At 42.0% G+C, this 63,167-nt stretch overlaps 9 protein-coding genes across 9 annotated transcripts; 4 read left to right on the forward strand and 5 right to left on the reverse strand.

Annotated features, from left to right (window-relative positions):
- Positions 1–14,848: 14,848 nt before the first annotated feature.
- Positions 14,849–15,878, reverse strand: MELLADRAFT_67381 (uncharacterized protein; the record flags this gene model as incomplete). The annotated part of the gene is made up of 3 exons (XM_007415783.1): positions 14,849–15,205; positions 15,299–15,678; positions 15,710–15,878. 3 exons carry the CDS (start codon positions 15,876–15,878, stop codon positions 14,849–14,851), a joined length of 906 nt encoding a protein of 301 aa, XP_007415845.1.
- A 1,351-nt stretch (positions 15,879–17,229) lies between these two features.
- Positions 17,230–19,564, reverse strand: MELLADRAFT_67382 (uncharacterized protein; the record flags this gene model as incomplete). Its single annotated transcript, XM_007415782.1, has 4 exons — positions 17,230–18,179; positions 18,251–18,422; positions 18,816–19,276; positions 19,381–19,564. 4 exons carry the CDS (start codon positions 19,562–19,564, stop codon positions 17,230–17,232), a joined length of 1,767 nt encoding a protein of 588 aa, XP_007415844.1.
- Positions 19,565–27,132: 7,568 nt separating this feature from the next.
- On the forward strand, positions 27,133–29,575 carry MELLADRAFT_92837 (uncharacterized protein; the record flags this gene model as incomplete). Its single annotated transcript, XM_007415671.1, has 7 exons — positions 27,133–27,170; positions 27,247–27,277; positions 27,343–27,395; positions 27,467–27,506; positions 27,579–28,269; positions 28,356–29,326; positions 29,411–29,575. 7 exons carry the CDS (start codon positions 27,133–27,135, stop codon positions 29,573–29,575), a joined length of 1,989 nt encoding a protein of 662 aa, XP_007415733.1.
- Positions 29,576–30,385: 810 nt separating this feature from the next.
- MELLADRAFT_67385 (uncharacterized protein) lies at positions 30,386–32,907 on the forward strand (the record flags this gene model as incomplete). Its single annotated transcript, XM_007415672.1, has 5 exons — positions 30,386–30,671; positions 30,889–30,972; positions 31,055–31,210; positions 31,292–32,587; positions 32,678–32,907. 5 exons carry the CDS (start codon positions 30,386–30,388, stop codon positions 32,905–32,907), a joined length of 2,052 nt encoding a protein of 683 aa, XP_007415734.1.
- Positions 32,908–35,150: 2,243 nt separating this feature from the next.
- On the reverse strand, positions 35,151–36,428 carry MELLADRAFT_92839 (uncharacterized protein; the record flags this gene model as incomplete). The annotated part of the gene is made up of 2 exons (XM_007415781.1): positions 35,151–35,887; positions 35,957–36,428. 2 exons carry the CDS (start codon positions 36,426–36,428, stop codon positions 35,151–35,153), a joined length of 1,209 nt encoding a protein of 402 aa, XP_007415843.1.
- Positions 36,429–37,579: 1,151 nt separating this feature from the next.
- MELLADRAFT_92840 (uncharacterized protein) lies at positions 37,580–38,463 on the reverse strand (the record flags this gene model as incomplete). The annotated part of the gene is made up of 4 exons (XM_007415780.1): positions 37,580–37,681; positions 37,741–37,846; positions 37,920–38,015; positions 38,099–38,463. The coding sequence occupies 4 exons, from the start codon at positions 38,461–38,463 to the stop codon at positions 37,580–37,582; spliced, it is 669 nt and encodes a 222-aa protein (XP_007415842.1).
- A 1,568-nt stretch (positions 38,464–40,031) lies between these two features.
- MELLADRAFT_111367 (uncharacterized protein) lies at positions 40,032–41,890 on the forward strand (the record flags this gene model as incomplete). The annotated part of the gene is made up of 6 exons (XM_007415673.1): positions 40,032–40,092; positions 40,289–40,351; positions 40,425–40,613; positions 40,696–40,977; positions 41,046–41,144; positions 41,784–41,890. 6 exons carry the CDS (start codon positions 40,032–40,034, stop codon positions 41,888–41,890), a joined length of 801 nt encoding a protein of 266 aa, XP_007415735.1.
- Positions 41,891–42,210: 320 nt separating this feature from the next.
- MELLADRAFT_111368 (uncharacterized protein) lies at positions 42,211–43,432 on the reverse strand (the record flags this gene model as incomplete). The annotated part of the gene is made up of 3 exons (XM_007415779.1): positions 42,211–42,633; positions 42,711–43,310; positions 43,391–43,432. The coding sequence occupies 3 exons, from the start codon at positions 43,430–43,432 to the stop codon at positions 42,211–42,213; spliced, it is 1,065 nt and encodes a 354-aa protein (XP_007415841.1).
- A 9,532-nt stretch (positions 43,433–52,964) lies between these two features.
- On the forward strand, positions 52,965–53,236 carry MELLADRAFT_92843 (uncharacterized protein; the record flags this gene model as incomplete). The annotated part of the gene is made up of 2 exons (XM_007415674.1): positions 52,965–52,981; positions 53,086–53,236. 2 exons carry the CDS (start codon positions 52,965–52,967, stop codon positions 53,234–53,236), a joined length of 168 nt encoding a protein of 55 aa, XP_007415736.1.
- Positions 53,237–63,167: the final 9,931 nt, after the last annotated feature.

Below are 63,167 nucleotides of genomic sequence, written 5' to 3' on the forward strand. Positions count from 1 at the left end.
TATCAATGTACTACAACTTTTACAATGGTCAACAACCTCAAAACCAATCAAATCTGCCCAAAATTCCCTAAAAACCCTATAATGACGCAATGTAATGATTTTGTTACTAATAAATGATGTAATTTTCACAGCAAAAAGTGATCAATGACGCAATAATATGATGTACAGCACTTCTTATGATGATTACAGGTGATTTTTTCCTTGTAAACTAGCTGAAAACCAATTTTTGAGATTACGGATTTTTTCAGATGTGCTCCAATTTTTGATTGGATCGCACTATTTGGCGCCCGCTTTCAAACACTCACCGCCCGGTTTTGAACTGTATAACCGGGCGGTGACATCTACGCAGCCCGGTTTGTGAATTCGAATCAGAGACGCCCGGTTTTCAGATTTGATTTCACTTCCACTTGCCAGTGTTTCTCCCTTATTTCCCATTCTAATTTCCACCCTTTCGACTTACTTCTTTTTTTGACTTCTCATCTTTTGGCTTGTTTCTCATCAAATGTTACTTTTGAAATGGAAGTAAACGAGTGTGACCATTCCAAATATAACTTAACGAGCGTGACATGAGTAATGAGCGTGGTAGAAAGAGATACAAAACAAAACTAAACTAAAACGTGTCTCACAAACAACAGAATAAAAAGTACTAAAGACAAACTACTAAAGACACAAGATAATCATTCTACGTGAATAACCTCCTTTGACCCAATAACCTCCTTTGACCCTGATCTTTGATCCCTCCAACGAGCCAACTGATCTTTATACTCCTCGATCCAGAGGGGTATATTAGTTGATTCCAACATATCTGGGTTGCGGTTTCCAAACACCAAGGGTAGAAACTACTAAGACAAGATAAGATAGGTGAAGGTGAACGACTTACCATCTTTGGATTTGGACGGATTGGGTTGGGAGGCGTTGCTTCTTTGGGTGAGTCCAATTGGGAATTGGAAGTTGTACTTAGGAAGGAAGTGTCGAAGCAGCTGAGAGAGAATGTGTCGAACGAATATAGGTAGAGAGAACACTACCTATACTGCCCGGTTTGATAAGGTACAGCCCGGTTTCATGAGTGACAGCCCGGTAAAAGGGTATTAGAGCCCGCTTTCTTGATATGACAGCCCGCTTTGTGATACAGCTGCGGCTGCGGCCAAATTTGGCCTGGAGGCACGGTTGATGTACCGAAAAAACCGGGCTTCGGGTAATTTGAAAGCGGGCGCCAAATAGCGCGATCCTTTTTGATTACTAAAGTGCATCTTGTAGCCCACGTGTTACTGATCATTTCTGACACCTATATGACCTACTTCTGATGAGTGATGAGTAAGATATTGAGTTGTGAAGTTAAGGTTTTGAGCATTACATGTTGACTTGTGACTGTAAATTCGAGATTCACACCAATTCTTTATTTGCCTCATAACTTTTTTCATAAACCTCCGCTACTATTGATTTAAAGTTTGTACATTATGTAATCCACTCTTCTGCGTTGAATGAGCCATCTACCAACCTATTCTGACGTCATTTGACATATGTAATTAGCTGAAAACCTCCATTTTCCACGAAATTCACCCATTTTCTCCACTTTTCACAGCTGCTACTCTCTTTTTCTTGCTCATGTAATATGACATCATCCTCTATAACCTTAAAAATCCCGGAAAATCCTCTTGGCAACCTTAAATTCCATTACTACCACTATTACATAACCAAACTACACGTGTACCTCTTGTTTACCAACTTCGAAAAAGTGCCTTTTCCCTAATAACTTTTGTTTCTCCTTATCAACCTTCAAGATTAAAATTGTCATAGTATAATATAATGTTGTTCTTTCATATTCTAACCTCATAATACCCATAACTTTATTTTTACTAACCTAAAAACCATTTTCCAACCTATATACCTATAATTTCGAATTTTTCTTATGTTTTTCTTTCTTTCTTTTTGTAATGAGTTTGTAAGTAAACTATAATGATCTTAATGAATAATGTGAAATAAAATGATGTAATGTTAACCTAATGACCAATCCATAAGCCTACAAGAGCTTCAATTGATCTAAAAACCCTCATTTCAAATTTTCTTTCCTGCTGAATCCTGCTAATAAACTGGTAAACTGGTAATTATGAATTTTTTAATTGATCCCATAAATTAATCACCACAACAGGCATTATGAAAGTACATTAAACCAATAATTGACAGGAAGAAAATGGTGGATGGAATGATAGATAATAATTGTACAAAACAGGAAGGGTTATGCAGAGTGTGTATGTTTATGGTATCAAGTATTAGTCCAAATACGCATAGATTGAAGGTTGTGACAGTGAAATTGATGCAGTAGCCAAAATGAGAAATTGGCAACAGTCAAAATAGGAAATGTGAGCATGCAAGCAAATCGAGAAGACTTCAAATAGAATAATGTATGTTAGAAGATGACCAAAAGCAATAGGAAGGCCTAAGGATCGAGGGTTATGAAGAAGTGAGCCAGATATTTTGAGTATAAATAGAGGGGGAATGATGCAAGAAATATTTATTCCTCACGCCCCTCAACAGCAAACCATGAACTCGTATCTATGTCAATTGGTGGCTGAAACAGTAGGGGTGTCGTGGTGGATGAAAGTTTGTAGCCTCTGGCTTTCAACCAAAAACTGAGCATTTGTGTGTTTAGCCCTAAGGGGAGGCATAAATGCTGAGTTTTTGGTTGAAGGGCGGGGGGTTTACGAATTTACATTTATTTGATATTGAGTGTAAATCATTGAGTGCAAAAATCTCTTAACCCATTTATTATTTACTTTTGCTGAATTATAGTCAATTCATTTAGAATTATTGAAACTTGACAAAAGTCACATAAATTGAAAGTAATCAAAACAAAATTCCAAAAATCTAAATACAAATCTTTCAAATATACAATCTAATAAATTCTTTATACCCTTCAACACCTTCACCATCTTCAATCAAGACCTTTATAGAAATTTTAAAGAGATTAATTAATGAAACAGAAAGAATATCTAAAAAGGACTTACCAAAAAGAAGAATTACAAAAATCAATTTTTTTGTTTTGTAGATGCAATGACAAAGAAGATGATATAACGGGCTGGATCAATCAATGAGATAGGATGGGAAGTGATGGAATGATTGGTGACAAGGCAGTGATTGATTGATCGATTGAGAAGTGTCCAAGGCTTGATTTGACTTGGACCGACCTAAAACAAGACAAAAACAGCTCAGAATAGGTTTCAAGAAGTGGTCAGAAGAAAGGGATGATAAAGACCAAAAATCCAACTTACAATATTGATTAGGTTTGAAGGGCTGGAGTATAAAAGGGAGTGTTGGAGTGATTGAGTGTGAAGTTTTGTGTGTCCGATCGCAAGAGTGTGTTTTGTAGAGAGTTTCTTTCTTTTGACCGTTATCGAGTGTTGTCAAGTTCAAAGAAACCAAAGCTTTGAGCATCTGTTAAAGAGTCATTTTCCCCTTGTTTTTGATTGTTATTGAGTTGAACTCCTAGTTAGAAAGGAGCAACCAAAGAAAAGATAGAAGCCTATCTCGTTAGTCCCTTAGTTCATCGCATCAATAGTGTAGCGCGAGTAAAAGAAAGGTCTTTAGATAAAAGATTCACCAATTTATTAATTATAAGGGTCAGTGGAGGTGTTATCAAAGATTTTGAAACCCTTACACTGGGAATTTCGATTTTATTTTTTTATTTTTTTATTTTTTTATTTTACTTAAGCTATCTTAGGGGTTCTGTCCTAAGGTTTTAAGGCAGTTGGGGCAGTTACGGGTGTAATTGCTGGGATTTAAGGCTACTAGGGTGTGTAGGGTAGTTTCGGGATCTGTAGAAGTTGGGGAACAAGGTTTAGGTGGAATTTTCAAGGTTTCTTTTTTTATCTCTTGCTGCAGGAAGGACTTTGGAGGAACTTTATTGGGAAAACATTGTAAAAGACATCTGTTTACAGTTTGTGTTTGAATTGTTTAACCTTTACGGGGATTCTTAAAGCTGAACTAAAGCTTGTAGATTGGAAATTCAAGGATTGGAAGCTTATTTTGGTGGTAGTAAGGTTGGCTAGAAGTGCCACATTGCAAATTTTGAGGGCGGATTAACGGCTTTTTGGTTACGGCTCTTGGAGGTTTATCCCCCTTGCGTTGTTTCTTCCCCTCCAGGCTCTGCCTACGCTCCACAGTGTAGGAGTTCTACACCAATAGGCTAGGACCGGTCTCTCGGGAGCTTACAGTGTCTTACTCAGCTCTGAGACCAGGTCAATACTGGGCTTAGACTGGGCAAGTACCTAAAAAGAGGTACCCGCCAAGAGCCCGGTGGCAATTCTGGCCTAGGAGGCCCCCCACTAAGGTTGCGACCCGGCCCCGGCCTTGAGAAACCCAGCCTGCCCAACCTCTTTACCTTGTTAGGCAGGGCTTTGGCCAAGGCTTCTAAAACCTAATGATGATAGAGGCAAAAGCTTCAACCAGGGCAGGCCAGCCAGGGCCATCCAAAGTGGCCAAGGCTGTGCAGTACTTGATACTGGAGTTTTGAGCTGCTGGGTCAGCATTCTTCAACTCTATTACCATGCCGACCAATTGGAGCTTACCCAGGCCTTGTGATATCCAGGCCACCAAGGAGTCAGCTAGCTCAGCATCTACTCCTAACTCACCTCTCATGTCTTCAACCGCTTCCAGCATTGAACCTGCAGATTCAATATTGCTAGTTGAATCTGGCCACACCCAATCAACTACTACCGCTCAAACCTCATGGGTTTGGAAGTACTTCAAAAGGACTCAATGATGGTATCATCAAGAACATCTGCCAAGCTAATGAAGGATTTATATATTGGCCTTTATCAAACCCAATCACCTCTTCAACTTGAGTCTGTAATACTGCCTTAGCAATCAACCATGGTTCCAGTACTAAATCCATGATCCGGCACCTATTACGGAAGCACCACATTGAAACTCTGATTGACACCTCCCAGGGAGCACTCAATACCTTTTGCACCACTGGGGTAGCAGAAAGGGTGAGTGTCTTTATTTATTGTCTTCATTTCTTATGAGTTGAAATGACATCAATTCCATAGTTGCTTCCGGCACCGCTCAATCAATCCAACTTAACTGATTGTATCATTCAACTGTTGATCAACAAAGAGCTGCCAATCTCTCTTGTTGACTCACCTGAATTCCAATCCTGTCTCGAGATCATCAATCCTTCTTCATCTCCCTTCTTTCAAGACACACTGCTATCAGTGACAGGATCCTCTCTCAATTCCAAGTGATGCACCATCAAATCATAGCCATACTTTCCTCAGTTGAACATGTCAGTATAACCTGCAATTATTGGACCTCACCAACGAACACTCCTTTTCTCAGTGTCACGGCTCACTGGATCAACAACCTTGAGATGAAGGAGTCAATACTTGCTGTCAATCCCATTGATGGACCTCACACTGGCATCAACATCACCATTCTCTTGAAATCAATTCTGGACAGCTTTCCATATCTCTAATCAACTTTACTGCATAACCACAGACAATGCGTCTAACAATAACAATATCACAATGGGTTGTCATCTACCCAATCTTCTCCCTCATTTCAACCCTGATCATAGCTTACATGGATTTCTTGCGCATGTTATAAACCTTGTAGCTAAAGCTGGGCTTGCTGTCTTAAGAGAAACCCAACTTAACCCATCAGCACAGTTGACCCAACTTTTGCTGATCACAATCCTAAAACTGCAACTGCCTCTCTTTCAATTTTGAATACCATTGAACCCACCCCTCAAGAAGAAGTTTACTTGCTTCTTGTGCAGATCTGTGTGTTTCACAAAAAAATTGCAACAGTTCTCAAATTAAGCAACTTCTTGACAACTCTATTGCTGGTGCATTTCTGGCTTGCAGCGCCGACGGTAGCGCTGAGTGCGGCGTGGCGCTGTGCCCTGAGGCTGCCGCTTTGTTACCCCAAACTCCCAGGACTAGGGTACTACGCCTCACGCTAACATTCTGGGCCTGGGATTTGTGCCATTGCGCTTTCTGCCACTGGCTTACCCACTTACGTAGCACACTACTCTTTATCCCTCTCTTTGCCCTGTGTCAGTCAGTTCAAGACTAAGTTATCAATCAAATAAGAAGACTCAACAATCAGCAATCAATTTATCAAACAGTACTGGGCACCTGAAGCCACCAAGCTATTACAATGCAATCATTGCTTCATATAAGCATTAAACAACCCCCATTCAAACCAATCATTTCATAAGCTTCAAACTTGACCTCAATCTTGTCAAGAATTTCATTTTATAGTCACCAAGCCCACTTTGTATCATCATTAAAATCAATGCAACTTGACCAAAGAACAATCCATTACCAGATTGACTTTGACTTCAGAGATTCAATGATAGGTGATCATTCTTCTTCTACTTCTACTCCTACTACTCCTTGTACAGTGTGATGATCTATTTATGGGATCAATCAAAAAAATTAATCATTATTACTTTACCAAGTTATTAGAAAACTTCAGTGTAGCAGGAAATTCAAAATGGGTTTTTTTTAGATCAATTGAAGCTCTTATAGGCTTATGTGTGGTTATTGGATCAAGATTATGTCATCCTGTTTCACATATATTCTTAAGATCATTATGGTTTACTTACAAAGTTATTACAAAAAGGAAGAAAAGAGAAAGATAGGAAAAATTCAAAAATATAGGTATATAGGTTGGAAGATGGTTTTTAGGGTGATAATATTAGGGTTATGGGTTTTATGAGTTTATAATATGCAAGAACAAAATTATATTATACTGTAACAATTTTAAACTTGGAGGTTGATAAGGAGAAACAGGAGTTATTAGGAGAAAGGTACTTTTTCAAGGATGGTGAACAAGGGTTAGACATGTAATTACAAATGTAAAGGTGGTAGTAGCAAGATTTAAGGTTGCCAAGACAATTTTCCGGGGCTTTTAAGGTTATGGAAGATCATGTCATATGACACGAGCAAGAAAAAAGGAGTAGCAGCTGTGAAAAGTAGTAAAAATGGGTGAATTTTGTCAAAAATGAAGGTTTTCAGCTAATTACATATGTCAGATGATGTCAGATTGTGATGGGAAGTTGCTCATTAAACGAAGAAGAGTGGATTACATAATGTAAAAGCTTTAAATCACTAGTAACGGAGGTCTATGAAAAAAGTTATAAGGGAAATCATAACATTTAATCCCAAAGCCACTTCGCTTACAAAACTCAACAAAATCCACCATTAGCTTCATTTTTGAGTTTTGTCCTTGGTCAGAAACCTATTTTTGGGCATCAATTTGCATTCACCATCCTTTTCAAGCAAATCATCTACCCGTCACATCAGGTCATTGAGGGTCATTGCTCTCATTCGGAGATTACAGTCACTGCTGTGATGATTGATCGCCATCTGCAAGTGGTGCGTACATTTCATGTCCCATAATCACAGAAACCATCTGATTACCAAATTCAGCTTGGTGGAAATTGAAACCAAGATGCCATCATCTCAGATCTCCTCGATCACGAGCCAAGAGTATGTAAATCTACACCACATCTCAAAACTTCAAGCTAATTTTGTCTTTCCTATACATACTTGATAAATTTAATGGTCAGAGGTGAAACCAATCAAATCAACTCATGATCAATTCACTACATCTGAGCTCGTTTTTGATCCTCTCAATCATAACATGACAGTATTAGCGCTGGAATCAAACGACACAGGCTCTGAATCAGTGGCTCAGGAGCAGGTCCCGGTCTTACTTCAATTTGTGAGTCAGTCAAGTAAACACACTCAGAACACCTATTCTTCTCTTCCCATTTGAATCCATATCATACCACTGCGTCCACGACAGACGGTCTCGACGTCGAGATTGTTAGATTGTCTCGAGTTTGTCTCAAGATATGCCTTTTTGTAAATTCGATTTCTTCTCCTTAGTCTTCCTTAGTCAACTTCTCAGCCTTCTGAGCTCTTTCAACCGTTTAGCCTCGAGAACAGACTCAGCTGTCTACGCCTGTCTACGCACACTACGATCCAAACGCTCATTAACAGATTGGGAATGATCAATCATCAACTGATTGACCACTAGATTTCCAATGAAAGGGTGTATTGTCCTTCATTGGCGGTCAAGTCACCGGCTTGTTTTCTTTACTAGTGTATCCAATGTCCTCGGCTCGCTCTCGAAATAGAGGTCTACGACTTGTTTTCTTTATCAGCGTACCCAATGTCCTCGGCTCGCTTTTGAAATAGAGGTCTGTTTCCTCTGTTTACGGTCCAACAAAAGGTGTCCCGATGCACCACTACATGTAAACGAGAGGATTGTGTCGCCCTCCGTTTGTGGTCAAATCAAAGGCCTGTTTTACCGTGACCAAATCTCCTTGCCTTGCTTTCGAAGTCAAGATCTTCATCCGTTTACAGTCCGATGAAAGGCTTGATTTCTTGATCACAAGCGTACCCCCATCTCCTTTATTTGCTTTGGAAATAAAGTTTCGTTTCCTTCGCGAGCTTCGGCCAGATGATCTTAGGGTGTACAAAGTAAAATGGGCCTTCGAGCCCTTTTGTCTTACTATCAACCAACCTTCCCTTGCCTATACTTTCCTTCGTGGATTTGTCTACTGTCATTCGTTCTTCGTGTCCATCAATCGTACTTAAACATTGGTCGTCCTCTCTAATGGGCAGGTTCCGTATATAGTTCTTCCACATCAACCAATAGCGTCTATCAATTCTTTTTTCCAAAAGTTTCTTCAAACGTGAGCCTTTGCTTCTCACTTGTCCTCCTGAAATCCATATCTTATTCGCTTCTTGACCCAACAGACTTCGACTTTCAATCCTTTTTGAAAGTTTCCTTCAATCGTGAGCTCTTTGCTTCTCACTCCTCCTTCTGAATTTATCTCTTACTTGCTTCTGCACGCTACAGATCTCAACCTAATAGCTTCCATCAAGTTTTTGACTTTTGTTTCTTTTTGAAACTTTCCTCAACTTGTGAGCTCTTTGCTTCTCACTCGTCCTACTGAATTCATCTCTTACGCGTGTCTTGACTCTACAGATCTCAGGATAGTATGTCTGTAACTGTTTATGGCGATCTGATGATCATGGGTGATAGTTTCAACCTTTCCGAAGCTCCAAGACTCCGACGTTCTCCATCGGTAGGAGCTCCGAATGTTCGTGAGCGCGAGTCACTTTCTCCATCCGTCGACGCTCCAAGTGTTCGTGGCGAGTCACGTTCTCCATCGGTCGATGCTCCAAGTGTTCGTGAGCGCGAGTCAACTTCCCCATCGGACGATGCTACAAGTGTTCTTGCACGCGATTCACGTTCTCCAACCGTTGAAGCTCCAAGACTTCGCCCGCGCCAATCACGCAGTCCAACCGTCGAAGGTCCAAGACTTCGCCCGCGCCAATCACGTAGTCCAACTGTTGAAGGTCCAAGACTTCGCCCGCGCCAATCACGTAGTCCAGCTGTTGAAGGTCCAAGACTTCGCCCGCGTCAATCAACTCCTCGTCAAGCTCCTCGTCGAGCTCGAGCTCAAGCTTTACTTGCTTTCCCCTCCATACATGATGATCTCGAATTTTGGAGAAAGATTTTTACCTTACCCGAAGATCTACTCCAATACCTTACACCTGAACAACGACCTACATGGACCTGTAACGTTCTTTGGGACTTGATCCGGCATTTCGCGCCAGCAATTCGCATTGAAACCCGAGCGAAAAGATGCCGACTTGTAGAGCTATTCACTGTTCATGTTGTCAGCAAGTATGGGGCCTTTTACGGGATTTAAACACATGGTAAGAGCTTCCCGCCCTCAATAACTGGATACCAGTACACTTACCATGACTTTTGCAGGTATATATGTCTTACAACCCGTAAATGTCTTTTAGAAAAGAATTATTATGATTTCTACGTACCTATCTATTTTTTTTTCTTGTTTAGCTATGAGAAATTATCACTTTTTGTTGTACCTGGTTTTTTTGAGTTTTTTTTCTTATTGAGCTATGTCAAATTATTACGTTTCTTTGTACCTATTTAGTTTTATTTATTGTTTAGCTATGACAAATTATCATTTTCTTTGTATCTAGTTTTTTAGTCTTTTTTTCTTTTCTCTCAAAATCATTACTATTTCTTTATGTTCATATTCTTTGACTCGTGAGTCGTACTGTTTGAAATTATCACTTTTCTTTGTATCTAGTTTTTTAGTCTTTTTTTCTTTTTTCTCAAAATCATTACGTTTTAAATCATTATCCGACAGCCCATCATCTACACGCAGATGAAAAAATGAAAAAAGTAAGATGAAAGGATGGACTGAGATCACGATCACAAAATGGTCAAGTCAAGAACGACTTGGTGAACATACTCCTCGAGAACAATATCTGTTCCCGTGCTGCCAATTCCCTCACTCGCTGTTACAACTGAAAATTTGATCACTTGTTAACTCAAAATCTTTGTTTCAGCAATAATACAATTCAAAAAAGACCACCGTTTTGATTCCATAAAAAAACTTGCTTCGTATCATACGAAGATACATAAGTTCTCAGCTCAGCGTCACAAGATAAAAGAAAGGGTTTGAACATTTGACCCTTAACCCATTTCAACCACTTTCATCAACGAGTGAGCTCTGTCAAAGAACCACCATAGAAATTGATCAATTGGTGCAAGTCAACTACACAAATAGTAGTAACTACTCACATGATTTTCCAAGCTGACCATAGAGTACGTACCCCTTGAAATATCAAAGCTTCCTTCTGGATTCCAAATGGCAGCAACATGACCTATGACATCACAGAAGTCAACAACTACCTGCTCTCCTGTATTGTCATATAAAATAGTCGCTTTGAGGAGTGGATATTGCAAGTAGATATTTTTAGAAGAATCAGAGTCGTCTAGAGGTTCGAATGGCTCCACTGATAGAAATTTGGCTTCCGGGATAGCTTCTGACTGGAATATAAAATTGATTTTACCGTATGATTTCCTACCATGAAAGATATATGCAACCATACTATTACCTTTGGTGATGGAATGACTTGCATAGGTCTTTCTTGAGACTCTAATTCTATTTGTACTTTGTACCACGGCAGGCAATATTTTAGCATTATGAGATGTCTCGGAGTTTGCGTTGAGGGGGCGAGAGAATTGACCGTATCGTTGTTCCAAGTGGTTGTTCAAATAGTCCAGCCAAACCTTGTATGTATCATCGCCTAGTTCCGACTCTTTCCATCTAGGTGATGAAAGACCGGTAAGCTTCTCAATGGCGAAATCCCGGATGTGTTTTTCCGCTTTGTCAAGATAGGTGGGTGCCTGGTTCAAGATAGCCAGAAAATATCCCTGCCGAGAGAAGGATTGGCATAATGTTTTATCCAATTGATCTGCAGAAATTGACCATCAGCAACACTAAGATATAGAAAGGCAACGCAAAGCTTACCCAGGTGACGGTTAGTTGGTATGTCAGACAAAGCTCCATTGACACGTTCACCAAAGTAACTAGCTGTGGCTGCAGGAGGCCCATATAGGACGGCAAGTTCGGGTAAGTGTTGGGAGTAGTGCATGTTGGGTTTGACACTGACATGCGGCCAATGTTCGCTTGTGTGGTGACGAAAACTTTGAATTTTAGACTGGAGGATATCTCCATGATCTTTGCTCCAACTTCGAGATACGATTAGGTTGGATATCTCTATGGCCTTTATGATACTCTGACACATTATCTCCTCCTGGAGATCTGGAGACTTGTAGATATTTGGAATAGTTATAAGAACCATGTATACTGTATAGAAGGACATCCATTCAGAAGCCTTGATGTACCCAGCACTGACCGTCCCAATTTTGTTGGGGACCCGAGTCATCCAAGAAGGAGTGAGAACCTTTTCCATAGTCCGATGAAGTGTATACAAACATTTCGGCGTGATACGTATTGCATCGGAAGGAACTTCAACTCGGGCACGCTTCTTCTTTTTTGGTCGCTTTTTAGTCTTTGCAGCTTCTTGGTCGGGTTGAGCTTGTGTAGTTGTAGTGCGCTTTCTACCAAGAATAGTGGAATCGGAGTCATCATCGTTTCCAGAGTCACAAAAGTCCTCAGAATCACGTTTACTTTCGGCGCTAGAGCCACTTTGGTCTTCGCGGGTGCTTTCTTCTTCAGTCCTGGACTTCTTCCTACTCTGACTTGAACTGATAGGTTCAGTAGCGAGACTATTTCTTTTTCGACTCGGATATCGGGTGGGTGCATCTCAAACAATGAAGGTATAAGTCAGTCCATGTCACTGGTATGGTAATCGGAGAGCTTTGAAAATTTAACCATACCTCGAGTAGAGTTGTTGGTATCAGATCGGGCGTCAGAATGGCTGGAATCGGTCTCTTGAGAAGCCTTTTGTCTTGTGTTATACCGATGGATATTAGCAGCAGGCTCTGATGCATGCTCTTCCATGGAAGCTAAGTCAAATGAATGAGTGCTGGTCGTCGGATTGTCTTCTTTGGCAGAAGCGTTAAGATTGTCTTCAGAGGTGTGAGATGATCGAGGCTGGGTAGGGGGTCCTGTAAAATCAAACTGCAGATATTGATTGAGTGTTCATCATACCGAACATCTTCACATTTTAAGCATGTTTCTTCAAGACTAGAAAGACTTACAGTAAAATCTCCATAAATTCCCCTTTCCGCATTGTATTGTTCCATCGACTTCAAAATACTTCCTGCATCTTCAATTCGTAATACTGAAATTGCATGATCTTTCATGATACCGAGTAGAAGACAGTGCATGATGTCTATGCTAACGAAATTGTTGGGTTGCCAGTAAGGTAGCTCGGAAAAAACGCTGAATCTCACACCATACGTGTTAAAGACTTTCTCTTGATCTTGCAGATTAGACGCATCAATCCAGGATTGGGCATGATTGGGATCCTCGCACCGCTTTGGCCATTTGCTATAATCAATCTCGTCCATGTCCTTTCTTAACAAATCGCAATGTACACAAAAGTGTGTTGCAGAATGCGATGCAAATCCCGACATTTTCCTCATCGCGACCAAATCGGCGATGAGGGGCCACAAAGCAACTCGTATAAGTCGGCCGTCTGGATACTGTGAAGTTGATGTGAAGTGAATGCCTCTCCAAAAGTCTTGGAGCTCTGTCACCAAAGGTTTCAACAAGTAGTTCATTTGATCCAACTTTGGTTCACGAGGACCAGGAATTGTACCATAAAGGAAGAGGTATTCGCGCTTGTATCGGATGCTGGGAGGAAGACTAAGACACACAAGAAGTAGGTTGCCAGTCGAAATTTGACGTCGAGATCCACCGCCATACGGATTGAACCAGTCACAGTAAAATCCAAAGACTAGATGGCCAGTTCTGAGAGTATAGGGACTTCCAGAATATTCAAATGTTTTCCACATCTCACCGTCCCATACGTCTGACATCGTAGAAGGGTCTTTGCTGGTATATCGTAGAGAGGCATCTAGATTGTACTCAAATTGAGGCAGCATCATCATCTTTGCCAGCCATACCTTCAAGGAATGATGGTAGAAAACCCGATGAGGTTTGCGAACAGCGTCGTAAAGGCTGGCGTCACATGCAGTACGGACGATATCGACTGGTTTCTGTCTTTTTCTAGTCGAATCTTTGAGAAATAGGGGATTATCACAGTTAAGCTTATAATCGGCCTCGTTTTCAGGTTTTGGTGCGCCATGTAAAGCAAAACACCTAGGACAGCACAGCTCTGAATTGATCTCAGTGTTCAAATTGAGTCGGTCAAATACTGTAGGTAGGCTGGTAGGTATCTGGTCCCAAAATGGTTCCCCAACGTATTTTGCTTCGAGAAGTGCTTGTTCGATCTGAAACTTGGAGAAGTGAAGCATTGTTCGACATTCATGGTGGCTAGTTTTCGAAACAATGTTGCTGTGCGCCGCCATAAGCATGGCTATTAAACAAGATGGCTGCCGAAGATAGACCTCCCTGATACGATAAGCAGAAGTGTCCACCCATCGTGATTGCTGGCTGGACTCATTGGGACTACTTGGGGTCGGTTCAGCCATCGGGAATACATCGATTGCAGGTTGATTCTGTCTTGATCGTGATGATGGCATGTGGCGTGATCGATTCGGGAGATCGCCTGTACTCAAGGATCTTCTACGACGAGTCTGATAGGGGAGACGCCAAGATAAGCTTTTGACTCTGAGATTTGACATCACAAAATCAACCCGTCAACATACCAAGGGTTGTGTCTGAGTGAGTCCCCGGGATGAATCACCGTGTCCATTGGCATTTGGCGACGGGCGACGATCGGGATGATGAAGATTCTCTTGGCGTATTGCTTCTACTTTGCGTGCATGAGCTTCGGCGTTTTTTTTACTCCTATTAACTCCTTGGTGAAGAACTCCGCCAAGCTGAAATGTTTGAGTGGAACATCCAAGTTCGATGCAAAGACAAGGACGAAGTTTTGGTGCCATGGCTGTAGATATCAAGGATGGAATCCTGCTACGAGATTTAGACTGTCGATGTCGATGTGCACCTGTTGAGTTTATGACTAGTGGTCACATGACTACATATGTCTCTTGAATTATCAAAGGGCTGTGAAACTTTCAGCCACTCCGCCGCTCGTAACATGCCTTAACATGCTTTGTATGATTAACACACGCAGACTGCCATTTGTACCCAGTACAAAAACTGAATGCTCGTTTGCGACTTGTGATCAAGCTTTTGTTAAAGATTAAATCTCTCCAAATAAACATCATCTCCACGGTCACCTATCTCACATTGTGATATTGTCAACTTGTTATTTAGATGTGATTATTCAGGGGAATTCCGTAAAATGAATCCACAATGAAATTGGCTTTTATACGATCACAGCAGGATTGAAAAGAGAAACACAGCAAGATTGAGACACAAAGTACACAGACGAGCAGTACAAAAGTATCATTTTAATTTGGGGACCAGCATCTTCCAAATCATCTCGGAATCACTTTCCGACGAGTCACTCGAATGCGCTTGGTGATCTTGGTCTTCGGTATGCTCATTCTTGCTCGAAGAAGTATCCATCACGTCGAAGAAAGCGACCGTATCTGATATAGTGGATGGATTTTCAGTCTGAGAACCGTTTTTGCTGGTATCTAGATGCGAATGAGAGAAGGTGTCGACCGCTCCCTGCACACTCTTGGCTTGGGGAGATATATTTTCTGCGGAGGTTAATAAAATCTCAATGCAACCCTTGAAAGCTACGTAGTTTTCCATAAACATGGTGAATAGTTTGATGAATCCCTCTCGGTCTTCCACCTTTGAGTACAAACAGGATACGTGTCAGATCAATTGCGTTTGAGGGTATATTTGTGAGCTCAAGCACTCTGAAGAGATATGGAAACGGATTACCTTTTCCTTGGGCGTCGATACCTTGAAATACAGATTGATTTGCTTTGCGATGGATCCATATCTCAATGCTGTTTCACTCCGTGCCGGTAAGTCGTATTCCATTTTGGCCCCAGACACAATTTCACCTGACTGGAATTGGCCCCGAGCGAGCCTAGAGATTATCGAATGGATTTCTCCAGGTTTGAGGGTTTCTGAACTTAATAGTTTCTCACTCAATTGAGACAAGGCCTTGAAACGTCTTTGAAAGTTTTGTAAAGTATTTGACATCCAATGAAGCTCCCGAGCTGAAATGACCTCAGAAGGGATAGTTCTAGGAATTTGACGTGTTTTTGAGCGTGTTTGATCTGCGGTTGGACGGATGAGTTGAGACGCAACATAGACTTCATGATTGGCAGAGTAGAGACTACTTACGTGATTTGTGATTCACAACATTGATTTTTGCTTCTTGCATTACGTCATCGACTGCTCCAAAATCCTTGAATTTTCTTTTTTTTCCACGGGGCTGCTGTGTATCTGAAGGAGAAAGGGCTATTGAACCCAAAGAACCAGGTACTCTCGTCGGTTTGAATGAAAATGGCATGTTTGTGTTATATTGCGAAGTTGAGCGGGCAGTGCGGAAGGGAGAAGATTCTTTTAATGTCTGATTCTTTTTGGAATGGGAGTGTTGGTAGCCTACACCAAAGTCCAGCTCAATCAGAGGTTTTATGTCATCACAGATCGTTCGCCACCATTGTGAGATGTCTCCTGTGAGCGCTGAACTGGGTTACTCATATGTGCTTAGGTCTTGTAGTGTACTTTCACCGTAGACTCCCTTGTTTCCTCAGGGGAAACGATCAAACTCAGCTGAAACCTGCACAAAGCTCAACATGAGAAACGGTTCAAGTGAACCCAGCGATGAAATAGAACCGCTGATCGATGATCATTTGATCAGAATGCTCATGCGAACAGGTCGGCTGAGGCGGAGAGCAGACACAGCTTGGGTGAATATTCAGTACGACCCTTTGTAGAATCGTCTCCCGGTCAAGGGAACAAGAAAGTACCAAAACAGCTGGCGTTTATTACTCTTACATCAAGAGTACCACTTCAATGTAAGGCTTCTTTATTACTCTTACATCAAGAGTACCACTTCAATGTAAGGCTTCTCTTGTCAAGGACACAAGTTTTGATTTTATCTTTACGTACCCTATCTCGGATCCAAACGGATACACAGAATCCGAAATTGTTGTCGATGTATATGCAAGAACAGTTATCATTACTGAGTTTCTCATGAAAAAATCGCGCTACGCTTGATTGCAGGAAGCGGAAGACGAGAGTGACGGAAACATGATGATCACTCCGAGAAATAAAAAACAATTTGATCAAGTCTACAACAACGCGAGCATCTGAGCAAAAAAATCAAGAAGACTTAAAAGCCAATGATGTTATGTATGATATGTTATATTCCAATCTTGAATATAATGAAATTATTTATTTGAAGACAGGAGGCACCGTTATGAGTGCCCATGCGGTCGTCGAGTGATGTCACAGCTGGCATGGCAAGGAAGGGATGTTCTCGGATATAAGTTTCAAAAGCGGATGAAGACCAACAACGAATAGTTTTGATCGAATCCTTAATCAATCCGGCTTGATATAGGGCTGTAGCACCACCAGCGCGGAGGGAATGGCCAGAACGTGATCCTTTAGATGGATGTTCATTTTAGCGTTGAACAAGCTACGAGTCGAATGTGTAGTGGCTCAAAGGAACAGTAGGCGAAAAGAAGGTCGTCGAAACCGGCAGCAGCTGGTCCGACGCGATCCAGGTTGATTGTACAACTAACAGTAATTCTAGATTTGAACACACTAAGAGACATAATTAAAAGAAGAAAGTAGTAGAATGCCGTACTGGTTATACGCCTGATACACTTGAAGTAAGCTGATCACCAGAGATAGTACTAGAGATACTCTTTATCAGTGATCTTGTAGTTTCGTGACTTTGGTATTGGAATCTTGCTTATGTTTTGTGCAAGCCAGAATCCAGCAAAGTCGAGGAAGAGAGCTTTGGCCAAGTGATAGCGATTTAATTCACGCGGCTCCCATTGTCCCGCAGATAGAACAAGATCCTTCAGAAACTGAACTATGTATGACTGTGTTCTTCTCCAAACTGGGTCAGAAAATGAATGATTGAGCTTCATGAGTTCACTAGTTACAAGCAAAAAATTCACTGCCCGGAGAGTAGAAAAAACGTTTTTGTCCTTCGGGTATATCATCAGGCCCGTTACACCTGAGCAGAGAAAACTGACAAGTGGTTGAAGATTAGAATGCTCAATATCGACTTCGTTTCGCGCCTTCAAGAGTTCTCCTTTTTGAACTGTCAATCTGCTGACCATGTCCTGAGAAATGGCTGTACTTATGAGATTGTTGCAGGCCTCGATGTCGGCGTCCAAGGTGACAGAAGCCCATATACTCGCAAACGCCACTACAAGAGAGTATATCGACGCAATGAGTCGGTCCAAGTCTTTGATGCAACCACTAGACAAATTTGATTGGTTGTCTTGTATAGTCTTCTCTCGTATGTAAGCTAATCTTTTGTAATGATGCCAGCAGGAGATTGCGTTGAGTGAGGTTTGTGCAAGGGGAGGATTCGAGATTGTACTTGGACTCTGTTCCAAGATAAGTCGATTATTGCAGTCCATTCCAACCAATACCACAGCAGCCATCACGTAATGCATTCCCCGTTCAACAAATGTTGGGGTAGGGTTATGAAACATTCTGAATGTATCCCAGAGATAGCGTTCGTGGATTGGTATATCTTTAGGCGACTCATTTTGGTCAATTATGTCGAAGTCGAAGATATCTGGCTTGTACCAAGATGTCTGCTCACTTGCATAAAATAGTCTTCGATCTGAATTTGAACATAGATTATGTTGCAGGTCAGCTCAGAAAGCAGTCAGGTCTTGCACAAAATCTACATACTATCAGTTCTCTGACACCACATCCTAATCCCATGATCTTGTCGGCTGTCGAACGTCACAGCCTGAGGCAACACCTCTTCTGGATCAAAACTTACTGGTGAGCCGCGGACAAGAGCCTGTAATAAAGCAAGTGCGGCGCTGTGTATCTTCTTGACTTCTGCCGGAATGATTGCCTGCGTTTGTACAGACCGAGATTTGTAGAGATCAATGCGACATAACCAGAACGAGCCCAGTTTCGGAGTTTGCTGTGATTGGCGATGGGTGTAGCAGTCTTTCTCGGTGTTGGTGACACTGCACAGATGTAGTATTTTTCGGCTATGCAAAATGATTAGAATTAATGTCAAAAATGATTAAAAATGCTATGTTAATGCGTTCAAGATCGACTTCAGCTAGAGTTCGGTTAGTAGCAGTAGCCTCAAATTCGTGATAAAAAGGTCGAGAGGCAGTTTTCATCCGATCCAAGTGGCTTGAAACTTGTTGCTAGATAGCAAAAAAAGTAGATGAAGCAGTGTCGAATGGCTAAGTTCCATCAGAGGATCTTATGTAAGATGAGGAGCAAAACGTACAATGCTAGGAGGATCATCACACACTCCATCAGAAGGAAGATCAAAGCAAAGATCTTGGCTCAATGAATTTTCAAAAGCAGTCAAAGCCGCGCCATCAACTGAGTCCGCATCCAAAAGTACAGGCAAGGCACTATCTTCTACGTCGGGATCCGCGAAAGTGTGTTGTATGTTGTTTTTGACCGCTGGAGGAGTAGTAGGTTCCGGTCTGTCGGAAAATTTGCTAGACTTCAAGTTCTTTGTTCCTCTTGATTGATTCTGCGACTTTTTCCTCTTAGCTATGCATGAAGCCTTGAGAGTTGATACGCGCGACCGAGAGAGAGTGCGAGTATTCGAACTAGATGCGAGACCATTGTTGGGAAAGCGGAGAGACCGTCGCAAAGTCTTGTTTTTACTGGCCGTAAAAGTTTTCTTTGAAGCCAGAGCACTAGGACCCTGCTGGTCGACCAATCTACGCTTGATTTCTTACAGACAAAATGAAGGCCAAAAATACACCAATATAGTGTTAGAGAGGAATTGTGCGTGTTCATGTACGCGTTGTGTGAGTCATGAACTGTCACAAACTCACCTTTGATCTCAATTGCAACTTCGCTCAGAACAGCTGTCAGACATGAGTATAGAGATATCGACATGGGATGTTGTAACCATGTTCGTACAATTTGATCTATAGAGTCGAGGTCCTGCATGTAAGCCTGTGCACCTTCTGAGTCAGGAGTTCCGGAGGTATTTGTGCTGGTGCAATCAGTCGACATTTTGGCCATAGGCACCATGGAGATGAGGAGGACTTGGTGCTAGTAACAGTTTAATCACGAAGAAATCTATCATGAACTCTTGAAAGGGGTGATTTCTGTGATTTGACTCTGTTGTGTGGTCCTGGTCAGTGACTCCAGCTTGTCGGCAACTTTGATCATATACAGGTACAAAATTACATATATGTATGTACAAATATTTGTAAGATAGAATTAAAGTCCACACTTCATTCACCCGAGGACACTTTGAAGCTTGGGATCGACGTTGACCAAGACATTGTCTTAATGTTGAGGTATCACTATATCAGTGTATACATCTTCGCTACGAATACTTCTTCCCGACCATACTGATTGTTTCCCTTCTTTTTAGGATGCTTACCGAGTGTTCGAAAGATGCTTTCAACCCATCAGCTGGTATTCCTGATAGTTTGCTCCTCGTGGAGATGTACTACTCCCTGCACCCATCACTAAAAACTGGAATCCTCCTCAAAGTCCTAAAAAAGGAGTAGCTCGTTGGTTTGTCAACAAAGTGACTTAGTAAGGTGATATCTACTTATGTTCAAACTAAGCGTCACGGTCGGTTTTGATATCATTTTCATACATAACTCTTGAACACATCCTGAAGGGATTGACCAGCAACATCCTGCCGTACCTTTTTCATTTTTTCACCTGATCTGGTTGTGAGCTTGGTCAACTTCTAATTAAATTATGAGTTGTATCTGATTGGAACTGATTACACCCGGCCTCGGGAATGGCTGGTCACTGTTGTCTTCAAATTGGAGGGTTGTATCAAAGATTCAAGTGGATCATGTGCACCAACCCTCAGATCTCGTGTATTGATGAGCTCAACTTTTAGTTGAAATATTAAATAGTAAGTTCAACATTTCGTGAAATGTTGAACTCCTAATTATAATTCAAAAGGTCCAAGTCAAAAAGACGAGAAAAGATTGTGATTCAGATCACAATGTACTACAATTTCAAAGCACAACAATCGACGAGCAATCAAAATGTGAGCATACGAGATAAGGAAGCCACACATGAAATGTGAGTTCAACATTGATCATCAGTTCAACATTTCATGAAATGTTGAACTCAGTTCAATGGTCAACGCCAGAAAAGTGCTTAATTATGCCATCACAAATGTATTATGACCAAGAGCACGGTGAGGCTTTTCATACAGAGGTAGGGCACATGAGACACGGGGGCTAGGCTGCCTTGATATGGGGTATGTAATTTTCCCTGGATCATTGTCTTATCAGCGTTTACAAACAACGTATTTGAAGGAAAAATTACAACACAGTGAAGTCATGATCATCAACTAATAACAAGTTTCTGACTCCTCGGGCGTCAAATCGTCATACACGGGCAGTTTGTAGAGTGGGAATTTTGGGTCAGACACAGGCGAATCGCGACAGCGCTCGGATACATCTAAGTACATAGCCAGGGCAAGATCATATTTCCTGCAAGTCACATGTTCCCACTCCGAAGGGACTCCTTCTCCATTGTCTTTGGGGAAGAGAGCCTTTGATATGCATTTCAAAACGTAATCACTTGCGCGTTTCCAAACAGGCTCGTCAGAAAATTCAACATTGCACATTCGACCGGTGACAAGGCAAAGTTGAATGAGTTCGGTTTTATTTGATCTCCCGGTGTCGCGGCGGTAAGTGAGGAGCCCCTTGAAACCAAGTGAAAGGAAAGCAACCAGGGGTGTTAAGGCTTGGGATCTGAGTGCCACCGTTGAAGCCACTTTATGGAAGCTTGCATCAATGTCGCTCTGTGAGTTACGAAATTTCTGAGTTTGTGTTTGGTGATGGTGGTGGGCTCGGATGACTGCAAGCGCTTCAATACAACCGTAAACCGAGTCCACTAATTTGGTAAGCTGTTCGATACAGGTCATCTCGATAGTTTGATTGCGCGATGCCTTATGTTGAGCCTTGGATTGAAGGTTTTGATAGTGCACGGCACATTGAAAAGAATCCTTGACCTCGAGGAAAGGTAGATTGCACTCAGTGAAATCGTGAAGGGGGGGGAGGGGTCCGGCTTCTGAGCCCACTAAACTGATTGCCGCTAATACAAATTTACCAGCCATCTCGAGGCGATGTTTGGTCGGGTTTCGCATGAGTCTGAATGAGTCGCAAAGTCTCTTCTCTAGTTCATCGCTGCTTGGAGATTTCTCGGATTGAAGGTCGATGTAGTTCCAGTTGAATACACGGTCTTTGCCCCATGGTGATTCGCATCCTGCAATGAAGAAATCTTTCGCTGGGAGGTAGCAAAGCATAGTTGATGTAGGATAAGCGAGTGGTAAAATGAATTTCAGGTTCATCAAGAGGAAACTTACTTTGGTCTCGAGCTACCCATTGACTTAGCTTAAAGTCCTTGCTGAAATATAGAATTTCATTTCCTCGAGTTCTCTCGAGGGGGTCATACGTCGTCATGCTAGCAGAAATACGAGCACGTAACATGCGTGAACATGCTTCATAAAGTAGGACACAGTCTTCTGTTGTTTCTTTTTTGGATCGGATCGAGGAGCATTGGATGTCAATCTTGAGGTTGTCAGGATCAATCCAGAGGCCGTCCTTTTGATGAGGGAGATTGTTGGAAGATGATGTGGTTGTAATCTGAGTCAACTGCGATGGGATAATGCTGCCGGTTTGGTCATTCTCGGGGGTCTGTAAGGTGGTCTGTACTATGTCAGAGTTCAATGGGAATACAGGGGGCGTTGGACACCGTGGCCCGCGGACGATTATCTTTCTGATTCGCGGTGGTGTAGGATTATCTAGAGAGGTTGAAGTCGGATTGTCATTTGTTTGCAGGACAGACCTGTTCAATTCCGGAAAGACGGACGGACGAGATGTTGATGGTCGAGCAGGAGATTTTTGGGTGGTGGAAGATGCAGGTAGTGGGGTCATTGTCGAATCCGGAGTGACCATTTGACAGTTGGAGGTCTTGTTGAGAGCAGCGGGGGCATTGTTACCTGGATTGATTAAAAACTTTTCAAAAGTTGAGCAGATCTGCTCGGCTCTCATGATGATTAGACCATCCAGTGAGTCGGACCAGTATGCCGTGTGAGCTCGAGCGCTCTGGATCCATTTCGGAAGAAGTCCACTGGCGCCAAACTCGCCTTTACGAAGCTTATCTTCGATCACTTGGCTTCCTATCACGTTGGTCAACTGGCCATCAAGCTCCTGCCAGAGGCCCTCGTCTTCAATAAGGTCGAGTGGGGGTAGAAGGTAAGGCCGACCAAAAAATTCAGCAAACTCGTCATTGGGTTGACCCACGCGGATCGAAGATTCCAGAGACTCGAGATGAGTGATTTTATCAAGTACAGTTTGGATTCCTTTTGGTAACGCGAGGTGTGGAGTACTTGAGGCTGATGAAAGCGAAGCAGCCGGTAAATCAGAAGACGTGTTGGTCGCAGTCGGAGCGGGTGGTGATTGGGAACAGTCCGGCGATTTAGAAGCGCTGGCTAGTGGTTGTAGCCAGGGCAACGTGATTGAAGCGATTAGGTATTCCTGGATACGATGGAGTGTCGGAATGAGTAACCTGTCACCACTGACAGTCCAGATAGCTTGATCACGGAAGTGCTTGATGTATTCAAGGATCGAGTCGAGCCCATATTCACCAAGCTCAAGGAGTTCCTCGATCTTGTCGTCAGGTAAGACTTTTTCAAGGAACTTTTTCAAATTGTAAGTTTGGTCTTCTGGGTCGTCAGGGGATGTATCCAAGGCCGGTCGCTCGAGGAAAGCTATAGTGAGTGGATGGTTCCACGTTGCGATTGGAATTGCTGATTGGTAAGTAGCCAAGATTGTGATGGTAGAGATCAGATTCTCAACTTCAGGATCTTTGCCATAGACAGGGGCAGGTGGCGGAGGAGAATCATCGCGTAGGATGGAGGTGGGTCGGCTTGTTTCGGATGAACCCGCAGTGTTGACTGCGTCTTCCGTACTGATCTCAGGAAGTGGTGGCAGAGGAGGATCATCGCGTAAGATGGAGGTGGGTTGGCTTTTTTCGGATGAACCCGCGGTGTTGGCTGTGTCTTCCGTACCGATCTCAGCAAGTGCATTGTTGATTTCTTTTGGTGATGCGACATCTGAAGGACTTGAGTCTGAGATAAGTGAAACAGCCGGTAAATCAGAAGATGGATTGGTCCTAGCCGGAGCGGGTGATGATGGGGAAGGGGTCGACATTTCAGAAGGGCTGGGTTGTGGGATGATCCAAGGCAACCTGATTGAAGCAGTAAGATGATCCTCAATACGGCGGAGCTTGGGAATGAGTGATCTGTCACATTGAACAGTCCAGACTTCTTGATCACGGAAGGTCTGGATGTATTCGAGGATGTAGTCGAGCCCACATGCACCAAGCTCGAGGAGTTCCTCAATCTTGTCGTCAGGTATGGCATTGTCTAGGCACCTTCTTGCATAAAAGGCTTGATCGGCTGGGTCGTGACGGAATAGATCGAAGGCCGGTCTATGGAGGAGACCCACAAAGAGACGATTGTTCCATGTAGCTACTGGTAATGTCGATGGGTAAGTAGCCAGAACTGTGATGGAAGAGATCAGTTTGTCGACTTCTGGATGTTTGCCCCAGACAGGGGCAGGTGGTGTAGGAGAATCGTCGCGGAAGATGGAGGTAGCCGGCGAAGAGGGTCGGCTTTTTTTTGATGAATCCTGGGTGTTGGCTTCAGCTTCAGTCATCTGGGATATCGTACGTTTATTGAGTGAGGGTTTGTTTGATTTCTTGATGGTCGCTAGGTTTGCTGAGGCTACTGTGTCTTCAGTTGACTTCTTGTTCATCATAGCGAAGCGGTGTGAGTATCGCTTGACGGGCTTGGTGTTCTTGGTAAGTTGTGGGAGACCTTGATTCTTCTGAGTCGTCGTGGGTGTATCATCACGCGGAGAAGCACTCCTCGAGGTGGGCGTTGGGGATATGGCGCGATGAGTGGAGGGCTTCAATTCCATCTCCTCGTCCGCAGAAGCTGAGTCGTCATCTGAAATTTCAACCCAAGTGAATGCACCCGGCTCGTTTGTGAATGTCTTCATAGCTAGGTCTGGAAAGGATCAGAGTTGTTATCAGGACTTTCAGTTCAAGGTGAGGCAAGAGGAAATGTGGACGTACCGTTGCCATCTTTTGCAATTGCGCAGGCCACTGCCTGCCACGCTCTCATAAGGGGAGCCGACATAGGTGCGTTGTGTATCATTATGTTGACCAGATTGAATTGTCGCACTAGTTTTACAGAGTATTCGTTTTCTGGAACATTCCGGATTGGTCGCTCGGAGTTGGGGTAGGCTTGGGAGGTAGCTGAAGGCCAATCCTTTGGGACGAATAGCTGCGAATCGGAACTACCTGGCGACGCAAGAGGTTCCAGACTATGAGTACAATCTGATGAAGACACGCCTTCAGAGCCGCCTTCAAGGAAGACTTACCGCTCATAAACTTTCGTAAATTGTTTCTGATTGAGGCATCCATCGGGGCTTCAACACAAGCATTGTCCTGCTTCTTTGAAAAGGTATTTTGGTTGTTGTCGCTGGGAGTCATTATGAAGATGAGATGAGAAAAGAGCCAGAAATAAGGATTTGATGTGGATATAGATTGAAAAGTGAGACAACGATAAATCTCCAGAGGTCAGAGTGAAGGTAGAAAACGAGGGTGAGTTTTGAAAACAGCGTACCTAAACAGAGAAACCGCCTGAGGATCCTCAGCTCTGGATAAACCGGCAGGTTTTCGTGATGACGGTAGACAATATGATACTCTGAGAGTATCAAAATATTGAACTTTGTTGATCGCATGCACAAGCTGGATTGGAGTTCAACATTTGATGAAATGTCGAACTGTTGAACACATTCAAACGACAAAAAACAAGGAGCAATCAAAGACAATGTGAAAGAACGACAGATGAGAAGAAAAAATGAAATAAGACAGACCAAGCCACCAAAGCTCGGAAGAGACAGAGGATGATTGTAAACCATTAAAATACGTAGCAAGTTCAGCATTTCCTGAAATGTTGAACTCCAAAGCGTGAATATTTGATGATCAGAGGCATAAGCTGCATTGGAGTTCAACATTTCATGAAATGTTGAACTCCAACATTGAACATACTCCGAGAAACAAGTGATCAAGACCAAACCAAAAACCGTGAATGGTGGTCTTTGAATACTAAGAAATCAGAAATGTGAAAAGCAGGAATTGATATATCTGTCAGTGTCTCATCATGACTGTACACAGAAGTTTCCAAGAGTCTTCATCGTACATCTATCATATATAAACTGGCGCACAAGACTTGAGTCACTCGGTACTGCATTTCTTCTCATACTCCAGTTTGACAACAGCGGATCAATCAAAAAGAAGTAAAGTCGGATCAACATCAGTACAACACAAGTGGGATCTACATTGGATATCTTGATGCAGCCTTCAAATAATCACAGAATTTGATGTATATATATAGATCTTCAAAGAAACTAATTCGAAACACGAGCGGTATGTTTGGCAAGGATTTCCCTGATCAATTTATCAACAGAATTAATTAAAGTGACTATATATCTCTCGATAGAGATATATCAAAACTTACTTATGATATTTGCCCAATGCTTGAACAAATCCGACATCAAGAATAGCCCCGTCAAACATCTTCTGATGGGAGACCAACAAAGCATTTGTACATCTTAAACGCTCGTCAAGGTGTTGGCGATCGGCTGGTGAAAGGTTTGGGTTCCGTAGCAGAAGCTGTATGCTCTCAATTGACTCGTGAGACCCTCGGAGGTAAGAAGTAGCATTGTTGAGGGCCTCGTTGGCATCATCTTGAATATTGAGGATTTCATTAACCTCCGCTTGGTTGAGATACTTGTACGTGTTGACAAATTGTTCAATATCTTCGGCCGCAAGGCGGTACTGACGGTTCTTGAGGTTCGGATATCCATCACTAATAATTATTATACGTCTCATTTGCTTCAGCATGGTATGGATATGCATCTTGTTGTATTTAATGAAGGATCCTACACGTGAGATTTCCCCGTCACCTGCTTCTTTAACAATAAGACTCTCTTGCTGAAACCAAATACTACGACCAACTAGGTGGTGAGTAAACCTTCAAGTGGTTTAGTTTTTTCTGATCTTATTACTTATTATACTTTATCGCTTTTAGTCAGTTTCCCTGATGTTCTCTCTCAAATAACCCTACAGAAGGTAGGAGTTTGAATTTGCTTTAGAATGGCAAATAATTCTGATGAAGAGAACCAACTGATCGCACAGAACCCCCAGGCGTGTTCTCACATTAATCCTTTTATCATTTGAAGTAATCTATTCACTTTCTCTTCACCCAATCCAGCGCATCTCAATAGATCAGCCTGACTCGCTGCGGTGATCTTACGAAAATACAGTCCAAGAGACATAGAATGATGTGAGGACATTACAAGAAGAACAGTGAGCTGTTTGGTCACTGACACCTAAATTATTACGTAAGACTTTAGTCAGCATGAAAAACGTTTGAGCTACCCGGATAGAACTTACCTTTCATTGTATCCTGATTCTAGTGTTTCTATTCAAACTTTACAAACTTACCATTCCATTCAGATCCGATGGTCAAACGCGCTGCTGAGAAAGAGCTGACTGATAGGTAAGCACTCCCTCTTATTCACATAGACGCGGTGATATCAAGTATGAATTTCTGATGGTCTTACTACGAACATAAGAAATTGGCAAGAACGAGAGGATGGTGAAGTGGTCAGCTTTCAATATGACTCAAACCCCTTCACCCTTCTGATTTGTATTTGTTACCTATATTTTAGCTTGAGGAGGGCCCCATGACTGTAGCGGCCCCTCAGGTCATCAAGAGACGTCAGTAAGTCAAAATGCATCCTTGTTTTAGTTAAATTCACGAGCTACGACTGATTCCTGATGTCCCAACAACAGGATCAAGCCTCTTCCCAAATCCAAGGCTGCTGCTTCTACAGTGAGTTCTTCAAGAGCATTGTTCAAAATAGCGCAGACTCATTGCTAATGGAATATCTTATCCCAAACAAAGCCCACGATCTCTCCTGCGCCTTCAGCTTCAGCCTTCGGTTCTAGCGCCACTCGTAATCCATTCGCAACCTTGAACCTCCCCACGTCTTCGAGTCCATTCAGTTTCGATAGCATTACTCCAGCTAACAAGGCTCCAAGTCTATTCGGCAATACTCCTACTACTACTACCACCAGCTTGTTTGGTAGTTCTTCGACCTCGTCTACGTCCTTATTTGGAGCAACACATGTTTGTAATAATTTCACTACCGAGTCTTCAAGCACCGGAACCACTCCAAGCAGCTTATTCAATAATTCCCACACCTCCATCTTCGGATCAAAGCCCGATACTCAGATCTTAACTTCAAGCGCCAAGCCATCAACTCAGGCGCTCACCACCTACTACACCGCATTGCGCGGTCTTAATTTATCGGCAGTCGCTGCCCTAGAGCGAGTAAACAACGCTGATGCATTTGAGAATCTCGATCAGGCTCTCAAACGACTTATAATTGCTTACAACAAGCAAAGAGATATCATTGTCAAAGACTTCGAAGCCCAGGGTGGCAGTCCAGCTGAAACAAATAGCACCAAGAATACGAAGATCACAAATGAACCCAGTGATAAGGATTCGTCAAGCTCGGTCTGCTCCGTTTCAAGTCCGTTTACTGATACGTCTCCACCTCAAAAACAAAACAATGTAGCCCCAGCACGTGAATGTACGTATTAAATTTTCAGTTTGATCATATCAACTCATCCAGCAACTGACTTGAGTTTTCTTCCTTGGCCTTTCGCCTTTCTAAAGCTGGTCTGAAAAAGAATGAAGCTGGCACTGGAGCTACTGCGAGTCATAAGGCGGCCTCAAGACCAGGTGCATTTTCGACGGCTGCACCAGCTCGCCCCTCCCGTCTTCGCTACGAAATAGAACAAGACATATCTAAACCGCAATCATCTGTCAACAAAGAAGTCGCGACTGAACCTAAACAAACATTTACCCCCTCTTTTGCAACAACCTCTGCGGTTCCGTCCAGTTCACTTTTCAGCTTCAAACCCCAAGGCGATGTTGGATCTCTAACTACCCCCAAGAGTGATTCCACTGTTACCACAACAACATCTTTTTCTACAACCTCGGTGTTCCCCACTTCCAGCACTTCATTTTCCGCATTTGGTGGCAAATCTACCGTGTCAAATCCCTCGACTAGCCAGACCTTTCTCTTTGGCTCCACGCCTCCCAATCCTCTAACTGGAAGTGCCACACCTGCGAAACCATCCTTTGAATTCGGGTGTGGTATGTCGGGAAGCCCGGGTAGCAATCCTGTCGGTTTCGGAGGGTTTGGTTCTGTTAAGCTCTCACAACTCACTCCACCCAAATCAACTGGTTATAATCCGGTTGGCTTATCATTTGGAGCAACAGTCAGTCCGCCAGTATTGACCACAAAAGACGAATCACCCAAGCCCGTTGCTGCTGTATCCGTGGCATCCAATGACTCCTTACCAGCTTCAAAAGCATTCGATGGAGTGACAACAGAACATGTAGGATCAACTGAAGGTAGTTCTTTCGCTGATCCAGCAACTGATACGAATGAAGAAGCAGAAGATACTTTGTTAGAGACCTCAGGTCGAGTCTATGGTTTCATCAATAAGCGTCAAGAGGATGGCAGTATGAAGAAGCAATGGGTAGGTTTTGCAATGTCCACCATTAAAATTAATAAACATCGTGAAACTTCGAAGACCCGTATACTGGCTCGTAGTCAGACTAATACTAAGATTATTGTGGTATGTCTCCCAATTCTTCTTTGCCTTCTTCTACTTCTCTTTCAAAGGGTTTTTTTGCTGATCTTTGATGATTGAAATGTGTAGAACTTTAATATACATAAAGAATTAAAACCTATATTTACTGAAACGGCAATCTCATTTGTAGGATTCGAAGGTTCTAAACCGCAATCTTATATGATTAGATTAGGAACTGAAGAGATGGCAAAAGAATTAAACAACAAGATCATAGAGGTACTAGAAGGGCTGTAAAAATGACAAAACAACAGAAAAAAAAGTTGGAATCAGATTTTGATATCACTGATAAGAAAAATCAACTACAAATTAATATTGTATCCCTCTTTGTGAGGATTTAGACCAAAAACAATAGAAAAATGATTGGCAAGAAGGCGGAGTTGTAAATATAAAAATTTCTGCACAGTGGTAAGGTAAGTGAATATGTTCAGATCCAAGTGTTTCCACGATGCTGGAAAAGTAGCCCTTTGTATAATCAATGACTTTTGAAGTCGAACAATGAAGATCATATGTGGCTAGTAGTATTTCAATTGAAAGTCCTCCAACACATCTTAATCTGTTTTTAGCTGATATTACAACTCAATGACCAGCTCCTAGTTCACGTAGCTTTCTGATATTGTTTTAATACCTTATGGAATGTGTGTACATAGATCCATTTCTTATTTTTATACATAAAGGCGAGTTGGAAGGACTTGATTCCTTATGGCCATATTCTTTTGAAATGGTTATGTTCATATGAACACAAAGAGATATCTGTTTATCGCTTGAGTAGCGTTACGATAAACTGCTGTGATCCTTAGTCATTGAGAGTGATCCCAGGTGTTCTGAAGTCTTCAGTCACTATCCAAAAAGTCTGGAACAGACTACATGGTATGTGGTGCCCCCAGGATCGTCGAAAGGGTAGTCCTCTCGAGATTTGTTGTGTGTATGTACGTCCTTCCAAGGTCTGTGATTCACTTCCCATTCAAAAAATAGATAGGGTAGAAATTTGCCGTGGGTGTGCGGTTCTTGAAAGGACAATCACTGTGGTCACGTGTCGAAGAAGACATGTTTGGTCAAACAATCCAAATGCTCGAGCATCGTGAGTTCCTTTCATCTTTCGACTTGTGCTGCTCTCCAACAAGTGTGACTCGTGCTGTCGTTCATGTCAAAAGAACAAGATTCCATCATTTACAGCTAACCCAAGTCCTTCACCCGATCATCAATTCTCGCTCCTGCTTTCGTAAAATTCGTGACTCCTTGTCTTCTCTCTCTACAACAAACCAGAAAATCTTGACAATGTTGAGCGCTCATTCTTCTAGTGGGTCAAGCTCTGAATACCAGGACGCAACAGGTAAACAAAACCTCAATGTGATATCTAAACCTGATGTCTTTCTGAGTACCTTTTTTCTGCTTCAAGAAAACACGTTGAAAGTTGTCCTTCAAGAGGACATTCGACCATCTCCAGAGATGAACCACGAAACCAAAAGTCAGGACGTTTTTGGAGCAATTTACTAGTCTGCTTGAGTGCTAACCATATCCTGGCTACCCATTTTGTACCCTGCCAAAAGCGACTAATCCAGATACCAAGAATTGCACGCGCTACCCTGAGGCATCAGCCAATGACAAAGATGCGCTTCCAAATGCCAATGAGGGTGTGTAGGATTTAATTTCCGTGTCATTTTTATAAGTTCATCACTGATTTGATAAATTTGCCACCTGGCTTTCTTTGTATAGATCTGATGGAAATAATTGACTACGAAAAGAGGAGTCGCTGCGGCCTCGGCCATCCTCACCGACCAGCTTTGGTCGACATGCCGGGAAGTTTTCCAGAGTTTGCCGATAAGATGTTTGCCACTCACATCAAGCTTGAAGATGGGCCCTTAGCATCAGGTCGGGTCCTTTCCCTTAGCTTTATCTCATCTTTGTGATTACAGTAGCTTAATGAATTAATCCAACTTTCACCACTCATAGCTGCGAACGAGAGATCTCAATCACCACCACCAAACTCTACTTTTGAAGCTAGCGAGAAAAGCCCTGAATTCAGATCTTTATCACCAACTCGTAGCCTAAATGATTCTACTTCTCAAGATGTCAATTTACTTCGACAATCACACGGGCTACAGGGCTCTGTTGATGGAGCCGAGAGAAGACGTCTATCTAGATCTCCCTCACCCACCCGTAGCGTACAATACCAGCCTTCTGCATATGTTGATCGACTTCAATCACTACATCCAAGGCAAGGGTCGGAAACTGAGGTTTTCCGTAGCTTACAGATTTCCACTTCTCCAGATGGTAGTCTACGTCAACGATCACACGCGCTACAGAGCTCTGCTGGACAGAAAAGACGCCAATCTAGATCTCCCTCACCCACCCGTAGCGTACAATATCAGCCTTCTGTTTACGTTGATCGACCTCAATCATTACAACCTAGGCGTGGCTCGGGGCTACAGAGCTCTGTTGGCGGAGCTGGAAAAAAAAGACGCCAATCTAGATCTCCCTCACCCACCCGTAGCGTACAATATCAGCCTTCTGTTTACGTTGATCGACGTCAATCATTGCAACCTAGGCGCGGCTCGGGGCTACAGAGCTCTGTTCACGGAGCTGGAGAGAAAAGACGCCAATCGAGAACTCCATCACCCGTTCGTAACTTACAATATCGGCGTTCTGGATATGTCAGTCGACTTCAATCACTTGAACCAAGGCGCGGCTTGGAATCCGCGGCTTTTCGGGCCCGCAAGGAAGGAGATCAGATTCAATCATCGGCGCATAGCTTTCAAAAACCTGTTTCTGCAGCTGCCGATCGCCTTCAATCACGCCATCTAGGGGAGTATGAAATTCAATCCAGCAATAAAAGACCCAGATCTCCATCAGTAACTCGTAGCTTCCAAAATTCTCAATTTAGCTCTCCATCACCGATTCATAGCTTACAATATCAACCGTCTCGATACGCCAATCGACTTCAACCACTTCAACCACTTCAACCAACGCGCGACTCGAGATACTCAGATTTGGGAGCCCGCAAGAATGGAAATCAGACTCAATCATCGTCACATAGCTTTCAAAAGTCTGTCTCTGGAGCCTCCAATCACCTTCAATCACGCTATCTAGAGAAGCCTCATTTTGAAGCCAGCACCAATAGGAATCCGTATAATTCCTCGCCTCCTCCGAATGTTGCAAAGATACTTCAATCTCGATCACCACCGCCACACATCAAAGAATCTGCATCTGTAGCTGGTAGTATAAACGGTGAAATCATAGAAAAACAAGGTTAGTTCTCTGTGATTGAGTGATTCAGTAATTTTTCATACATCTGTCAATAACCTCCCAACGATCTGTATCATCTGACCCGAATCACAGACAAAGCTGTAGCAATGGCATCCACCTCAGGCTGCCAATGCAGACTCTCCACCACGCGAGCTATCTTGGCCAGTGGACTTCCCCCGCTCGAACTTTTGCTCAAAAGTAACATATGCGATGGTCAGTTATACAAGGAAACTGCACAGATCTTCTTCAGAATGTTTGATGAAGTAAGATTGGTGCAAGATTGTGATGAACACGTTCAAAGCTGTCCAAATTTTGTGATCTGATCTTCAATACTCTGTCTTTCTCTCTGGACCCATCCAATGTATATATTTCCCCTGGGACCCTCAAACTATTGAACTGAAGTCTTTTCCTGAATGTATTGTTTTATATGTCTCTTGAAGCTACTTCAAACTTTTCAAACCTCGTCTGTATATATTCTCTCTTTACCGCTGAATCCTTAACTGTAAATAGTTTCCATCATTCCCGAGCTATTGAGATCTTCACTCTGAATACACGCTTTACTCTTTAGTCGAGGAGAGGTGGGCACTCTCGCCACAGATGCTGAAGCGCAAGATTGGAATAATCTTGAGATTAAAAAGAGTTGCAGAGATACCAATAGTATCGACATATATACAATTAGAAACAAATAGATTACAAAAAAATTCTGATTTGGAAAATTACAACTGGAATATACTGAAAATGGAAAATAATCAAAACAAAAACAAAGTCTGATTGTAGTCAAGGATGTTGACCTTTTTGCAAAGATGAATAGAAATTGAAAACAAATAAAATCAAACCGAAAAGCCAAGAAGTGAAAAATTGAAAGCCTAGTTACATCCCAACTACATCGGTTTTGAACCGCAGTGCATTCTACTCGGATTGAGGCAAAAGGGAACGTTGCAAAATTTCAGCATGATGTTTTTTTTCCCTGTCGAACGCTACTAAGCGGCGTTTTCGAACCAGAAGAGTGCCGTTGGTTAGTGTACATCTATTCAATTCTAGTTTCCGTTGATCTGAGGCATAATCACATAGGCAGATGTGGCACAACCCTACAGATCAGGAGGTAAAGTCTTTCACATTTAGATCTGATGTCCATGAAAGGGGATATCAAGCAGCTCATTGCGCGTAAACGAATCACCCATCCAGACTTACCTTTCATTAACCAGTGCGGATCACAAATTCAGTCTTCCCTTTCACCCATCAATCATCCCTTTGACCAAATGCGCAGGTCACTGCTGCGCTCTTTTTGGCAGAGCAAACACATTTGGCGCAGCAAATAGGAATATCAAGCATATATAAACTCGAGCGTGCGTTCGCTACTCTTAACTTTTTCCATCATTCGAGGAATTCGCATAATTGTCTTCTGAAAACTCACGCATCTTCAATAAAGAAATTAGATAGATAAGATAAAACTGTACGTGTCTTTCAAAGCACTCTGATCAAGTTAAAATTTGCTGACATCTGTCAATGTAATCCTTGTCAAACTCTTGGAACCAACAGGAGAAACCGGATTCTCAAGAAGGATGATATCACAAATGGCGACACTCTTATTATGGCAAGAAGCAAACATCCGGTTAGAAAGAATAGAGGATCAACTTCACCAGCTTACCGTAAAGCAAGAACAACTAAATGAACTGCTCCGTGAAACGGCATCTGATGTATTACAAAATGCGCGTTCATTGTCGTCTATTCAGTCAGCTTTAGTCACTCACATCAATCATCTCAGTCAAGAGGTCGATAACATGACTGAGTAAGTTAAACTCTCCCACCCTGGAGAAATCAGATTGTATAGCTACTGACGTTTCCACCAAAATCGACAATTGATAATTTAGAACTTTGACTGCACATGATGAAACAGCACAATCGGTAGTTGGAGCGAGCTCTACATCACAATCCACTGCAGCTCCGGTGGTAGCTCCTCTGATAAGGATGTTTTTCTGCGCATGTCTTGCGATAGGTCTTATTGTGTCTTTTCGTCTCGGTGGATCTTTGCTTCCCTTGTTTTAACTTGATTTTATATTGTGTTTATTTTGATGTCTTTGGAATTCGAGGTTCTTCTGCGATCAAAATGTGTGGCGCCGCTTTGGATAAGTTACTATTAAAATACTAAAATAAACGTGGTTGAACTAGTACTGCTTGTAAATAGAGAGATTGTCCAAATCGATGGTTTTGAGATATTGGTCTTGTAGGACTTCAACAAATTCGAATTATCTTGACAGCAATTTCTTTTTACAAAACAAAACCATCAACAAAGACTCGCATATGCAGGTTCAGAAATGGATGGTAAACAACAAAATGATCGATCGCCACGACGAGAATGAGTGAGGAGTAGCACGATCAGAAGAACAGGGGGAATCTTGAGATACAATCATGAACAAATCTCAAAGATAATCTTGCAGAGAGAACTAGCTTAATGTAGGTCGCACAAGGCTAGTACGAAGTCACACAATTGATAAAACAGGCCATCAAGTTGAGATTGATTGAAATTAGTAGCGAACAAAACAGGATAGATATAAAGAGCTCGAATCTAGAAATCGTCTTGCCAGATACCCAACTTGAGAGCGAGCGCTTTCATTTTTTTATGGGCCTGTTCTTTATAGCCAGTTAATACAGAAGATTGGTGAGTGACCCAGTCTTCTTCCGACATCTCTGATCGCAAGGCCTTAACATTATCCAATCGATTCACCAGTGCCTGAGAGATCTGACAAGCACATCCAAAACGAGTGATCTCAGCATCTTCTGGCGCGACTTGCATCGCATCGGCGTTGAAAGTCTTCGACGCCGTTGTTTGATGGTGGACTTGCGAGTTCCATATCATCTCGATAACTCCATCTGATGCTTCTAGATTAACGTCTACATTATAGTCATTGAGGACAAATCGACCCCCCATGATCGTCCCCCTTGGTGCTGTTTTGCCTCGCTGGTATAGACGTCCAGATGCTCGATCGACCAAGCCAAACAAGCCGAACACGTATTTTGAACAGTCTTTATCCTTATGCTTTTTATTAACAAACTGATCACAAGTAACAACAATGTTGGAGCCAAAGACCTTTGCGTTGGGAGAGACATAAAAAGACTCGCTTGCCCAAGAAGGCGCATTGGTTCGAGCAGCAATTGACGCATTGGACTCAAATGCGTGGAGTGATAGGCCGCTAAATCTTTCTGCCATGAATGATTCGATTTCGGGAAGATTGCCTTGTCTTTTCAAATCAGCCTCCATCTTGCGCAGGTCAGCAGATGTTGCTTGATTCCACGTATAGTGACCTGTTGAACATTGAAGTTTGGTAAGCAAGACTTGTATGTTATTTGAACAAATTTTCAGCCGGAACTCACCTCCTTTGACCTCAGGATCATATCCTGGCCGAAAGCCAGCGGCATACATCCGACCGAACTTGCGAGAGCTTCTCCTTCCCCGATAAGTAGCTCCGTTGGTTTTCACTTCGTTCCGTGCTTTGGCATGCTGGTAGATAGTGCTGATCGAATGATTGTACGAGTCAAAAACAGCATCGCTTGCGTTGTTCCTTTCGACAAATCGTACAACAAGTAGAAGGTCGCAGGTATCGGCATCGAGACAGACCACAGTTCCATATTCTAGACTGAGGCGAGGCTTCCCAAACACACGCCCTTTCTTGAGGAATAGAAATTTAGATTCTGGAGGTAAACCGTACTTCTGGGTGAGCTCAGCCAGCTTTGCAGCTCGAGCATTTGGTAAGTGGCGGTCGGGTCGGTCAATCTTATTTCTCTTGGAACGGTTAAGACGAGATCTGATGGTGCTTGCCGACTTCTTCTTGTACTTGACATCCATCCCTAATCATAAAAATACAAATGAAAAGGAGAACCGTTATTATACTCCTTGCTAGCTTCTGAGTTCTGCGTCGCGATGATCTAGGGTCCGAAGCATGCAAGGAGGTTTTAAGGAGTTCCAGCTCAAGCAGTAAATGTATGAAAGAGTGAGTAATTGAGTTGTGATGAAGCAGAGGAAGGTTGAGATGTAGCTTTGAATGTGATGAAGAAGTGAGGACTTTGAAGCGATTATGAAGAGGATGAAGTATGAAGTATTGGCTGTCCACCAAAGATCAGATGATCAGTGAGATGAACAATATGGGATTTGAACGACGTGGGTGGAGGAGCAAATAGATTTTTCAGCCACGAAACAGGGGGCGCCGGTTCCTGGGCGCAAAGGTACTATTTTTCTGGCACATATCTGTTGCATCCACGCTGCCTTGAGGTTTCAGATGACTGATCAGGACATCTGCTTCACAATTCAGGGATCGAATGTGTATTTGTCCAATGCTTCCTTCTGATCAGGGTCGATGTAGCGCACTGATTTGGTACCAGCCTAAATTCGGTGGACTTCCTATACCTTTTTAGCTCATCAGCCGTATAGACTGGAATCATCAGCTACGAGAAGCTCATAAGTTCTGCGGACACCTCTACGGACTGTATATAATTATACTTGCTTGGCTATTGTTATAAGTCTTAACTTTTGGGCATTCTTAAAACCTGTTTTTGACCGTGAAGACTTGACAGTGTTACATTTCGGTCTCATCAAACTCTACTTGTAATTATTTTGGGCACATTTTTCAGTCTTTGACCAATGCGTTTTGAGCTAAATTGGGGGGGCTATGCTCTATTCGAGACTTTTGCGCACTTTCAAAACCTGTTTAAAAGATGAGATATTTTCTGTATTCCAAACCGTATAAAAGACAACCATTGCGATGAATCCAACATATATCTTTAATTTGACGCGATATTCAGAAAGTACAAGTACAAGATGTGAAAGCACTGACGCGACATAAGAAAAGAAACTCTATAAAAAAGAAACTTGATAAACTTGATAAAGAAATAAGACAACAATACATAGGCTGGAACATCACTTCGATCGAAGATGTCGTGACATTCTAAAAGGGTTAGAATGGTTTGAATACGTCTTATGAGGTGTGAAACGAGATCAACTCACTGATTGTAGGCTCCAATTGCGGTCTCGTTCGGTTGGGAGGTTGTGACTCGAGAGGTTTCGGGTGTGGCTAGGGAAGTTGCTTGAGTGACAAAGCTATCCTGAGTAAGTGTTACATCACTTACAAAGTCATACAAACAAACTGGACTCTTTGACTTACAAGATCAGTTGGCCAGTATGTTCTGATCGATACGTATGTTCTGATCGATACGATTGATCCGATTGAGAGGTTTCTTGTTCCGGACCTTTTACTGTAGAATCGAGGACTTGTGTTCAAACGCATCAAAGTTGAAAACAAAGGTCAGAATCTTGGACTTAAAAGAAGAATCTTGGACTTACAAGATCAGTTGGCCAGCACTTTCAGATTGATGCGATTGATCTAATTGAGAGGTTTCTTGTTCTAGAGCCTTGACCGGAGCTTTGAGTACTGGGGAACTAAATTCAAAAAGACAAGTACAAAGACGAAAAAGTCAATCACAAAGGGAATCAACCTTCAATAGTAAGCAGATATAACTTACACGAAGGTGTCCCATATCGGAGACTCGCCGAGGATCACATCGTATGCGTCCTCAGCGTGTAGACTTGGCCATAAAGCATACATGCTATACAATTTGCCGTTGTCAACCCGACGCCATCTATCTTCGTCTTCAGGCCTCAGGAACGGTGAACCATAATTCGGACAGTCAGGTCCTACGTGGCCAAAGTGGTTACAGCGAAAACATTGATCTTCTCCACTTTTGACTTCAGGCATTGCGCTAGCAGGCATCGGGATACAAGCTAATTCGGACTGTTGACGAGGGGTCATGTCCGGTGTGATGAGATGGGGTCTACGTTCAAGATCAGACTTTCGAGTGCAGAATCTGGGAGTTATTTGAGCACTCATTCGAGGTAGAGATGGTAGTGTACGCCGCGTGAATGTGGACATAATAAAAGAAATTGATGTGAAATTGAGAAATTGACGAGTCCGAGGTAAGAAGAGTCCATACCGAGTGACCCCCATTACTAAACTAAAGTGGCTAGATTTCAATCTACCAGAATTTCAACTTACCAGCCAAAGTTCAACTATCATTCTGTGAGTGATCCACATTACTATATCCCCTTGATTCAATTTCAATCCACCTGCCAACGTTCGACCACTGATCATCTGCCTGGACTCCTTTTACTGGAAGACCTTTCTTAGAAATTAGAAAGTCTTTTGATCACCCATCTTATTGACCAATATGGACGACTACGAAGCCAAATTGTTGGAGGCCGAGATAAACCCCTTTTCAAACCTCTTGATGACTTCGGCCGGGAAATGGATCGATGGATTTTAGATGTATGCCAGGAAATGGAGAAGTTAACCGGGATCCCGCGATATTTATTGGACCCACCTCGTACTCCTGAATCCCCAGTCGACTTGATCACCGACGAAATATGCATCGCAATCATCAAAGGCTTGTGTGGCGACAACTGCGAAGGACTCTTAAGCGGGGCCTTTACAGCTCACGAAGCCATTGGCATGCTCAAGAGATTTATTTGTGTTTAGCTTTGGTGAGTCATAGATGATATCATTCAATGAAGTTACACCACTCCCCTTTCTAAAACGGCACTTTGCATTTTTTTGGCTGTACATTAGGCTATTGGTCTGTTCCTTAGGCTCGACAACATGTCCAGCAGTTCTATCTCTTTCCAAAATTACGAACCATTGGCTTGCAACCTATCTTTCATTCTTAAAATCTTCACAGCCTGCTACGTTGATACACAAAGTTGTAAATCTGTAGATGCTTGAATTGTTGCGGTGTCCCGTTTGTTGAATGGTTGAAGATGCCGTCTGACTATCAGCTTTTCACCAGCTTGAATTGAATCCTGAGTTGACACCGATGTCCTTAATGGAATGTATATCTTGTATCCTCCTCTTGAAAGAAAGTTCAACTCACTTTGAACTACTGAGAGAACTCAGTCGATTAGTGACACGATTGAGAGGTTCAGACCAAAGATCAAATTTCCTATCTGATTCCTTCGTGGGTTGGGCTTTTGACAAAGGCACGCACACGGTTAGCTCAGCTGAGCCCTCTTTGCGCAGCCGCATCAACGCGTACGGCCCTTTGATTGATTAATCCATTCATCGATCTCATCAATCTTCCACATTCGTGACGGGACTGAAAGGCGCCCTCAGGGTGCGTCAATATCAGCCAGCATGTCAAGTCCTTTGAACGCTGAGGACTCCGCTTGATGATGGCTCAGCTGACACCTTTTCAGATGTGCTTTGGTATATAAATGATGCTATAGTCCGCATAGTCCGCCAACTTTATCAATCATTCTACATAGAGCTTCCACTTGTCCTACTTCTCTCTATCATCATCCAGAAAACTCTCTTATCATCCTACCAAAGGATCAATACCTATCCTACTTCTTTCTATCGAAAACTCTCTAGTCATCCTATCACTCCCCTCTCAATAATTATCCGACATGAATAGACTTTTATCTGAAAAATTCACTGCGTATCGAGTTGTCTCTCAGAAGTTCAGCAGTCTCCAAAACAGCATGACCGAAAAGTGGCGCTCCACTTCTAAAGTTCCAGAATACACAGGTAAAGTTTCTACCTTGAAAACGGAAATTTCAGTGCATTTTGCTGACTTATTTATCTGATCATTTTCTAGCTGCGTCGCCTACCCGAAGAAGCTCTACATCGGATAACAACCAGCACAAAATAACTGGATACACAGTTGACGAGGAAGATACTCCTTTGGTTGAACATGACACATCTCCTGCTGAAGAATCGGTAATTGGTGAGCGTCTCGCATTCATACTTCATGGAGATTCTTTTCCAGCGCTGATTTTTGCACGTTTGCAATGCTATAGCCCTTGTCCACTGTCTTGAGGATTTTCAAGTACATCGGGGTTGTAAGGCCGATAAAAAACGCACATCAGATTTCGAATTGGTCACCTTCAGGCCCGTATCGAAGCGTACCAAGATAGAATGCCCTGGTCTTCCAGCTGTCCCTTTGGAAGAGGAATCGACGAAAATACCCACTGAAGACAAGGAGGAATGTGAGTAAATGAAGCCGGATTTCTTGAAAATACTCTGGATGAACAGCTCCTTTACAGTAACTGATCATCAAAATATACATAGCTTCAAAACTAGATAAAATAAACTTAGCTTCGAAACTGGATAAAAAACGTACCGTAGAGCGTGCTTTTGGGATGGCAGGCTTCGATTTACCCCTCAAACGCGAGAAAATTCATCTCCCAGATGATCCTTTCGCCCAAGACAATGAAGAAGAAAGACTTTCACCTCAAGATGACAAGAATCTGTCTTCGGAAGAAGCCCCCGGTACTCAAAAGGCACCTTCCAATAGTGATCAAGAAGGTCATCTTTCGCCTGATCATAGTCCTATGGAGCAAGACGAGAATTGTGAGCTATTCTCTTCCAAAATACGATCTTGATTACACCTGATTACATGCTAAACTTGCCATACTTAGATGAACCGGTCCCAACAACTCCAATCTGTGAATGCAAAAAAAAAGCGATACGCCGGATATTAGCTCGTGGAGGATTTCAATTAGATTGTCTACTTGAAGGTGGAGGATTTGTGAAGCCGGACGCTCAATTTTCTTACGAACTTTTCACTCACATCTACTTCTCCCTTATCTTTGTGCTCGAGTATGCAGAGCATGTCCCCTCCTGTACTTTTACTTAGGATATCAATCTGATTGTTAGATGTTCAATACATCACTGTACATAGAAACGAAGATGATATACAGATTTCAGGCTTGGTTGACGTGGATGATGTTATAGGAAAGGGTTTTTTGTTTTTTTGTTTTTGGATGTATTAGATGAAAGAGTTTTTTTGAAGAGAATAAGAGTTGAGCGTTGAGCTGTGCTTTATATCTATGATGTATTCAATCTTTCTTTTATTTTTCTTTCTCCTTTGACTTCTTTTTTTCTATCTTTTTTAAACTCCTCTTCTATATATGTGTGTGAACAATAAGCTTGTAAAAGATGAAGGAACCAAGTAAGATGGAATGGATGAATGAACACAGCTAGTTGAAGGCGGGGTCTACAGTACCCTCAGTCAAGCCGTGGTGAAGGCTTTCCTACTTTTCTCGGGCAGCTTGAATGAAGGTCTCCCTTGCATTTTCGAAACGATTCACGTCAGGCACACAAGCTCGCAATTCCCACTTCAATTGACTCCTCCAGAACACAATTGTTGTGCATAGCACCAGAAGAAGATCAAGGTGCATTGGCACGAAGTTGTTTTGTTCATGAAGTATCAAAGACAGTTGACACGCCCAATGCCATGAGGCAAATTAGGGCTATGGTGTGATGTAATGCATTCCATTGTTTTCACCTTCAGCTTCTCAATTAAGATCATAATATGTTTTATCGTAGTTGAACCATCTTGATATAGAATTTAACAAAGACAACAAAATTTCAGCCTTGCAGTTTCATCAGAGTGATGATTGTGTGCCTAGAACATCCCTACTGTGTCTATATATACAACTGACTATCTTCTTCGAGGTTTTGTTGTGTATGAATTATTCATGAATCAACAAATATAAACAACTTGATAGCCATACAAATAAGTAATATAAGCAACTGAAAAATCCTTTTGATTAAAGCTTGAAAAGCACCATACCATCTGTTTTATCGCAGTTGTGACTTTGTTCTTGACAGAAGGGATTCAAGATTCTCAACACTCGAGTCATTACTGATAACTAGATACCTTTCAGTCTCTGGAATATTTGATACCACAGTACTGTGGTAACATTGTGCTGGCAAGTTTGGTGCAATAGAAGCCTGGTGATCCTCACGCCTTGCGGGCTGTCGACGACCATCCAATCTACGAACCGCTGACCTTAACCCTCGAGTTTCTTTCTCATGCTTGATCGATAACTCATCAACACTGTGAAGCCATTGAGAGTAGAGGTTTTCTCGCCAAATTGGGTTTACACGGTACAACTTTCCGTCAACGTCCTCAGTATCCGAACAGCAATCCATACTTGGAAGGTATGCTAGCGCATCTTTGCCAAGATAAGTGCTAATCGTTTGTTTTCGGAATTCAAAGAGCTAAACAGATTGCCTGAATCAGAATGGGATTGGAAGAAACAAGATCATAATTCACCCAACAAAGAAGGTTGACTTACACTTTTCTTTCGTGTATTGTTTACTTTCAATTTTTGAAAGTCGGATTCAGGATTACGCATCATCTTATCTCTTTCCTGTGCACGTCCACGTACCCATCTCTCCAAAACACCCCAGAGTTTTTCATTGGTAATATGGGTTGGGTTTATGGAATATCGTGAAAATGCATTCTGCTCCAGCGCCCAGGTGAAATGTTTGGCAACAAATGCCAACATGATGTCGTTCCAGCGCGAGTCTTTTGAAACTATCCACTCCAATGTTGCACGTGGCACGCCTGATTGAGCCAAATCGTAAAGAAACAGTCCCTTATGATTAATCCACGATGCCTTCCGTCGACCTGATAATACCTGAGTGCTGGGGAGGTTGTTGGGGCTTAAATCGACAGCGAACACAGCAGTGTTGTCCAGTATAGCAGCGGTTGAAAGCATAGGAAGAAGCGCAAGTTCTGAATTGGTAGGTGGAGGCGGAAATCTCTCATCCGAAACACGAAGTAGATACCAAGTAAATTCTGAGATCGCTTGACAATAGGCTGAGTGATGAGGAGGTAGCCAGGCGAAGACAGCTCGGTTCTGCGCTTTGACGGACTGGGCTATCCGGCCTTCCTTCAGGAGATTCGAGTTCGAGGGAAGTCTAGGCGCTGAAAGATGAGAGAAATAGAGGCCTTTAGTTTCATTTCCTTCACGTGTGAGTCATCATTCGTGGTACTACCTTCATGAGATGTCATATCTCTTTGACAGTAGAGACTGTATGATCACTGTGTTGGATGTGCAGATCAGGATTTATGTTATGAAATGAAGATTTATCAGGTTGTTGATCGTAGAAGATATGGCGAAATTCTAACAGAAAGCAACAAACATCAACAAAAATAACAATATTCCCACTCTTACCAAAAGAAAAATCGTTAACGACTTTTTATTAAAGGTAGCCTGTAAGGTACGTAGTATGCGATTCTTTAATTTCTGACCCTTTGTGTTTATGATCGCATCATCTACCCTTCAACCTCCTTCAACCCCCAATTTCATTCCTTCGGTCTATTGTTCCGCCTCGTATCTTCTCACACACCTTCTGCTTCTCTATCATCACTTCTGATTTCAACTTTAATTTTTCCATATACTCCACAAATAGATCTTTCTACAAACCACAGGATGACTCCTTCAGGTTACGCAAGCTCTGATTCAAGTACACAACAATATCAAGACGCCCTGAGTAGTGAGTTCATCAAATCACGACATCTTTCTTGACTCAACTTGTCCCTTGATTGACTCAAATCGATCGTCGCAGACGCGCTTAGCCAAGAAACCAGATCAGGACGTGCTGCTAACCAAACAGGCAGGTCTAATTATGCTCTTTCTTCATGTAATAGATGTACTGATTCTATCTATTTTTGCCAACAGATATCATACAGACCCATGATGATGGTAGTTATAGTCAGGAGCATCAGCCTGAACTTCAATTGGAAGATTACTCGGAGCTTGATGCACTGGATGACATATATCATCCAGACGATGATGACGATACGCAGGGCGCTCTACAGGATTGTGATCTATTCGAAGGTATAGAAGGTATAGTATAGCTGTACCACTTCACAAGAAAGTGACTTTCTCACTTTTGCTAAAATCGATCTTTCTACTATCGTTGTTCAATCATCGCAGAAACTTCGGATGAACAAGGTGACATCGCTTATGGAAGTTGAGTAACAACACATCTCGATTTGCACGCTGTTTCAAAGGATAAACTGACATCACAGATAATGTAGCCAGCGATACCGAAACCGTCGTAGCCCTCGAGCAAAAAGCTCATCAACAGCCAGAAAGTCCCACCAACATCGGACAATTGGTGGGTGAAGCGGCTGGTGGTAAGTTCCCAAGCTTGTCATTATTTGCAATCTTTTTTTGATACTTTGTTCCTTTTCCCAAATGACAATACGTTGATGTAGTTCCCTCCATACTTGATCAAACCGAATACACTGGCGAAAGGGAACAAGGTACGGAACATACTCAATGATTGCAATATCCTTTGACTCGGTTTTTGTATTTTCAATCTTTAACTGAGTGTTATATTTCTTTTTATCTGGGCTAGATCCTCATTTGTTCGACCACTATGGACACAGCAGTGATTGGCGTAAAAGGCGAGGAGACGCACTGGAAAGTGTTTCGACTTATTTACCAGTCGGACCAAGAAAACATCGGCGTGACATTCATGACGATCAAGATCATAGCACAACTCACAAAAAGATCCGTGAAGACTCGCATTCAATCACTAGTAGGCAAATTTCATTAAATGATCAAAAGTTACCAAGTCTGATCATAAACCCACACATCCTCGCAGACAATTCCTCAACACCTATCGTGGACTCAGACAGAGCGGAAAGCACAAAACTTCCTGTTTGTCAAACTCGCCCCGGTCAAAAGAGCAGTACAACGGGACACCATCCTCAACAGTCAAAAATACCCGCTGGCCTCGAACAATCAGTGGGCGAAGCGCCTGAAGGTAGGCTCCCAGGCTTTCCATACCGTATTGCATTTCTTAATACTTTGGTCTTGTTTCATCCAATGATCCCATAATCCTTAGGTCCATCCAGAATCAATCACGCCACAATAATCAATCAACACGAACATACCGAGGAAACACAACAACCTACTGATAGTATGATTCCCAATGATTCTCGAGGTATGCATGAACCGTCACTGTACCGTTTAACTGAGTATTGTATTTTTTTTCGTCTTGGCTAGATCGCTCTTTATTCGACCAATATGGACACCGCAACGATTGGCGTAAAATGCGAGAAGACGCACTCAAAAGTTATTTGACATCTTTGCCAGTTGGACCAAGAAAACATCGTCGTGACATTCATGACGATCAAGATCTTAGCACAACCTCCAAAAAGTTCCGTGAAGACTCGTATCTATCCACTGGCACTGGTAAGTTTATTTCAGTAGATGCTCAAAGCTGACTAATCTGATCATAGACACATACATCCTTGCAGGTGAGCCCTCGGAACCTATTGCGGACTCAGCCAGAGTAGAAAGGACAACCATCCGTGATTGCCAAGCTCACCCTGATCCAATGAGAATGTTTAACGATCGACTGGCAGAAGGTGGGCAATTCGTTTCATCAGGTGCAGTAAGATTGTTCTGACTGTCCCCAAACCTACAGCCAAAACGTTATTCAAAGAAGTTGAAAACCGCACTTCAAGCTCACGATTCATTCCAAGCGAAGCAAGAAGTCTAATGGAGAGTGGTGGTAGCCCTCTTGTGTATTTGGACCAAAACGGGTCTGTTGATCACTCTTTTTCTACAGGCGATTCTTTGACTGCATGTCAAGAGAGACTTCAAGCAACCAGCTCAAACATCCGTCCCAGCGAGGGCCAGATGAGATCAGGTGGGCGTCCTATCTTCCTTGATATCTTCACATAGCTCAACGTCGTCACAAGAACCTCTAATCAATCGTAACCCCTGTGACAATTAGCTGTATCTTTCTTTGATCATGACGGACACACCAGCGACCGGCGTAAACATCAAGGGTATGTAAAAGGACAAGGCTCAAGCTCTGTGAACATAGCAACAGGAAAACAGGCACGTGAGGAGGATGCCTATTATAAGCATGGTGGAAAAACATCCAACAAGAAGCGTGGAGTTCCATTAACACCTATTGGTATGTAAAACTCTTTTGCGGCTTCTTTCAAGCATCATTTCATTGGCTAACAATGTAGCTTCTGTTAGGTGAATGTCCAAGTTCTGACGAAGAATCAGATCAAGCCATCCACTCCAATCCCTTTCAGGCTACGGCTTCGAGATTGGTAAGTGCCAATCAAGTGCTGAAGACGTCTATCGGTTGATATTTAACTGGCCACATCTCTGGCAGGATAACGAAGATGCCGGGGACCAGCTCAAAAAAGGTCTTCATGAAGAGAATTCTTGTAAGAATTTTATTTAAGCCGCAGTTGAATGAAAGACTGAAAAACACTGTTTCTGATAGCGCAATCCACCAGGGCCAATCCACAAATCCGGAAATCTCCTGATATAGCAGTCGATCCTCCTGAAGGAGCCTTAAGCCCGCGACGTTTGAATTTTTCTTGTGAAAAGCACCCGCATGAATCAAGTAGGCCTGGCACGTCTCAAGTGAAGCATTCTTGCAGACTCAGAATTGAAACAACTAAGATACTTTTCATGCTTTTCAGATGGCTCTTGTATAAGTACCAAAACCCCTGAAGCACCTGGCTCAACCCATGATTCATACACTGGACCACCTTGTATCAAAACAGCACGAGTTGATCAAAGAAAACGTAATTCAAAGGATTCTGAAGTTAGATTTGTTCCATATAGAACAGCAAATTCTTTAGGGAAACAGCGAGAAGGTATTCTATCTTGTTCTGAGTTCACCACCGTCAGTTCATTAATTGATATATATTTCTAGGTGATTTTGCAAGCTATCAAGAAGGCAGTCGCCCGAATGCCAGCGCTTCATCAGTATACAGTCAAGATTCCAATAGCTTGGGTTCTGGCCGGAGAAGACGATTTGAAAGCAACAGAATAACTGGCCCTTTGGGCCTGCCCGCTTCAAACTCAAATTCGACCTCTCCACACTCTTCTGGCTCCCAATTTGGAACACGACATCCTTCTTTGTCGCATACGTATCAGCGAGACCCAGCCGGCCGGATCTCAACCCCCCAAAATTCTGAAATACTCACTGGAAATCAGCAACAACACTTCTCCGATCGCCAACCTAGTCGAAGAAGATCAATTTCGAACCAAGATGTTAACATGACAAGTCCCACTTCATCAATTTCCCTGCCTTCCAGGATGTCGGTTTGCACTCCCCCGTCCCAAAAGGATAAGCACCTACTCACCAAAAATCAATCCGAAATTCATGATCATCAATTTAATCAATTGAAGAGTAGTCGTGCAAGGTTCAGCTCCGCGAAAGATAACCTCAGGAATGCGAAAGTTTCAGCATCTAGACCTTTGACATTAGATAGAACAACATCGACTAATATATCCTCAGGAAATGAAATACATCAGCAGCGAACTCAGTTCCTTCAAGAAGGATCCACTCATATGATTACACCTAGGAACACCCACAGTAGAACGTCCACCTCACGCTCCTATGCCAACAATTACGACCATACTAGTCAACCTTCACGAGCATCAAGAAGTTCTTCAACATCGCACCCTGAAAGAAGGTCTGGAGAAATGTCTCCCTCTGTAACACATCCCTTAGTCAATTTCATCAAGGATGTCCACATGAAAGATCCAGATGGTCCTGAATCAGTGCATTTGGCCTGGGATCATTCAGATTCAAATTTAATCAATAGAGACCAATCTACGCAATCACGGGGTAAACAATATACGCAATCGAAAGGTACACGTGCAACCTCCATCTCGACAAAAGAAAGCCTCAATCAGGACACATCTTTAGCATCTAGACCTTCGAATTCGGGCTCAGCCAATATAGACAGATCAACATCGACTAATCCATCTTCAAGCAATACAAATCATCGGCAGCCCACTCAATTCATTCAAGACAGACCCACTCATATAAGTTCATCTAGAAACAACCAAATTAGACCTTCCACCTCATGCTCATATTCCAACAATCACGATCATACCAATCAACCTTTACAAGAACCAAGCCGGTCTTCAACATCGCACCCGGAAAGAAGACTAACATATCCCTCAGCCGATGTCACCGAGGATGTCCACATGAACGATCAACACGATCCTGCATCAAAAAATCTGGCCTCTGATTATTCAGATTCAGATTTAATAAGTGGACACCAATCTACCCGATTTAAGACTCAACTTGCAAGCTCCAGCGCGACGAGAAGACACCGTGATCAGTCCAGAATTTTAGCGCCTAGGCCTTCTGCATCAGGCTTGACCAAAGAAGACCAAACAACTTCGACTGAATTTTCCTCAAGAAATCACCAAAACAAGGAGCTCACTCAGTCGTTGCGAGACAGATCTAGTCTTATAAGTCCACCTAGACCCTCCACCTCCCGATCATATTTAGCATCTAGACCTTCAACTTCGGGCTCAGCCAATATAGACAGATCAACATTGACTAATCCATTTTCAAGCAATACAAATCATCGGCAGCCCACTCAATTCATTCAAGACAGACCAACTCATATAAGTTCATCTAGAAACAACCAAATTAGACCTTCCACCTCATGCTCATATTCCAACAATCACGATCATACCAATCAACCTTTACAAGAACCAAGCCGGTCTTCAACATCGCACCCGGAAAGAAGACTAACATATCCCTCACCCGATGTAACCGAGGATGTCCACATGAACGATCAACAAAACGATCCTGCATCAAAAAATCTGGCCTTTGATTATTCAGATTCAGATTTAATAAAACTTGCAAGCTCCAGCGCGACGAGAAGACACCGTGATCAGTCCACAACTTTAGCACCTAGGCCTTCAGCATCAGGCTTGACCAAAAAAGCCCGACCAACTTTGACTGAATTTTCCTCGAGAAATAACCAAAACAAGAAGCTCACTCAGTCGTCGCGAGACAGATCTAGTCTTATAAGTCCACCTAGACCCTCTACCTCCCGATCATATGCCAACAATGATAGTCATGAAAGTCAACTCACAAAAGCACCAAGGGGGTCTTCAAACAATGTCGCACAAGATGTTCACATGAGGGATGTTGATGATTCTGATTCCAATCATTCAAATTTAGCTCAACCAAAGTCGACGTCGAGAAATCAACAACCCAGGAAGCTCACTCAGACGGCTCGAGAAAAAGCACCAAGCAGGTCTTCAAACCCCGCACAAGATGTTCACATGAGGGATGTTGATGATCCTGATTCTGATTCCGATCATTCAGATTCTTCTCGTGATGATCCTCGACACAATTATACACATTCAAACATGTCTGCTTTCAATTCCACCAATCCTGATTCCAACGATCTTGATTCCGACGATCCTGACCGCGACGATCCTGACCGCGACGATCCTGATTCCTCCGATCCTGATTCCTCCGATCCCGATCCTGAAGATTCTGATTCTGAGAAGTCTGACTCAGATGAATCCGTTGCCTTGGCCGAAAATGTAAAATTCAAAAATAAAAAACGTTCGCGAGATTATAAAAAAACCGCCGAGCGTCATAATGAATTACTCAGGGAGAAAGCTGCTCAGAAGCGGCCAACACCGTCACAACACGAGAAATTAGCAGTTGCAATCATCGACTATGTTAAACTCCTCCTCGGCATAACCCGTAAACGTCGTGGAGCAATCATTTCGGATTCTTCTCTTCCTAAGCCTCCTTCAAGAGAAGAATTTAAAATTTGGTCAAGGCGAAAGCATCATGCAAGGAAGGTTGTTGATGATTCTATTGACAGAGAACAATCGAGATATATCAAAAAATATCCTGATGCGACCAAAAGACAGCTAGCATTGGTCGAAAAGGATGCAGTTGAGTTAGCCCAATCACAGCTCAAACCGGTTCGATTTCGCTCTCAGGTATCCAACAACATTTCCGGATGCAAATATTCAAGCGAGGTAGCTTATTCCTGTGAGGCTGCCTTGTCCCTAGCTGGTTTTTCCCGACTCACTTTTGATTGGACAACAACATTCAAATCCAAATGGAATGAGGCAACAGCACGAATCTTACTCCAAGAGTGGGAAAAGGCATATCATTGTGGTGATGCCGATGATTATCTAATTGTAGCCAGTCAGGTTACACCCCAGAATAAGTTATTGATCCTTGAACGATGGTTCAACTACAAGAGACTGGAATATTCATCCCAGCTTGAGCCTGAACAAGACGCAGAGGAGAAGAACAGACACGCGGAGGAGAAGAAAAGAAGAGCAAAACGCCAAAAGGAAAGAGCAGCACAGCGCCACTCCAGGAACAAGGTGAGTAATCTCATATCTAGGTATTTTGCACCAAATCCTGACCCATTCCTTCCATAGGTTTGCACGATTCGAAAAGATACTTTTTTCAGGTATTTTTCCAAAGATGTGCCTGAATATGCTGAACTGGGACATTTGATATCAATGCCAAGTGTGCATTCGGAGGACGAAGTCGATGACAACAACAAGTCGCTTCGCAGACGTCTATTTTGGAGGCACGAATATCTGCATAAACTCTTTTACCTGCTAGATGACCTGCATATTGACACCCGGAAAGATGAGCGAGATCAGACTAGAGCTATCAAGGCCCTCGATAGGGGATCACACATCGAGATGGAAGAGAAGGCTAAGCGCTCCTGTAAGCCGCCAGTAGGATTTCCTAAATCATTAGTGAGTCAGGAGTTTCGAGAGACATTTTCGAAAGCCGCACGGGCAGCATTGAATCTATCGAAAAGGAATTTCAATCTCCCATCAATGATTGAACACTGTGAAGCCATAAAAAAGAAATGAACTCCACATAAGTACAAAGAAGACACACAAGTTACGCTATAAACCCAAAAAATGCTCTGTTTTCTTTTTCAATGTATACAAACTGTAACTAGATTTTTCTTGCTCGACTACTCTTTCAAAAATATATTGTTTTCTTTTTTCAATATACCAGAAAAATACTGTTTTTTCTTTTTCAATATACCGGCTAGTTTTTCAAAAATGCTTCGTTTTGTTTTTCAATATATATAGACTGAAACCAGATTCTCCTTAAGATAAAGACAGTGCTCTTGCCCCGCTAAATTTATTTCGCTTATTCCGTTTCATCAAGTTTGAGAAACAAACAAAGCCAAAGCTTAGGGAAATGGATCTATCCTCGAAGTTTTTAAGTGGTGTCCCTTCAAAACGGCGTGAAAGGCGCGTTCAACTAAAGTCCTCAAATTTGTAATGATTGAAGTCGAAGTATCAGTTGACCATTTCTTGCTGTGCTCACTGGCAGCTCTTCTTTGCCATGTTCAAGTACTGTATTTGGTTGTTTTCGCCGAAAGAATCTTGTCGTTGATGCAAAACTATCCATGATGAAGAAGAGGTCAACCTCTATCTTCATCTTCATTGTTAATCTTGACTATCTCACTTGTATCTGCCTTCAAATCTTTAACTGAACCCTTGAAAAGGCAAAGGTGGAGTATCGTATCATAGTCAAAACCATATGGATGAGATGAGATCGACGCGATTTTATCCACCGCTCAGACTCAGGATCTGCCCTTTCATATACGCGCTATCATCATCCCCTCTGCATTCAAGTTGATTCAAAGTACTGAGTAATTGACTGGCGCGTCTTTGATGAGACCCGACAATCGATTGAAGATGTCTTCTGACGTCGGTGAGGTCAAGGCACGTGAGATCTTAGATCCAAGACTAGGGCTTTTTTACTACTAAAACGCTTGACGACCCCGGGGGGCCTGAGCGAATTGCAGTGTAAGAACAAACCAGAGACCCGAGGGGCGGCAGACACTACAATAAGAATATGGGTGGGATGGTGGGAAACAAAACTTCTAAGCTAAAAAGTGATGAATAGACTAAAATTTTTTTTGTCGTTAGAGGTCTGGATGAACAATAAGAATGGTAAAGAACCATGAGAGGAAAAAGACAACCCCGAAATCTAAAGATGAGAATAAGAATAAGATTTTCCTTGAAAACCGTTACATGATCTCTTTACCATACGTCATACAGAAATCATCGAAGATGATGGAATACAAAACCACGCGCTTGTCTTTCGGATTTCGCGATCCACACTAAGCCAATCCACCTATTCCCCTTAGTTAAACTCGTTCCAACTTACAATATCCAAGGTGAGTGATCAGTAGATGGTTCTGAGTCGCGCATCAAAGATGTTTCTGAGTCGCGCATCGAACGAGGTCCCTGAGGCTCAGGAAGTCCTGCTCATGCCAGGTACTCAAGGGCGCATCTCTCATTCAGCTGAGGGGCATACTCAGTCGCTGGAACAAACAAGAAGTAGAGTCGAAACAAAGTGGAGACAAAGTCGGCAAAGATACCAGTCTCGACGTCGAGACCGTCTGTCGTGGACGCAGTGTACATAGGCACATTCACATTCCGATTTGATTCAGTTCGAAAGACACTAAGACTTCAAAGCCAGAATTCCATCTCAGCCAAAAAGAATTTTCTTTTGGAAAGAGATGTCAAGTGTCTTGATTTGTGGATCGCATTGCTATTTCAAAATGTGAGTGACCGAAAGCTATGGCATTTTGCTCAAATCCATCCAGAGCTCTGGGTTGACGTGTCTTTTTTGGACCTCTTTCATAGCGAATGGCCTTGGATGAGAGGGAAGAAGTTTGGGGCATCTCGAAGAAGCGGACAAAAGTGAAGGACTTTATCTAGATGGCAGATGGGCTCAAGTCAGCCTTTTCAATCACATCAACTCAACTCGTAATTCCCAGAGTTTAACGATGGCGGTTTATATCTTGTAGCAATATACAAATCTATTCGTCTGACTTCAAAGCAAACCAAGACATATCACTGCCTTGTGTAGATTGGTTTCCATGGACAAAATTGATGCCGTCCTTCGAACTGTCATGTTCATTCTCTATGGCAATCGGTACAAGAATCAAGAAAAGCACTTGCTATCAACCATGTTTCAGGTCTATCTTTGATTACTGATACAATCTCTGACTGAATGAATCAATATGTTGGATAACTGATGTTTCCTCTCTATCAACTTGGTTGGGTTTGAGTGAAGGCTTCTTGAGGTAAATTCCCATCATCTGATCAAGATTTTAGTTTGGATGACCAACTGAGCCGAAAAGTGCTGATATTGTACCGGAGTTCATCAACAATTGGTACACTGCAGTCAAGACCAAGTGGTTACGATGTGAGTTCAAACTTGACTTCTTGAATCGGGTTTCTAAAAACACACTCATTCTTTTTGTTTCATCCTCGAAAGCTTCAGTGTTTTGGTTAGAAGTAAGGTGATCCTAGCATAGACAGTATTGCTGATAGGTTAGCAATCCACAGTATGTACAAGCAATGCTGAACTGCTTTGAGGTCTGTTTGGCCTAGGGATCAACTTCGCGGGAGTCTGGATCTGGTTTCCAACATCAAAACCTCTAGAAGTCAAATGACAACTAACTGATCTTTCAAATTGTCTAGATCAATCTCGTGCGATGAGCTCAAAAGTGTCCAACATTATCAAGTTTAAACTGAATCGAATCTAACTAATAATCACCACTTGAGTGACATCAACTTCAGTTTTCTGTTTTGAAAGGAGGAATATCTAATTGTAAGTTGATCAAAAATGAATAAACATGGCCATCGCATCTGGAATGGGATCAAGAAGTAATGAAACCATTGGAGTCAAACCCATCGAGTGGTGAACATCGGTTCTTTCGATCGAGTGGTGAACATTGGTTCTTTTGATCAAATTTCAATTGATTAGATTATCAATCAAGATATCCAAAGTCAAAGAGTGATGCATGGTTTAGATAATCAAGGACCTGAATCTGATTTAAAGATATTCAAAACTCTGGAGAATGATGATTTGAAAAGAGTTAAAGAATCTTATTGGTGCGCTAAATCAATATTGATTATCATCACAGATTTGATATGTGAAGTGTGTTTTGAGTTTTCTAGGATTGATTTCAGTAGGAGCAAGAACAAGAGGGTATCTTAATCAGCCTCGATGAGCACCTGAATCAATCTCAAAATTTGATGAACACTTGATGGATTCAATATCATTGTCTATTGATTTGAGAACTTCTCAAGCATTTATAATGTCATACCGTCAATCCATCCAATCTAATATATTATCATTGGTCAATAAACTTTATTATTTCATTCAAGGTTGGTTATCATTCATCAATCTTGAGACATTGTTACCAAAACCTGTCTTCTCTCCGTTGATGTCATAGGACTCTCAATCCTCATAAGCGCTCCTATTCAAAACGTAAATTCAATAACAATATAATTGCTGCGTGGGAGAGTCCCTTACTTTGGTTCTTATGTTTCCACAAATATAGTTGAATCCAGATCAACCTATTGAGTTTCATAAAGAGTCTCCAATTGGTCTTTACATTTGTTGACAATGCTCAATATCTCAGATCTAAAACTCAACCACCTCATAATATTGAGGGTCTTTTGCAATTTGCCAAAATTCTGTCCAACAGGAGATACTCATTCTTCATCTCCAAATCCTCATCTCAATCAACTTGCAAAAGTTTACACAGATTATTTATCTTTCTTTCAAATCAGTTTAAAAAAACACTGATCACGTTTCTCTGGTTCTGTCTATGTCAAGTCCACAAATAATAATAACCCTGATATTATTCAATCTGCAAACACATCAAGCAGATTCTATGACATGCACTCACATAATCATAATATGTCAATCTTGACACATCTATCCAACTCTGAGTTTGAATTTGGATTTGACTGTCTTTTCTTTCATAGGTATGTGAATTCTGACATACATCTTCATGCTTTATTTTCATCAGCACAATGTCATTATCAGAATCACACTTATCCTGCTGCTTGTAATGATGTTGAGAGTATTTGTTTTTCTCTTTAAATGTTAAATCACAGCCAGTATTCTCTATAGGCACTAAAAAATTTACAAGACCAGCAAGGCTATCATCAGACCAAACAATTTTGGGCAGATCAACTTTTTGATCAAATTAAATCAAGATGTTTGTTCAAAATACATTTGATGATCTTTTTCATACTACTTCTTCACTTAAAGCTAGATTAGGAATTGGTACTGGATCAGACCATTTGGATGATTTGATTGCAAGTTTGATTTAAGTGGATTCATTCAACTGATTCATTATGTGTACACCAACAGACCAACACAGAAATTGGTCCATTCTCACTGAATACATATATGTCTGGATAATTTCAGAATGCAATTATGATTTTCAATTCAATTGATTATTCTTTGAAATTTTGCAGTTCATTAGGGGTTCTCAAAGTTGGCCGGTTTCAAGAAAACCCAGTTGACCCGGTTGCTTTTTGGCAGTAACCTTGTGTATTGAGTTGACATTTTTCGACAGATCACAGCCAAAAAGTGAACTGGGTCAACCGGGTTTTTACAAAACGGGTCTACTTTGAGAACCCCTATTGTTGATTTCTGCATATACATCTCATCAGTCTTTTTCATAACCAATGCTCATGCTCTTTGGGATTCTGATGATCTGTTAAGTTTTTAGATTGGTTGCAATGTTTTGATCACCACTTCAATCATGATACCCTTCTATTACAGATGATTAGGAGACACCCTTCTGCATTATCATTACAAAGGCACTAGATAGAGGAAAGGATCATGATACCTGACAAGATTCAGGATATTTAAGCCAATTGCATTCCCCAATTAAAAATTCAATTGGAATCATCTGACGACCCATGAAAGTTTTGTATGTCCTTGGCTAATCTTGGGATTGTTGAAAAGCTCAATTCTCCACTTGGGTTGATCAAGTTGAGAATCACCTGGAAAACTTTCATTACAATCGGATCCTGTCAGTAGAGTCGGTCTTCATGCCACATCTGTGTTTGGATGACAGGAATATGAAAGTACTTGGTGGAATTTCTAATTCAGTCACATGTACAGGTTTTCCTTCTCTCTTGATAATTATTAATTAAGCTTCAAGATACTGACTGCACTTTCTCTCACTTTGTAAGTGTTGTATTGTCCAAATATATTTGCGCATCTCACCGTGTATCTCAATTTTGTGACTTCTCTGTTGCAAACAAATTTTGCCAGGTTGAGGTCACCAAGGGTGATTCCCAAACCTAAAGTTAGTAAATATGTATCATGGTGTACAATTCCCGGTAGAAAGTCAATGTGCACACACAAAGGGATTTGAAAAAACAAGCAAGGAAAGGTTTCTGTAGTTTTGTTGGATTTAAGTGACAAGCTCAGCACCCCTTTGTTGACCTTGCTTTCTGAGCACCTAGACAAAGGGAGTGGGTCTTTGGATGCAAAGACCTCCTCAAAGCATCTAGCATCCCTTTATGAAATGTTTTTGGTGTGTTGACGTGCTACCAGGAAACTTACACAGTGTATGTGTATGAAATTTTAGTTTTGTCATGCTTTTGGGATTATGATCTATTGTAATGTGTTTGGGTTATACATGGAATGGCGGCGTCAGCCGCTAAAGCGGCGCCCACCGCTAAGTTGCTAGTAAGATGTAACACCAAAAACCTTAACTTCACAACTCACACTGCAAAAATAATGTGTTTTTCCATGGCAAAAAATGATTGATTCTAGCATTTAAAATGCCTTGCTTGATATTGGCCCAAAAAATCTGAATAAATCTGGTAAGGCAAAATGTGCTATTTTCTTCCAGTTGGGAGATTTTGGTCATTGTAAAAAAAATCTAGCACTCAGTTTGGTGATGTTCAAAATTTTTGTGGAACAACACATAAATATGCAGCACCAAAGCACTAAATTCACCCTTCAATATTGAGAAGAAAAATCTGAAAAAAAAATTACGAGTCGAGGACAATATCTCCTTTGTTGAACGTTTTTTTCAGAATTTTTCTGGCTCAGTATGCAAGTCATCACATGTGTGTAATTTTAGGTACTTAAACGCTACTGCCATATGTACAAGGCTCCAAAACCACCCAAAAAAAATTTGCAGCACAACAAAGGATGCAAGATCTTCTGTACATGGTTTGGAGACAGTGTGTGGAATTTTGATGCCCCTGTGAACCAAAATGCATTTAAACTTTATTTGGCAGACTTTCAATGTTCTAACCTGCATGTATCCAAGACAAAGGCATCAAAAAATCCAAAAAAAACACCACACATCACAAAGGGGATTTCTGATCTCTCCTGATTTTTCTGCATTTCTTGGACTTCTTTGAGAGGGAAAAAGCTGGTAAAAACATCAAAAATTGCTTGCTGGGTTCATGCTGAGTATGAGGCTTTAAGCAACCTCAAAAAAATGTTGCAGGACAAAGAGCGTTGTATCTCTCTCCAGATCTTTTTCCAAGCGTTTTGGGCCATAACTGCGCCCACAATTCCAGGTACAATTTTTTGTCAATCATTTTTTGCTAGGGAGAAACACATTATTTTCACAGTGTCAATATCTTACTCATCACTCATCATAATTAGGTAATATGGCTGTGATAAATGATCAGTATCACAAGGGCTACAAGATGCACTATAGTAATCCAAAATTGGACCCCATCTGAAAAACTTTGTAATCTCAAAAATTGGTTTGCAGCTAGTTTACAAGAAAAAAATTACCTGTATTCATCATAAGAAGTGCTGTACATTAAATCATTGCATCATTGATCACTTTTGGCTGTGAAAGTTACATCATACCTTAGTAACAAGATCATTACATTGCGTCATCATATGGTTTTTAGGGTTCTTTAGGCGTATTTGGCTGGTTTTTGAGGCTGTTGACTGTTGTAGAGGTTGTTACATGTGGATATAAGTACTCCTTGATGAAATTGGGATTTTTGTTCCCATTTCTGCATCTCATATACCTTTGTTGTAGTGTTATAAATCATCATTTATTTACTATATTTGTACTAATATGCCTTAAATCCACCCGTTCAAAGCAAGGAGAAACTTATTTACGTGTGTTAAAGACTATAAGTCTCTTTGGGAATAATACTTACAACAGTATTGAGATATTTCTCTGGTGCCTTTTATCTATTTCTCTGTTATCACAAAGTGGTCAGCAAGTGCCCTTGTGCTGGTTTCTTTGAAGAAGGAAGTCTTTAGGCAACTTCTACTATATTACACGTAGTAGATTATCCCTTCTTAGGTGTTGTAAAGCTCTTGTTGAGCTTTAAATACTACAACGGCTACAAGTGATTATAGTTTAACTTCAGATTTATTGGATTCCATCCAATCATTACCTACTCCTTCATTACAATTTCATTTTGAATTTCAACCATATCAATCTCCTTATTAGCAATCTCAATCTCAATGGATTAAATAAACACATCAAAAATGATATTCTCATACTAATTTATCAAAATTCATTACAAAACCATCACATCAACATTCTCAATCTCAATGAGCCAAATCGAGTACATCACCACATCAAGAATGATATCTTCAATCTAACAAATCAAGTACCACAACACATCCATATCTAGACGATCTACTTGTTCATACATAAGCATCGAACTTCATCTCCTACTTCACCCCCTAATCCGATTGTTTTACTTTGGAATTGGATCCATAGACCAATCAATTTACCCAAACCAGGTCAATCTCATTCACTCAAACTAGTAAGTGTAAATATCCGCTTCTTTAATCTCTATAACTCATACTAAATACTTTGAAGAACTGGAACGCTAGTTAGTAGCAACGCGCAAACCCCGCCATTGTAAACTGGGGAAGCGCAGCGGAAGCGCAGCGGTGGCGCAGGGGTCCCGCCACACACCCAGTCCCCTGGAGGCGCACTGCGGTGAAACTGTGCCAAGGCCCAGTTTTTACAGGGGTCCAACCCGCCGCTGCCTCATTGACGGGACCCCAGCAGGAACCCTGGGTCCCAGTTGGGGTATGCATATGTACTGTACACTATACATACTGTATACCCCAACCAGCGTCATCCCTTATCCCTTGTTGGACAATTCATCTTGCACCATTTCAGCCACCACCCTTCAGCCACCACCCAAATCAACCATCTCAATTCTCTTTTAGGAAAGATATTCGATTGGCCAATGCAGGATGACGACCGTGAGTGAGATTTAATCAAGTTTTCACAAAAGCAAACTCACTAACCTTGATCAACTTCTTTCCTTCCATAGTCCAACTTGTTTCCCACCTTTCTGGACTTTTACTACCCCTTTCCTATCAATATCTTTGACCGTTCTATCTCTTCATATTTCCTCAAATCAACAAAATCATCAATCATCATCATGAATTTGGGTTCTACTCTTCCAGTTCCATCATCCACCCCTGCTCGCTCACTACGAATATGATCTCCGCAACAACAACGATTTTCTCCTGGTTTTGTCCTGACTGGTTCCCATTCTTGACGTAGGATCACCAGAGACTCTATTACTGGAACCCCTTCACCTCATCCAACCCCGACACCTAGCCCTACAAACGACTCGACTGTTTCCAGTAGACCAGTCTCTCAGAAAAGACCTCGTGATCAGATTCATAGTAGTACTGACAGTACCAATCAGAATGTCAGTAAGAAACACAAGCGTGCTCCTAAGAAAGCAGTAAGTCCTTATTCCCTTTAAGGTCATTCATTACTCAATGAGTCTTATTATCTCCTTGCTGACTTACTTCTATTTGACTGGGACTTTCTAGGTGGCTCGAGTACAAGACATCCCTGATGTGATCAATATCAAACAGGAATCTTCTGGAGAAGACGAGAGTGAGAAACGGCCAGGCAAAAAGGGAGATGTTGTTGAGCTTCTCAAGTACTTCCCAAAACACAAAGGTAACGAGGTACGTTTTCATTGTACTGTTTGTTTCATGAACCTTTTCACTTAACGACTAACATCAAAATGGTATGCATAGACAGGACCCTTCAAACACCACTATCTGTGCAACTGGTGTGGTGAATACTACACCCGCGGCATCAAATCCAACGACAACCTTTACGCCTATTGAGATGTCGATAAGGCTCATCAACCATACTCTGGCCGCGAGAATGCCATCAAATCTGGTATGATCCTTCCTCCTACTTATCAACAAATCCAAAAGGCAAACAAGACGAAGACATCAAGCGGAAGGGTCATGCAATCTTTCCTCAACCAAACAACTTTCACCATCAAGATGCTCAACATAATCCTCGTCATTTGGGTACTACGACATGCTCTTGCATGGCGTAGATTTTCTGACGTCATGCTCCGAAGTGCGTTCAAGCTGGCTAATCCATCAGCAGACATGAGATCACCCAAGTGGGCCTCCCAAACTGCAAAAAAGTTCTATAAGTCTCTTCACTTCAAGGTATTACATGATTTAAAGGTCAGCTTCTCGTCTTTTTTTTGTATTTTCCATTCAGTCCTCATCGATTTGGCTAACTTTGTCTTTTATAGGCCAACTCCAGTCGCATATGGTTGGTCCATGACGTATGGACTACGAGAGGTAACCAATATGTGTTCATTGCATTGATTGTGTGTTACATTAACTCAGATTTTAAGTACTGCAAATCATTATTGACCCTCAAGATGGTATCTTGGAACCACTACGGAACTCTTTTGGTGTGTCCTGTCGCACAATATCTCATTTGACACAATCTACACGAAAAGATAAGTACAGTTCTTATTCATCTTTACACTTCTATGTTGATGATGTAGCTAATCATATTGCTCATAATTATGTTCTAGGTCAGACGACTGACTCTGGGTCTAATAACTTGACAATGGCTTCGGAGATGGAGAGTATGTTTTTGGCAGCTGACCGGCCTGTTCATTGGGACAGCAGCCAAATGCACGCTAGGTGCTATTGCCATAAGTTGGCTTTGGTATTTAAATCAGGGTTGAAGGCACTCTTGATTCAATCTGGCCATTCGAAGCCAACTACCGATCCGAATGTGGCCATTCCTGTTCCTACTTTCCAGCTTAACGACGGAGAAGACGAAGTTGACATCAAATCCGATTACAAAGATGAAAATTACATCTCAGATGAAAGTATTCCAGAACCTAAAGACAATGATGATGATATCTCTTTGGCTGTTGCAGATGTCACTGCCAAGCATGCAGGTAACATCTTTGCTTCAGCAATTCAAAAAGTAAGTCTTGATTCTGTTTTATTCCCTACCGTACTATTTACCCTTATTGACTGATTTCATTAGGTTAACATGGTCAGCAAGAAGATAGCGGGTTCTCACTCGCGTCGCCAAGAGTTCAGAGGTCTATGTAAGCAAGGAAATTTGGACCACCAGATCCCTATTGCCGGTTATGTAATCCGCTGGAACGTCATTTATGACTCTCGCACATGCATGTGCGCTGCACAAGATGTGAGTGGTACTCTCTTATATACTTACATTATCTACCTACATACATACACAGCTAATATGTTGTTTAATCGTCTGGACAGGTTGTCAACAAGATGCTATCTGCTGATCAAAAGAAGACCCAGTTTTTCAAGGGGATGCTCATTCATGCTGATGAATGGAAGGCAATTGAGGCCCTCAACAAAATATTAGAGGTTTGTCCTCTCTCTATCGGAGATTATAACTTACAAGCCCCGAATTGACTTCGCTATTTGTTGCTACCATAGATATTCTCCATTGGCACCAAACGAATGGAGGGTGACTTCCCCTTGGGTGCAATGGTTCTGGTCAAATATAATCGAATTAAGACCGCCCTCACCGAAGCTTGCACAAAAACTACAATGGTACCCCTCAAAGATATGATAGATGTTATGTTAAACCAATTACAGCTTTACCTAGATGAGGCCCTTGGATGCAAGGCGTTAATCATTGCAACTACCTTGCATCCTCGATATTGGCTCGCTTTTTTCCTTAAGGTTTCTCCGGAGCATGAAGATCTTGCCAAGACTTTCCTTACCAACGCATTTGCTTTGGAATTGGAGACTGCCAAATCCCAACTCCAATCATCACAACCTGTTACTCCGGAAGTACCAACTGTTGAAGACGACAACGACTTCAACGAATTTACTAATTCAAATCCTGTGCAAACGGCCCGAGAAGAAGAACTCGAATCTTACTTAGCAGGTCACCGCGAATTTGACAAGACCAAGACTGCGCTAGATTGGTGGGCTGTGAGTATTTGCCCTATCTTCACAAATTATTATTATTCTGTTCTGACTAACTTACTTTAATGTGATTCTTAGGCGAATGAAGCGGTATTCCCAGTACTTGCCAATTCACCTCGTGTACACTAGAAACTTGGACCTGTACCAAGGAAAACGTGTAACGCATCCTCGGCACGTACCCGTGTCATTGCGCCAGATGTGTTGAAGATGCCTCAGATGCCTCTGAAGGCATCCTCACAACACGTCAAGTCTTCAACTATTGTATGTAAAGTCAACCAGCTCCTTCCATTCTCCAACCACACTACATCAGCACATGAAGGCCAGCTTCAAGATAACCAAAAATCCCGCATTATCACTCGTTCAAATTTCAATTTTTGCTACTGGCCTACCCACGTGTGTACACACAATGTTCACAAGGGGCACAGTGTGTACACAGTTGAACCCAGTGTACGTAGGCAAAAATACCAACCAATGTCACAGTGTGTACACACAGGCTTATCCACATGTGTACACACATTCAAAATGCATACACACAACCATGAACACAAAGTTATGCATCACTGTGGTCATTCGTACACTTATGTGTATACACACCGGTGTACTTGGTATACACAAGTATAAACACCAACATATGAACCGGTAAACCCAAGTATTTACCAGTCTACACACATGCTTGAACCGTGTACACACATGTGTATACACATGGGTATACACACCACAATAGACACAAACCCACATGGCCCGGTGGCTAACGTACACATGTACACATGTACACTCAAGCTACGCAAGCTACTTACCTTATATGTAAACTCACCGGGCCTTGCTATGTACCCCAACCCCATGATCACGTGTATACAACTTCAACCACAAGTTGCACGGATGACTAC

This window comes from Melampsora larici-populina, assembly GCF_000204055.1.
Source record: "Melampsora larici-populina 98AG31 unplaced genomic scaffold MELLAscaffold_53, whole genome shotgun sequence".
Lineage (NCBI taxonomy): Eukaryota > Fungi > Basidiomycota > Pucciniomycetes > Pucciniales > Melampsoraceae > Melampsora > Melampsora laricis-populina.